Here is a 72,089-nt window from a genome sequence, read left to right as displayed (position 1 = left end):
AGACCAATCATCGAGTCAATGCCCCATTTGGTATGTATCTCACTAGACACCTGCAACAACTGGAGAGGCTGCAAAAGCACCTCACAAAGAGGATCCTACGCCTGAAACACTTGTCCTATATGGACAGACTCAAAACACTCCAACTATTCTCTGCCTCATATCCCCTACTTAAAGATGATCTCTGCTTGACTTACAAAGCCATGTCTGACCCAGCTCTGTTTGAAATGCTACATCTAATGAAATCCCAATCCCTTTGCACTACACACTCCAGAGACCTCAACCTCATTACTACAATCAACAAAACAAGCTGGTGGGACAGGTTCATAACCCAGGGACTGCCCATGCTATGGAATAGACTTGCCATAAATGTCAAACATAGTGCCTCACTGGCCCTCTTCAAGAGAAATCTTGCTGAGTGGATGGGAAATAGAAAATTCACCCCGGGAATCACTCCAGTTGCTCTGCTTGACAGAGGCACTGGGAGATAAGCTTGGGTGGCATGATGCCAGAGTAATTCTATGGACTAGGCTGGTAAAGGCTCCAGGGCCATTAGCCTAGTACACACCTATGAACCTATGAACAAAACTCTTATTTCACTTTCTCTGGCATTCATCCTGAAGCTTTCTCTCTATACAGGGCACCCCTACTAGAACGGAAAACTGATCTTATTATTGCTGTATTCAGACCTTTAACACAATCCACACAGAAATCAGCAATCTAATCACTACCATTTCTCATCTCACCAAATATCTTTATGAACTAACCTATACATATAGCATCCTTTATTCAGGTAGACTGCTATTTGTTTCTGTTAGCATTGTTTTAAGACTGGCTTCCATACCTTTATCATCATTTTTCAACCTAATGGTCATAGCATCTCAAGTTTTGGATAAAGTTCAGCTAATATCTTTCCTTTCTTGCTGTTTTTCTTTCTGCAGTCCCCCAAGGCTTTTTACTTGGACTGGCACTGTTATTATATCCCCACTAGCAGCATTTCTGCTGATCTTTCCCTATTTAACTAGATAATCTTATGCTGAGGGAATTCTTATTTTTACAGTCTCTATATACAAATCTACTTTTCCGGTTTCCATTCGATATGCTTTTCTCCAGATTGTAATTGGGTCTCCCTTCTGTAAAGCAAAGCCTGCAATCTTCAAAGGCATCAAACAAGCTATGCTGCTTTACCCCATCTCAACAACTACTAGTTAAAAATTCTAAGGTGATATCCATAATTACCATGCTTCCTCTTTTATTGATTCAAATTATTATCTCCTATACTGGGAGAACAGTTGTTAACCCCCTAATGAGTACTTTGGTTCATTTCCTTTACCCCTTCATCCATGGTTCCACCCAGTCTATGACCGGAATATACCCTAACTATAACTTAAACATGAATTTTGAATCAAAGCCCTTTCTTCAGATAAAGATGGTCAACTTATTCTCATTCAGCCACTGCACCACAGCTTACTAGTCCTTTTGTTGTAGGTCCCTAAATAATGGATCTTCTTTTACATCACATTTCCTTTTATTTATTTTTATTGACATGAGTTTAAATTTGACCTAATTGTATAAATATGTTTTTTCCTTTGTACCTCACTTTCACTCTATGTAGCTGTTTACCTCCAGAAAAAAAAATATATTTTTTATTATTTTGCCTATCCTTTATGATGTACAAAAGGCACAGCATGATAATTCCCAAGTAAGTATTTTACAAAACTCAGATGCAGATGCTTTACTTATGGATTTTAATACCAACAATTGATATTTTTTATTTTAATCATTACTCTGTGGTTCTTGAAATAAAGCTATGTAACTCCAAACAATTTAATAAATATTTGACAATATTGATTTAGTATATTTTAGTTAGATAAATGATTGAAAAATATTAAGTCTGGATAATTCTGTTTACCTAAACTTCTATGCTGCATTTTTGATGAAACTGTCTAAAACTCTGAATCAATACATATTCTTCATATGTATTTTAATTATTAATTACTTTACTTATTTATTTATTTCACATTTGTTGACCAGGGAAGTCTGGCAGGGTACAAAGGCTCTTTTTCAGGGGAGGCCTTCTAAGAAAAGCTCTAGTTCATGCAGTACAGTCAATTCCCCAGATTCAGCAAGCCCTTCGTGGTGTGCAGGACTAGTGCAGGAGCTCCAGCAGGCAATATGTCTGCCATGTGATCCAGGAATAAGCTGCAGGGATGCGCACGAGAGCTCCTGCACTAGTCTCGCACAGACTCAGCTCCTGTATGCAAATTCATGCAAAAGAGGTAAACTGGTGATCTAGAAAGCTGTCAGCCAGCTGTGCAGGACTAGTGTAATCTGCAGAAATGTACTAGGTTAGTAACCGAGTATATTTCTGCAAACTACAAAACGGAGCCATGACATTTCCAAATAAAGGGTGCATATTGTGTTGAAAGCATGCCAATAGCCAAATATATGGCCATTGCCATGGAAAACAGTTGCAAAAAAAAAATTACTTTTCATTTTTGTTTAGCCAACTTCGACCGTTTAAGCTTAGGGCAGCTGCACGCAAACGGGATGGGGCAAAAAAAAAAAAAAACTAAAATAAGCATTCTAACCAAAATCACTATTTTGCCATTATACTAAATGGTAGGCAAAAGACAACATGGCCAGTGAATAGTGGTTGCTAAGGGGGGAGGCTCAATGTGGGACCTGTAACTATGCATCAGCAGGCAATCCTATGCAAATGAGGGGAGTGATACTGAATCCCAGATTTCTCCTCAGTGCTAGTCAGCACCCAACAGTGTAAGAGCAGGAATAGCTTGGTGCAAGCCTAGAAGTTAGCTTACATCACAGGGGGTGTGTCAGGCATACTGTAAGCAGATTGGAGCCCTGTGGCTCGGGCTTGCCCTTAGCTTAGCAGAGCTAAGCAAGGGGGGGGGTGTCTGAGGCTACCTAGCACTCTTTACATTGCCTAAGTGGGTGTGCGCACCACGCACCAGGTTTTAAAGGGAAAAAAAGGAAACCAGGAAATAGCAGCTCTGTGCACATTTGAGCACTCTGTTTGCGCGGCATGCCCCCAGGCTTAAACAAGAAGGCAATGGGAAGGGAAAATAGAAGTATGAAGGTAATCAGGGAGAACTAGCATAGCTGGCAGGTGAAATGTATCAGAATCAGCCAATTGCACAGGTAGCAGACCAGCCCAGCACAGAACACTACTATAAACTATGCAAACACCTTTCCCTCTAGTTTCTTCCACATACTCTACACCACTGATGTATACAAACGGGGGAATTTTAACAAACAAAAACAACAAAATGATAGGGGCTGCAATAGCTATCATACATCAACATGTAGAAGAGGCTGATGGTGGATAGGATGAGAATGCTGTTGACCAACCCACAGTGAGGAGACAGAGAAGAGTGTACAGATGCAGGGTAATGTACCAGGGACTACATGAGCTGGAGATAGTGGACCGCTATAGGTTGGACAGGGACCTCTTACAGCAAATTGTTGAGCTGTGCCAGCCACACCTGACACACAAAACTAACAGAGAGGAACCCATCCCAGTGGATACCAAGGTATGTGTAGGCCTAAGAATACTAGCTACAGGTACCTTCCAAAGGCCAAATGGGGATATCTTGAGGATCTCACAGGCATCAACATCCAGGGTACTCCACCAGTTCCTGCATGCCATATCAGCACATGCCGGTGCCCACGTATATTTCCCCAACGCCCATGAGGCGTTGGCCAGCAATATGTGTCTTTTCTACCAAATAGCAGAATACCCTGAGGTAGTGGGTGCTATACACTGCAGGCACATATGCATCAAAGCACTGCCCAGTGAGCGGGGCATGGTCTACATCAACCACAAGGGTTTCCCCTCCATCAACTGTCAGGTCATGTGAGATGCCCAGGGTGTAATAATGAATGTGTGTGCTGACTGCCCTGGAAGCTATCATGATTCCCACATCTGGCATCTGATGCAGCTGTACCAGAAATTTGCCAATGGGGACATCCCTTACGGTCACCTAGTGGGGGGATGCTGGTTAGGCACTGGAGCCATGGCTGATGACACCAATCAGAAATGCATACACATCTGAACAAGAACTCCATAATGAGGCACACGCACAGACCAGAATTATAATAGAGTGTGTGTTTGGGATGCTCAAGTCATGGTTCCAGTGCCTGGACACATCTGGTGGAGTCTTGTAGTACTCCCCAGCTACATGTACTCAGATTGTCATCATATGTGCCGTGCTACACAATATGATCCTGCGGAAACAGCTGCAGCAGGAACAGCACGAGGCAGGGCCACACAGCCTCCCATCATTGCCAAGGCCTGCACAGGCACAGAGTGACTCAGAGGAGGAACAACCTGAGCCTGCTCCAGTAAGCAGAAGGAGGCATGCCCAGTATGCCCTGGCCTTGGCAAAGAGGCAATGCATAGCACATACACTGACACAGGAGGGACCCAGGGAATGACACCTCTCTCTGACTCACCCATACAGTAAAAGGGATGCCAAACATGACACTACCTGTGCTCAACCATGTATAGGGAGTGTACTATGTACATCCAACATAGGCAGCCCTCCAGCACCATCCCCAATACTGGCACACCCACAAGGTAAGTCACTCATTTTACCAATTGCTGAATGGAGTAGCATGTGTTGTTACTTGTATCTACTGTATGGATGTGAGCATACAAGGGAATCGGGTGGCTGAATGGGATGCCAGCAGGTAGTAAACACCTATAGTGGCAGCATGTAACAGATACTGGTGTCACCATAGTAGCCAGTACTACAAATGTTGACAAAACCCACTGCAGGAAATGTGCTGGGCCACATCTGTGTCTATATGACACACACATGCTGGTCAGGAAGGTTCACATACCCAACAACAGTTTCAGCCAGCAGGAAAGGTGTAGACAAACACAAACAAATGCCATGCTAAGGCCTCTGAATGATGACTATTGGTAACCTCCCCCCAGGCCTACACAGACAGACTACATTAGGTCAGGCAGTGGGATGTGAGTTTTGAAGGGTAAGAAGTCAGAAACTGATATGTAGGTCAATCAAACCTAAGACCTGTAGTACACTGATATGTCTCTAGTCAGCATGATAGGTTACAATACAGAATGAAATGGAGTACCTGACATAGCAGTACAGTCATAGCAAATATGTACAAGTTTCAGGTGTGGCCTCCCCAATCCTATGTAGAAATGTAGAAACCGTCAGGTGTGCCCCCTCAATTTTGTGTAGAAATGTAGAAACAGTCAGGTGTGCGCCCCCAATCCTATGTAAAAATATAGAAACAATCAGGTGTTCCCCACCCCCAATCCTAAGTAGAAATGTAGTAACAGTCAAGTGTGCCCCCCCAATCCTAAGTAGAAATGTAGAAACAGTCAGGTGTGCCCCCCACAATCCTATTTAGAAATGTAGTAACAGTCTGGTGTGCCCCCCAATCCAATGTAGATATATTGTAACAGTCAGGTGTGCCCCCCCAATTCTATGTAGAAATGTAGTAACAGTCAGGTGTGCCCCCCTCCAATCCGATGTAGACATGTAGTAACATGTATGTGTAGGTATAATACCAGTGGAGCACAGATGACCTGAGGTGGCCAAGGTAGCAGGATAGATTGTAGCATTTGTACAATATGCAGGTATGCGTGTGTTAGGTTGGTGTGTGTTTCATATTGTGTGAGAGTGGTCAGTATGTATGCATGTTGAGGTTTGACCTGGTGCCATTGCCCACTACTGCCGATGACAGGGCCAAGTCCTCACAACCGCAGTGCCAAAGACAATGCTCCCCAGTATAACACATGCTAGCAGTAAGCCATTGTAAATGTATGGTGGTAATATGTGTCACCATCTGAAAGATGGACATGGCATGACTGATGGGCTAGATATACAAGCAGCACATGGGGAAAAATACCCCAGACATACAGTATATAATGTGTAACCATGAAATGGACACACCCTTGGAATTATACATACAGGTATGCATCACATTATCTGGGCTTGTAGTAGGGAATTTCAAAACAACCAAGTCGATGAACAAAAGCAACAGCCAGACTGTAGTGAATAGATCCGTTTAATGAATTCTGGTACCTCGGCCTTCGCCTTCTCATGGAATAAATTTAATGCAAACTACAGTCACTTATAAATCATCAAAACATTTACATAATTAATTTACTTCAATAAATCAATTAAATAATTAATTTCTTAAAGCCACAAATGCTTCCTAACCCATAACATTTTTTCTTAAACCACATACATTATTAAACATATCTTAAATGAAATATTTCTTAAATGAAATATTTGTATTGCACATATTATGATTTTATGATTTTATATTTCTAAATTCATCCCATTTGGAAATAGAGTGTTGTAATTTATAATAAATCTAGATTCCATTTCCAACAACCTGTTTTGGAAACCTATATTATTACCACCCATGTCATTTGGTTTACCCAAAACACTGAAAGCTAACCCATCGGAAGATCCCCCATACTGTTCACAAAAATGACTGGCCACCGGACTTTCAAGCCTACTATTCCTGATATCACCCAAATGCTCGAGAATTCTAAGCTTAACTCTCCATTTAGTTTGTCCAATATACCATTTCTGGGGTGCACAATTGCACCCTATGATAGAAATCACCCCAGAAGAATTACAATTAAAGTAGGGAATACCGATGTAATCTGGCTGAACACTTGCAGATCACAAAGGTGATAGGACTGATGTATTGGAAAACAGTTGATGTCCCTGCACAAGCCAGCATAACTGGAATGCCCCATGCATATCTGTGAGTCAGATGCAAGTAGTATCCATAGCACACTTGCACCCAGCTCACCCAAACACCACCCACAGGTACCTCTCCTGTCTTATCCCTGCTGTTGGGAATGGGTACAATATGACCCCTACCTGTGTATGGCAATAGTGAAAGAATGCAGCATGCAGTGCAGGTGCCCCATGCAGGTGTGTCCCTAGCTGTAAGCAGCAACCTTCCAGCATCCATGCCACCTGATCAATACTGATAGAAAGTATTGGCATGAACACCTGGCACACCTACCCTGTTACCCCAGGGGAATATACTGTATGGCAGTCTGGAACAGAATGTAACGGCCTGCTACAGCTGGCCTGCATCACCACCAAATGGCCTACAGGCCTCTACCAAAGGCCTGCATCTCACCCATACTGCCAATATATGTTATGTCATGGACACCCAAATAACAACATAAAACACTCCACATAAGCCATATGCAAGGCCATGTGGACAAACCACAGTAACATGTCAACCATGTCCCCCTGCATGAACTGTGGACCAACACCAAAACACAGCTGTGATGAGGTGATAACTATAGGGAAAGTATCAGAGAATCTATGCATAATGTATGGAAAAGGATAGAATAATGGGGGGGTGGGAGCATGGGCAGCATGGAATGTGCAAAATCCGACACACAGGCATGTGCACATACTATCTCTGGCTGAAAACACAAAAATGGGTGGCTACAAACCTGCCCATACACCACAACAGGGGTAATGTCCTGACTTATGACCCCTGCCTCTGGGTAACCTGTGTGAATCTTTACAACTGTGAGGTATTGCCACAGTAAGATAAGGCCATACTGTCATGTTGATGGATGTACAAGTACGGGATTCTCTGCCTTTACTGTACCAAAGTGCTGAATTGAATACACAGACCCAGCAGCAAGTGTCTGCAGCTCCACCTCCAGAATGGCAGAAATTTCCATGAATATGTAGGCATTTGACCACAATACTGGACACAGTTGCATTCACCCTGTGTTCCCCAGGACATCACTGCAAGCAAAAATGTCCACCTGACAGTATTTGAGGACATAAAATATCACAGTGTATAACAGTACACGTCTGAATATCTCTGCTAACATCAGTACCATGTAGCAGAAGCAGCACAATCACCTACAGTACACACTATCCCTTGCACAGTTTGACCCCATATTGCCAATTGATCTACAGATATCCTGCAGAAACAGTTTGCTACCTGTAGGTGTAGAACACAAAGGTTTGCACTGGAGTACAAACTACCTGGAATGGATCAACACATTCAATACAGAAGGGCATACTGGGCATGCTCACACACTTAAACAAATGAAGCCCATGTCTGCCAACAACAGTGGACCATACATATCTGACAGTTGCAGATGTTAGTACATGCACTCCTCAGTATGCACCTATCATGCTTTGCACACACATTGGATAGGAATACAAATAGATATCCAAGGACAACACACTAAAATATGCCAAAAGTACACATACATAGATGCGTGGTAGAGAGTGACAGTGACAAAGAGCCTTCCATCATGAGGCCTGTCCCACCCAGCACACAGCCAAATGGCTACAACCACATGATGTGTAAATGCCACTCACTGTAGAAATTATCCACTGGTATCCCTCAGCATTAAAGACTCTGTGGTGCTAGTGCTAGCTGTGCAACATGACTGTACAAGACAGCAGTCATCTAGCAGTTGTATACACGTACCTGCGGAATATAAACCTGTGTGTGCCTAAATGCGGTGTGTCTACCTCTATATGAATGGGTTATCGCCCATGCACACACACTGCCCTCCCCATAGCCTTACTATGGCAAGCCTGCTGATGTCATTCACTTTGAAATACACCTTTGGGAAAGGAGTAGCCTAGTAATATCTGTGGCATGTCCTATAACTGCATAATGCTGTAGTGATAAACTAGTTAGGTAGGAGTTCTTATCCCAGACATGGCAAGTGTGTGTGTGTGTGTGTGTGTGTGTGTGTGTGTGTGTGTGTGTGTGTGTGTGTGTGTGTGCGTGTGTGTGTGTGCGTGTGTGCATGTGTGTGTGCCTCTGTCTATGTAGAGAGCAATGATTTTTAGGCTAGTCACACTTAGTATAAGTCAAATGCCCTACTTTGGCAAGCCTGCTGATGTAATTCACTTTGAAATAGACCTTTGGGAAAGGAGTAACCCAGTAATCTCCATGGTGTATCCTGTAACTGCATAATGCTGTAGTGTAATAAACTAGTTAAGTAGGAGTTCTAATCCCAGACATGGCAACTGTGTGTTTGTGTACATGTAGGGAGCAATGCTTTTTAAGCTAGTCACACTCGGTTACCTATTAGAAAATCGAAGTTACAGAACTTCAAATACCATATGGTCGACAGCATATGATCAAAGTTACCTAACTTTGAAATTCAAAAAGAAAAATAAAGACAACGTACCCTGATGGGTTAAAGCAGGGGGAAAGCCCCCTGCACCCCCATACCCCCGCTACTTAAATATAGCAACTCCAAGATCGCATTTTAATGCACTATGGTGTGGAAAGGGAAGATTTCCCTTTACTATACTGTAGCATGATCTCGGAGATGGTATATTTAAGTAGTGGGGGTGTGGGTAGCACAGCAACCCACTTGGGGGTGCAGGGGGGCTTGCCCCCTGCCTACACCCTTTACTTTTTCTTTTTTTTTATATTAATTTTAAAGAATTCAAATTTCCAATTGTTCGATCATTTAAAGTCTACCTTTAGTGATTCGAGCAAGTGGAAATTTGATGTTCCAATAGGAACCTGTCACACTCACTACAATTCAAATACCCTACTTTGGAAAGCCTGCTGATGTCATTCACTTTAAAATACACCTTTGGGAAAGGAGTGGGCCAATAATCTCCATGGCACATCCTATAACTACATAATGCTGTAGTGTGATAAACTAGTTAGGTAAGAGTTCTAATCCCAGACATGGTAACTGTGTGCATTTGTCTGTCTGTGTAGGGAGAAATGCTTTTTAGACTAGTCACACTCATTACATTTCAAATGCCCTTCTTTGGCAAGCCTGCTGATGTCATTCCCAGTGAAATACACCTTTGGGGAAGGAGTACTCCAGGAATCTCCATGGTGTGTCCTATAACAGTATAATGCTATAGTGTGATATAGTAGTTTGGTAGGGGTTCTATTCCCTGACATGACAAGTGTGTTTGTTTGTCTGTGTATGGTGCAATGCTTTTGAGGCCATTCACAGTCACTACAACCTCCATTGACCTTCTTTGACAAGCCTGCTGATGTCATTCTCAGTGAAATACACCTTTGGGGAATGTGTAGTCCAATAATCTCTGTGGTGCGTCCTATAACTGCATAATGCTGTAATGTGATAAACTAATTAGGTAGGAGTTCTAATCCCAAACATGACAAGTGTGTGCATGTGTTTGTTTGTCATTTGTATCCTGTGTTGTGGTAGCTGAGAGTGTGTAACAACTGGACTCACTGTGGAGCGGGTTTTGCAAATTTCTTATATGGTGGCCCTATTATATGTCACAATGTCCACCTTACAAGGATAACAGATGTCAAATAGCCAAGAGGCTGGGGTGCCAATCCACACCCCTTCATGTGACATCAAGGCCTGGTGAACAAAGTAAGCAACCCTTGTATTACCTAGAGAACACTCTCAACCCATGTCTCATACACAAACACACTTGCCTAGGCAACAACCGCTATGTTGATAGGACCCTGCATATTGCCCACAGATAATAACCATCATGTGATTACAGTGCATTACAGAGGCAAGTCACCCTGTCCATCAGTACAATAGGCACATACTTATAGACAGTGTGCCTTCACTATGTTCCCCACTGGACACCTCCAAAACCTGTGGTGCCATCAAATGTGAACCACAAAGGACATACCATGCCTTAAACACATGCCCTGTATGGACAGATGCCACTGACACCAGGGAATACCTGTATCATGCTATCAATGTAGGTGCAGGGTCAACCTGCTGTCCATTACCAGTTCCCGCCACATGAGGCCAGGACTGGCAAATCTGATGATAACAATCTATGTGCACACCATGGACCAGACACCCCAGGTACAGTTCCACATGTCACTGTACATGCATGTGGGATATGTGCACATCCCAGACACTGTCCATGTTATGGACTAAAGAACAGATACATGGCAAGCATTGCACAGCACTGTCCACACACAATAGTAACCCAGGTGACTGGATGGTGAATACAATACCCACCTGTGTGGGCCAATCCAGACACTACACCCCTGAGCCACACTGCAGACCATTGTCATGTGGCCTGAAGCCAAGTATACCCTTCACCTAGCCTTGCATAGCCTTCTGGCACAGTCAACCACTAAACACTCATGAAGCAATGCACCCATGCATGTCAGTACTGGCACCCTGTATCTGTGTGTGTGGTGTATGATGCTTTCGACCACATTCACATTCACTACAACTCCCATTGGGAAACTGAAGATTGCTGTGTGATGTCAGACACCTTCACATATCCTTTGCCCATATAACCTCCGGATAACCCCTGTGGTGCATATGATACCTGAGCATTACTGTACTGTGGCAAACTAACTAGTTAGGAAGTGTATTCCTGACCCTGCCAAGTGTGTCAATGTGTGTGACTCCCTGAGGGAGTGTGGCTGTGTTGATGCTGACACCTGTTCATGTGGACAGGCACGTGTACTACACCTACTGTATTGCTACTATATCACTGTTGCAGATGTCACTCACCATCACATATACGTTTGGACAACTCCTCAACATGTAAGCTATGTGGCGCATGCAATAACTGCATAGATATTGCATAGACATGTGATAGCAATACATAGTTAACCAGGGGTTTGAAACCCTGTACTGGTAGGTGTGTGACACAAATGTGCTTAGGTTTTACTTTCCTACCCCCTCCCTGACTTACATTGTCTCTGTCTGTCTCTCTCACTCCGTCTCTTGTAGACATGGAGAAGTACAGCTGCTTTGCTTAGGCAGCAGCTTGTGTTTTGTAAGTGATGCTCATGATCAGCTGATGGCCTCTGCACAAATTGAAGTCCTCTTCTATCTGATCACATGTGGAACAACTGTGGTTACATTCCCATAGCCAATTGCATGGGAACACACTCCAATATCTAGGAACATCATGTTGGTGTTGGGCCTTTTCATATACTGTGAGCAGGACCTAGATCTGGTGTTTGCAAACAACATCACAGATGTTTTTTGGATTTACCTCTAACAACATACACTGTGGAAATAGGCCAAAAGACAGGAGGGGGATGTGCCTGACATGACTACAGAATGTAAGTGTTGCTAGTCTGCATTTGAAGTAATGTCGGTTTAACAGGGTGTGTGTGGATATGGCTGGTCTACATGTTTTAATACTTGTCATGACAGTGCTATGTGTTTGAGGAAGATGCCATTTCTAGGGTCATCTGCAGACTGGGCAGTGTGTGAAGCCTTTTGTTTCTTGTGTTATTCACAGAACCCCTATCTGAGAACTGCAGAAGCATAGTGTGTGGATTGCAGTCAGTACATGGTGACAGCCATGAAAGTTACTGACTTCATATCCCTCATAGGACATATGTCACAACAAACCCTGGTATGACAGTAAATATATGAGGTTATCACAGCAACATACCAATATTGGGGCAGTGTTCATAGCTCCAGCCATAAGTCTGTCAACCTTTCCACATATGTCATGCAGTAAGAGGTGCATATGTTCTGTACACCATTATTTATTGACATCATACCTGATAACAAGCCAGTCAGGTATCAGACTGCTAGACATGTTATATATAGTAGGGGTTGCTTCTGAGGACATAACTTGGCCATTCTGCGGTTGTGTGTACAGCACTGGGGTCTGTGTACTTAGAGTGAATGTTGACAGTATGTGTATTGTGCATATGTACCTTGGGCTGTGCACAGACTGTGGTAGATGCTGTTGTTGTTGGTCCTGTTCTATCTGATGTTACATGCTGCTCCAGTGTATGGTACCCTATTGGCTCACATGTCTGCAGGGCCAGACACACACATTTCCCAAACAGCCATCGGACCACACACTGCCATGACCCAGTGTTTGTAGGGTTAGTGTGTGAGTGGCACATATGAGGATGGTGCTTATCAGACAGTCCATATAGTGTCATATTAAGCTTGTGTACCATATGTGGCTGTGGCTGTGTTTACATTGATTGTGGGTATGCACTTTCTCACAGGTGTCTGTTACTCTGTGCTGTGACACATGTGTAGAGCCCGCTATAATCACAGGTACATGTGTATTCCCCCATAGAAAATGTAGTCCAGTGTTGTGGCAGTCTGCCTGCAGTTTGCACAGTGCTTTGTGACATGCCTAGCAGCCTAGTGTAATTACCCAGTGTGCTGTTATGTCCAGCTATTTGCAAGACATACTGCTGCCAAGCCACCATAACTGTTGTGTAGTTCTGACAAAGCAGTGGGATTCTGCACAGATGTATATCACTAACTACTGGGTAGTATGTGGCCATGTGACCCCTGCACCACCAGGTATTATGTGTCGGGACAGACTGGCGTGCGTGCATGCATAAACTGTGTGGGCATATGTAGTCCAGTATTTACGTGATATACCCATGTACCTGGTTATTAACATCCACACTGGGAGGCGTGGTCCACATGTCACGCATGAAGAGGATATGTGCACACCTCTGGACTGACCACACAGTACCAGACTGTCCACATATATTGGTCATATCTCTGCTGTTGTGCACAGGATCATTACTGTGTTAGCAGTCGTACTGTACTATGATGTCCTTAGGATGTCTGTCAATAGCCAATGGCACACATATGACCTCCCACACACAACATGTCTGTTAAGACAATCCCTATTACAGTATCAACAGTCTACATATATAACTGCAATACATACATGACATCCCCTTGCATTAAGAGGTTGGGACTATTGGTGCTGAGGTAGGACTCCACTCCATGTTCTGGAAATATGGTAAACATATATGAATATATATTTATACATATATCTTTATAGATATATATATACACATATACATATCGACATACATATATGAATATATACATATATGTACATATATAGATACATATAAACACTCAAATATATACATATACACAGCAATATATGTCTACACATATACAGATATAGATACATATGCACATATACTTATTGATATCTACAGATATATCAACAGAAATAGGTATATCTGAATAGATATGTATGCATGTATATTTATAGATATCTACATATATATCAACATAAATAGGTATATCTGTACACAAAGGATGTGCATGCATACATATATATCTATATATATATATATATATATATATATATATATATAACACACACACACACACACACACACACACACACACACACACACACACACACACACACACACACACATATATATATATATATATATATATATATATATATATATATATATATATATATACAAAGAGATCAACACATGGCCATATATATGATGCACTATACAGATGTGTAGACAGACATATGTATGGCTATACATGTGTATGTACATGTAGACATATATCAACATATGTATATGTATATATCCATATTCCTGTCATGTGCAAACATCATGATTGTGTATATCTTCCCAGATGTATCTCACAGTATGTATCTGATATGTGTCCATTATGATATAACAACATATGTGATTCAACAGTAATATCAATAACAAGTACTACACAACTGTGGATGTAAAAGCAATTGTTCAAAACTAATCAATATATGCATTGACAGATATATTGGAAAAACAACAACTGTTTTCACAGTGGTCATGGTGTAGTGGTTAACTGTTGTGACTATAGAGTACAGGGTCCTGGGTTTAAGACCTGCAAGTGCTGTTTATTATGTTGCTGGGCAAAACAAGGGCTGTCAGATACAGAGTAGTTTAGGCAGTTTTTGAGCAGCTTTACATGGGTTTGCATGGGTTTGTGCAAAGCTAAGTGGTGCTAAGGTATGGTTAAATGTATGGGTGCTTAAACCATGTAAGCTTCACTTACGCAAATCTGATTAGCTGTTATATTGCAGCAATGCTGACATCTGCTAAGCATGGCTTAGCCCTGGTAACCAGTTCTCACCACCCAGTCTGATAACATAGCAGGTTAATGACATCTGTAATAAGTGTATGTAATGCAATGCACTATACATGCGCCTATGTGCTGTCATTATAGTAGCAAGGGGTGTGAATGTCATGTCTGGGACAGACAAGTATATGAGACCTGTACAGCACTTTTATCCATGTGAATGTGTTACATACAGGCATAGTAACCCATGGTACATGCTGTCACACTGGCATGTAGTGTATCATGACAGAACTACTGTTGACAATGCTTTCCCAGGCAAGAATAGAGTGCTAAATATAGTACTGATGATAAGCACACCTGCAAGCATAGCTGGACTCTGAGGCCTCCCTCTCGTGTTCCTGGTGTGTGCGCTGTGTCACAGTATATATCCCCTGCTGTATAATGATCCAACATGTTGAATGTAACTGTAGACTACCGTCTGTACAGCACGTTAGTGAGGACTTCCAACATGTAGTAATGGCATACATATTGTTGTCAAATGTCTGTCTGTCGACACATTCATCCTACTGCATAGCTACTTGCCAAGCTGATGACTGTCAGTCCCTGTATAGATGTGCAGATGGCAGGTATCCAGCTGGGATATGTACAGGCAACCTATGCTTGATTGACACTGACATGTCTGCCCAGCTGTGTAATAACTGGCACATATAGGAGGCAACACGCTGTACACACCACATGCCATGGGTACTTCCACTACACTACCACAGTTAACAGAACATGCTTGGGTACAGGTCTCCATCACAGACACTAACCATGTGTTGTAATACATGTTGCATACATTTCAACTGGATCACCTCAGTGGCCATGTGTAGGAGGCACCCACAGGATTGGCTGATGCATGTCACTCTCACCCTGATGGTCACCACAGTGGTGTCTGTCAACAGATTGCCTGCTGGCACATGGCAGGTGGCATGAAACCTCTGTACACATATCCCCTACACAACCCATCTCTCCATGGACAATAGCCAGGTATACAGCTATGACCACGTGCAGCGATGCACCCCAGTCCTGACACATGTGTACATGTGTATTACTGAGGATAGCAGTGTCTGTGTGCTAGTACACCTGTAGTTGGGAATTCCATGGGGCCTTCACAACCACCGCAACACCCATTGCAATGGTCAGTTGTGGCTGCTGCTGTATCGAATATTACATGTACCCTGTTATGCTCCTCTCTCTACTGGCTACATGAGCCTTGCAGTACTAGCACAACAGTGTTGTGCAAATGTGTCAATAGGCATGGGATACCCATTGAGTTCTGGCAAGTGTGTGTATGTGTGCATGTCTTTATATCTGTAGGGTACAGCATTCTGAGGCCACATACTCCTATTAAAATACGCATTGCCACACAGTAGTACAGATAGTGTTGTTGCTGCCCATAGGTGAGGCATGACAATGCAACACCGTACTATGCCTGTGGCATGTGCATTAGATGCATATCCCTGTAGCACCACTGTTGTGATATACAATGGGTTGTATCGTAGTTGTGGGCAATGTGTGATGGTGGGTATGTCAGAGTGTCATCATGTGTTCCAAGGATTACAATATCCACTGGGAGATGCAGTTGCTGTGTACACTGTTATTACACCATGGTACATCCATTATATGTCCCATGTACCACTTTACGGTGACCACTATCACCATCAACCATACAAGTAACTGATACCACAATCCAGCCCAGTTATGCATGTGCTGTGTGCAGCCTACCTGTAACACATTGAACACACACAGACAAGTTAGTTAGCACTGATAGGCCCAGGTCTCTCGGATGTGTGTCTGCCTATGTGTTTATTAATGTGTATATGATGGTATGTCACACTATGTATTATCCATATACAACCATTACATCCCCCATTACCATACTGTACATGCCTGGGGATGTTCTGCATGTAACGTGTAACCTGGAACACACTTCACCCTAAACTCTGTGTGGTGTGTGCAATAAAAGCCACACAGATCAGTCGCACTACATACCTAGATGGGGTCTAGTCCCAATGTTGCCAAGTAAGAGCGTGCATGTATTTGGATTGGTCTACATCAGGTTGTAGATTATACACATCCTAGCAGGTCACCTGTGTATGTGGCACAGGCAATAACTGTTATACAAACCTGTGAAACATGTGTTCAACTGTACGCCGGATATGTCACAGCCATGGTGCACCACAGTGCCATACCCCTTGTGGAATATGACTGCAGACCATCCTCCTGCTGACACATGTACACCTACAACACAATTGGATAACATTATGGAGACCACAATCACCCAGTGTTACTAACAGCTATAATGCATCATTGCTGGATGGCTACACTACCTGACATGTATGCGTTAAACATTACTCCTGACAACATGTTACTGCAGTACATTGGTACACTGTAGTACAGTCACCGTGTGCATCAGAACCATATTAGCCTGTCCCTGCATCGATGTTATGGAAGACAGGGATGTGGCATGGGTATCATCATATGCACAGGGTGTGTTGTTGGTTTGCCAGAGGCCGAGGGTAGGCCATACATTTGACACCATGTGTGTGGGTGAGGGGTGTAATGAGTTGAACTGGGCATGGTGATGTGGTGTGTGTAGGTATGGAGTTGCCTTAGGTGCGTTCATATAGTGTGTGGGTATGCATGCACACAGTTCTGTCATGCGGCTGCCCTATACAGGTGTTTATGGACAGCTGCACCCCATACCTGGCAGGGTGTTTAGTTCACCGCCTCCAGCCACGAACATACAGACTGTGCCTGCCAGGGGTTCCAAGGGCACATCTAGGTACAGGCCTCAATGTGCTATTCTCCCCTGATGATGACAGATGTCCACTGGAGCCAGGTCCCTCCTGGGACTTGCCAGGACCACGTGCTCATGGCCTGCTGTTGTGTGGTGTGGACCGCACCCCCTTTCCAGTACTGGGGCTGGTACTGCCACTACAGGAGTGCCTTTCTGTCCTAGCACATCCATGATGACCGCCAGCTGTTGGTGTTGCTGGTCTATGTCCATGCGGCCATCTCCACACTTCCACCACATGTTCAAGCACAGACAAACCACTGTCAATGAGGCCCATTATCTCAACAAACCATCTATTCATGACCTTGGTATGAGCACAGAGAGCACCAGACAGTTCATGGAAGTTGTCACTTGCAGATGTGAGAGCAGCCCACAGCCTCAGGCCCTGTCTAGTGTACAGTTCCAAATGGCCTGCAGCCCTATGACAACATGAAACATGTGCCTGGTGGTACCAGTTGAGTTGCTTCTTTCAGGGTCATGATGACCAGTGGCCCTACCATGAGCACCCTGGGACATCTGCTTATGTGGTGCCCTGCCAGACATCTGGCTATGCCTGCTGTGACCAGACACAGTAGGCATGGATACCACACTCTCCTGTGCACTGCCACCAAAAGCCAAATGTCCCTCTGCTATGGCCACTGGTGATGGGATATGTATAGGCACTGACACTGTGCATGGGTTTGGGGTGGCTAAGAACAGGATGTCAACTGATGCTGCTGCTTTGGCCCCTGACAACCCCACCTGTGCCTCAACAGTACTATCATCATCTTTGGTGTCTTTATGGACACCAACATCAGATTGCATGCAGAAGGGACCCTGACCCACCTTGCCACCTGTGGGGGAAAACAAGAAATGCATTTTAAGACCTGTACAACATTGCATAACAGTACACACACACACACACACACACACACACACACACACACACACACACACACACACACACACACACACACACACACACACACACACATTCCACCTCAATACCTACCTGTCCGTGATTTTACAGACAGACCCACATTTATTCCCATAAGTTGCCCATCCTGCATCACACTTGGTAACATACACTCATTAATACCACTCATTAACGTATCATTCCTCTAGATGCTTAGACAAGTGATCACAACACAAGAACTTTTACTCCATTACCTCCTTGACCTGAGTGGAGTGGTTTTACATGGCCTCACTGCTGTCATTCAGTGTTCACCCTGTGTATGTCCAGCCATCGTGAGCATGGCCCTTATATGTGAGGGGCTACTGCGCTCACTAACATCACACACTGGAGTGTCATGTGTAAGTATTGCTCAGTACATTCCAGATATGCTTCTCAATCAACCTATCATGTGACAACTGTAATATATGTATACACTCCCTGGTATTGTCTAGTAATTCCACAATGCATCTTTAATGCTTCATACGTGGGTTGTCGGTCACCTTTCTGCTGAATGCGATATTAAGGGTATACCTGGTGTCTACTTTCCCTCCCAGTGCATGTTCCATGCTACAGACCTTATTATACTATCAGCTGTCCTGTGATTACATATCAGACAAGTATTCTTGATGTGTCATGTGTCAGCCCATGTCCATGTACTGCACAATCCCAAAGGGAAGTACTGCCGTATGAACAACCCCACAATCACACATGTGTATACATGGACACCCACACAAACACACACACATATGCGCACACACATCCTGCATGCATCACCCTCCCTCCACTTCACCAGAGTGAACCTACAGACAAAATAACCACATACACACACACACACACACACACACACACACACACACACACACATGCACACACATTATGTTGCACAAAGATAGTACACACAGTCCTCCCATTACCCATCTGGCAACAAACATATGGTACACAACAGCATGCAGTGCAGCTATAGCCAATCCATGATAGCAACAGTATAAATGTGTGTGATGCATGGGCTGCATTAGTAGGTGATGCCCCTTCCCCTGGAAACCACTGCACCCATGTACACAGTATTGCTGTGCACTTGTTCTGCACCCTGCCATGTACTGTTCACCAAACCTCACAGATGTACAACCCATTGCTGAATGTGTAGTACTGTGTCAGTTATGTCAGCTCTAATGCTCACAGCCCCTATGTTTTTCAGCAACACATACCTGGGATGATATGTGGACAGATGTCATTTGTGAATGCCTGATGTCTGGTTTACAGATGTCAACATCAGCGGACCATGTTTGACCAATCCAATACTATTACACTGACAACCGTCAGACCATACAGTGGCTATGGGGTGTGTACACACCTTTATTGATATGATGCTCCCTTCCTTGATCTGCCATGGGACCACATTACCGCATATATTAACAGTACATGAGCCTGATATGTGACATATGTCCTGTTTCATTCACATGCAGTGTCTACAAAATGTGTTAGGTGTGAGGATGCTGACCTCAATGCATACATTCCATGTGTGCATATGTGTGCACACCCTTATCATGACGATTTGTTGCACCTATTGTTATGTGTAATACAGCAATCACTATTCCTGGCAGGGGTATACTAGCATGGGCCATCCACATTTGCCAGTGTATGGTCAGTCTGTCCTACAAATGTCCCCCAAATCTGCATGAATACAAGGTCTACTCATGTGAACATCACTTGGTGTTCACACACTGCCGTCACTATTGCTGTGGAGGTAGGGTTATATCTGCCACAGTTCCTGAACCTGACTGTGTGCAGTTACAGCCATTCTTAGCATCCTTAGGATCCCTGTTGCAGTGCACTGGTGTGTCATGCTGACACCCCCTCCCCACCTATGGCCTACACATGTGTGTCAATTTTCAGAGTCCTATACACTGAACACCACTTGTTACAGCCTAGTCCCAGCTAATAATGTGGACCACAGTAATATGTTATACCATAGTGTGCATCTGTAACAGTTGCCATTATAATACTGGTATATATACTGTTGTTGCACTGTATAAGGGTGATGTTTCATACATGTCCCTACTGTAGGCCATGTGTACCACCATTATGTTAATCCCTGTAGACACATTTGGCAATGACAGGATGTTAGTTATCTTGCAGGTGTATGACATACCCTTCCAATACCCCATCATGGTCATCACTGTGATGCAATGCATTTAACAGCAACAATACGTGAACATGTACAGCATGCATTATGGGTAGGTGTGTTAGATGTGTGCATGGAATATTCCACAGCCATTACATGCCCGGTGTATTGGCAAGCATCAACATAAACCATACTCACCAGCTACAGGCTGCTGCCTTGGTGGTATACCAGAGGAACCTACATAAGAGTGTGAGAGATGCAATGTCAGTGACCACAGCTGTGGCATTGCTACAGGGTGGGTTCAGCATTACAGTACATCAACAGTACAAGTGCATGGTACTACCACTTATACACATCTGTTTATTACTACTATGCAGCAACAAACTATATATATAACATGTCAGATATGCATGATCTACCTGTACAGATGTGGATGCATACACAACAATGGTCTACTGATGTCCCCTATGGCCTTACCTGCATGCTCCTCAGCCAGTGTGTGGGTAGCACTCACCTCCACAATGGTGTCTGGCAGTTGCTGGCTGTGCAGATGGGCAGGTGCCATGAGGCTGGTGAGGAGCTCCTCAACACGTGTCGGGGGAGATGAATGGCATGACCCCCCCTGTTGTGATGTGATCCCCCCGGACTGCAGCAGCACACCAACAGGTATTGTGAAGCAGGTCAGAACAATGATGCTGGACCTGCTCTTAGCTGCAGTTATGCAGTCTGACATCATCGACCCTGTGGATTAGTTCATTCCACAGGGAGGTCCGGTCCTGCTGCTCATTGGTGGCCTGGCCAAACAGGGCAGGGTAATGCTAGATGAGATAGTTCAGCACAATGTTGTCTTCAGCCACTGAATATGCAGGTAGGCGTCCATGTGACATCTTGCCTGAAAGACATAAAGATGGAAACAGGTCTGAGCAACTCATACAGCAAGGTTACCACAGTTCTTAATACACATCTCTGTCACCCCCCACCATATCAGTGACAACAAACTGTTCCCACAACTCACTAGGTATGGCTACAGCTTACTTACCAGTGGGACATATATTGCATTGTACCACACTTTTTGCTATGTGTTTGTAGCCATGTTCCCTGTGTGGACACTATAATTGCTGGCCTGTTACAGAATATTCACCTGCATGCCATTGTCAGGGCCACTATGGTTCCATATATGCATGTGGTATGCTTGCTATGTGATTGCTTCACATCTGACATTCTGTGTTACTGGGGATATCTATGTATGCTGCTGGACATGTTCCGGGATTGTGTAGAGTATTACTACCAACATATGTTCTATAACAGTGACACAATAGCATGTTTAGAGAATATCTGCCAGTGGAACCACCTCTCCAACCTCATCAGGCCATGTTACCAGGCCACATCACATGTGGGACCCACCCTGGGGCCTCCTCATGTACTGGTCCAGCACTATCTTCATGTAGAACCACCTCAGGGGATGTTGTCCCCCCAGGGGCACACACAGACAAGATCCTGTCACCCGAGGTCAGGTCCAGGATCTATTCTATAGCGGGCTCCACAGACACATGTGGGATGTGCTACATCACCTTGAGGCACCCAGTACACATTCACAGGGTCCACATGCTCCTCCTGCTCAGCCTCCAGGCCAGGCACCTTCAGGGCCATGTACTGCTGTTGTGAGTAGCAATGGGTGGGAGGCTTGTTCACATTGTTTCCATATGGGGGCCCATGGGTCTTCCACATCACAGACCACACACACCATCCAGGGTGTTTACCCACCACATGTGTCATATACAACCCCTGTAGGCTGTCCTCTATATCTACCAACCCAGATCACATCCACAAATATACCTGCCATACTTCTCCATATTCCCATTCCCTACTTCACAGACAAGGACAAAGTGGTCCCAACAAGGGGTTCACATGTGACATACCCGTCCATGTTGCACACACACAGTAGTATATATCTGCATGTATTGCTATGTGTGCTGTTCCCTCCCACATAGCATGCAGCACTCTGCTGGTAATATAGGGGACATGAATTTACATACATATATGTGTGTGCATGTCTGTATATATGTAGACATGTATATATATATATATATATATATATATATATATATATATATATAAATATATATATATATATATATATATATATATATATATATATATATATATATATATATAGACAGATAGATAGATATATATATATATATTTTTTTTTTTTTTTTTCATAACTGGGAAAGTCCAACTGGACACAAATCCATTTTCAGCGGCGACCGAGGGAGATAAGCTCCAAACAAACATACATAGAAAAAACGGCAATTACATGGAACATTTGTTTCATGTTATGAGAGCTTTCATTGCATACACACAAGGAGATGATACATACAGTATGGAATACATTAAATAAACAGTTCATACAAAAGTAAAACATTGATAGAGTATCAAAAGACATCTACTCAAAAGACCTAAAAAGAGGAAGAATTTTGTATTCATGAAACAGACTGTCAGAGTAGTTGGGGTAGAGAGGAGTTACCTTTTAAGGGTTATCCTGGTGAATGACATGAGCATAGCCAAATATTCTGAAAATGTTTTTTCAGGAGTTTTTTAAACTGAGTAGTGGAGGTGGTAGAGGTTGTACGGCTTGGTAGGGTGTTACATTTTTTGGCAATGGTGCTGGCAAAAAGGGATTTGCCAGCATAATTTCTGTACTTGACGACTTTTATGAGATTTTGGTTGCTGGGTCAAAGAGTTCTAGTGGGGATGTGTGGTTGTATGAGATGCTGTAGTGCAGGGGTTATTGTGGGAAAGTAATAGAGTTTGTGAGCAGTAGATAGTTGGTTAAGTAGTAGCATATGAGGTAGCTCCAACCAGTTGACTTGCTTAAGTGACAGACAGTGATGGGACCTATAAGGGGATTTGGTAGCAAATTTAGCGATTTTGTTGTAACAAGATTCCATTTTGTTTAGGTCGGTTTGCCGGAGATTAGTTAAGATGGGAGAGGCATATAAGAGGATGGATAGGAGATGGGTCCTTGCAATAGTTGCTTTGGTGTTATTAGTCATAAAGTGTTTATTCCTATAAAGGAGTCCAAATTTTTTGTTAATTTTCTTGATGGTTTGAGCAATGTGGATGTCGAATTTAAGATTGTTGTCGATTTCAACACCTAGCAGTTTTGTGTGTGTGTGGTAGGGCTGACCTGAGTGTTGTCTTTGGATTTGATGGAGAAGTTATCACTTAGGGGTGGTGATTTTCCTGGGCTAAATATAATAAGTTTGTTTTCTTGGGATTGAGAAGAAGTTTGATATTGGTGAAACATGTTTCTGTGAGGGTGAGGTAGTTCTGGGTTAAGATTGAAGTTCATGTAATGTGGAGGTGGCACAAATAAGGGTGGTGTCATCTGCATATTGTACTAATGACACAGAGGGTGAGGATAAAGTGAAGTGGTTAGTTTATAAGGACAGCAGTAAGGGACTGAGAATAGACCCTTGAGGGACTCCTATGGTAACTGGCAATAGGGGGGATATTGGTCCTTCCAGAGAACTGTTTGTTGACGGCCAGATAGGTAGCTGTTAAACCAAGCAATAGAGGAGGGGATTATGTTTATGCTAGATAGAGAATTGAGAAGAATGCTGTGGTTAACCATATCAAAGGCTTTTGATAAGTCAAGAACCGTTGTTTCTGTGGTAGTTAACTATATCCGTGAATGATAGGAGGGTTGTGGTAGTGCTGTGAGATGGTCTAAAGCCATATTGTGAAGCAGAGAGAAGGTTGTAATCTTTGAGGTGTTGCATTAGTTGAGTGTGAACCACTCTTTCTAATATTTTGGACAGAGGTGATAGGATTGCAATTGGACGATAATTGGTCAGCTCTAAGGAGTTTCCCCCTTTGTGTAGTGAAATGATGTGTGAGGTTTTATATATATATATATATATATATATATATATATATATATATATATATATATATATATATATATATATACACACACGCATATATATATATATATATATATATATATATATATATATATATATGTAGATATATATTATGTTATATATATATATATATACACCTATATATATGGGGTACATTCAGACATCAGGTCCACTATCTCAAAACTCCTTTCTGCATAGCTGAACTGTTTTGCCTTGTTACAACACAGACAGGTGCAACATATGGACACAGCCTAACATTGGGGGGGGGTATATATATGGCTAGATTGCAGGTAACCCTATTACACACCTATGGCATTTCAGCATGCTACAACACATGTTAACCTGAGTGTCCTGCAAGTGGTTGGCTCTGGAACCCACGTGTCCATCATTATAGCATTACTTCCACCACCGGCTATTGGCCACAGTATTATACATCCCTTCCATTACACACCACGCACTATATTGGCATACATCTTGTCAGTCAGTGCTGCTCTACACAGTTGACAGGTATGGCCCATTACCCACAGGGACAAACTCTAATGTCAATAGCAGTTGTTCAGCTGAAGTTCATTACAACAGCAACAGCTGATGGCACATGTATATTATTCCACATCATCCACCCCAGTATTATGGACCAAGTACTACAGTCAATTACATGCATATATACTTCACATACCTGTTGTGAGGATGAGGTCTGTTGTGGATAGTGTCCTTGTAAGAGGCAATTTTTTTCACTTTTCAGCCTTCTTCCTTTGTTTTCTCTTTTGTTGTTGTGGTTCTGGATCTGTTGTATGGCTTCTGTATTTTCTTTCTCTTTCTCTCTCTCCCTGTCTCTCTCTCTCTCCAGTAAATGGATTGAGCTGCTTAGAATAGATTACAGCATGGCTTTTGTGGGTGATGCACATGATCAGGTGATGACCTCTGCACCAATCAATGTCCTCCACTTGCTACCTGCATGCAGCATGCTGTGTAGTAATTCAAATTATCACTGTCATGGCACCCCACTACTATAAATCACTACATCATGTGGGCATGGTTCCTTTACTATTCCTGTATGATGAACATCCTTCCTGTGTGTGGGCAGCAGTGTTACAGACAGCAGGTATCAATGCCTCTTACAAGAGAACTTGCACACTCAGGCCAGCTGCATATTTGTATGAGGTTCCAGAATTACAAACAGAGTGTGAGTACTGTTGTTGTATGCATTGTATAGCACCAGTGCTACAGGGTTTGTGTGTACATACCAGATTAACACGGACTGCAGTCTGTCTGCATAGCTCTCAACTGTGTGCCTATCCACTTGATGGCCAGAGGTGTGTGTGTTATGTTTTGCCTGTCCACCACACAGGTCTTGTGTCAGATATATCACTGGTTGTGCGTGTGTTAAGTGCTATCAGTACATGGCTACATCCATTTGTGTTTCTGACTTCATATTCCTGACTAAGGGTATGTTGCAGACTATCCTGTAACACCAGTGACTTGCTTAGTGTATGACAACACTATTTCACATATGGGCCTGTGTTCCATCCTCTGTACTCCACCAACATACCAGGCTTTGTCCATATGACATGCTGTCAGGGGTGGTTATGTAGTAGCCTGTGAGTATGTCATGCTGCCATTCCTGCCATTATTCCACTGCTGTTGTGGCCCCCACATATATTGTGGGGTTGGGTCCATATCTATGTGGGCTTCATATGCACAATACATGTGTGCCCTTATGCAGTCCAGATGCCAGTGTATGTAACACTGGTATATGGCCCTGTATGTCAGTCTATGGGGGGGGGGATGCGCCATAACTAACCTAGGCTGTTACAACATGTGAGGGGTATCAGGGGTAAGCTGCCTTAAGGTATCTGGATGTACATTACCATACAATTCACCTTGGGTAAATGCAGGCCTACTGCTTCCTGCCATACAGACTGTTCTGTTTGTCAGTGTGATTGTGATGGTTTCAGTTATGCCTTGTTATGTAACAGATACATCCCATTCTGTCAGCTGAGGTCTTTACCCCCTAGGAAATGTGTACAAAGTGTCAATAGGGGCTGCTGGACTATACATCTGCATTACTTACTGTTGATTGATTGTTATCCTGAGGCCCAGTCTGCTTTACTGTTGTACTACTTGAAGGCCTTGGCCTGGACAACAACATATGTAAAGCTTTCCGGAATACTGTATTAATGTATCTGTTTGACAGTTGCATTAGTCTGTTTATATGTATTTCAGAGTCTAAACAGCTATATGACATGGCATATACAGCTGTAATAGCACACAAATAAAGCTTTCTCATGTATGCAAACCTGTGTGTGGTGTTATATCCTTTGACCCCTCTGTGGGTATATGTTACAGGCAACAATTGTCTTTTGTATGGGTGACTCATACAGTATCCATTTGGTAAGCTGGCAACTGTAGGCATACTGGCTGTTGCATATGCTGTGCACCCTCTAAATATGTATCTTCATATAAATATCTCTGTGTATGTGTAGTTACATATATATGTATATATATATATATATATATATATATATATATATATATATATATATATATATATATATAAATATAAGTGTCTGCATATAAGTATCTTAGGAACATTTATTGATTCCACATTGTAGACACCCTATGGTAGCCAGACTGTACTGTATGATATGTTATTGATACCAGCCTGATATCATATAGGTGGGATGGATTACTGTTAACATCTTGTGCCCATGTTGTGTCAGGTCCTGGTTATGGGACTTGCAACAGTTGGTATTGTATTGCAGGGTAGACCTGTTTGGCTGTGGGGGGGGGTAATCAAAACATACAAGACATATGTTGCTTGGGACCCTTCACCCCCATTAATGGTGCCTGTGGTCATATATATATTTGTTATGTTCTCCTTTATATCTATAGATATATATCTGTATACACACACACACACACACACACACACACACACACACACACACACACACACACACACACACACACACACACACACACACACACACACACACACACACACACACATATATATATATATATATATATATATATATATATATATATATATATTATATATATATATATTTATATACATATATATATATATATATATATTATGTATACATATGATATGCCATATTATATATATATATATATATACATATATATATATATATATATATATATATATATATATATATATATATATATATATATATATATATATATATATATATATATTATCTTCTTCTATCTTCTGCTTTCTGCTAGGGTCGCCACGCCAGATCAACTGTTTCCATTTCTTCCTGTCCTCTGCATCTTGCTCTGTCACACCAACCACCTGCATGTCCTCTCTCACCACATCCATAAACCTTATCTTAGACCTTCCTCTTTTCCTGTTACCTGGCAGCTTCATCCTTAGCATCTTTTTCCCAATATACTCTGCATCCTTCCTCAGCACATGTCCAAACCAACGTAATCTTGTCTCTCTGGCTTTGTCTCCAAACATTCCCACCTGGGCTGACCCTCTAATATGCTTATTCCTAATCCTGTCCATCCTCGTCACACCCAGTGCAAATCTTAACATCTTCAACTCTGCCACATCAAGCTCTGACTCCTGCCTTTTTGTCAATGCCACTGTCTCCAACCCATATACCATAGCTGGTCTCACTACCCTCTTGTAGACCTTCCCTTTCACTCTTACTGGTACTCATCTGTCACAAATCACTCCTGACACTCTTCTCTGCCCACTCCATCCTGCCTGTACTCTCTTCTTCACCTCTCTTCCACACTCACCATTACTCTGAACTGTTGATCCCAAGTATTTAAACTCATCCACCTTCACCACCTCTACTCTCTGCATCCTCACCATTCCTCTATCCTCCCTCTCATTCAAACACATATATTCTGTCTTAGTCCTGCTGACCTTCATTCCTCTTCTCACTAGAGCATATCTCCACCTCTCCAGGGTCTCCTCCACCTGTTCCCTACTCTCACTACAGATCACAATGTCATCTGCAAACATCATAGTCCACAGGGACTCCTGTCTGATCTCATCTGTCAACCTGTCAATCACCATTACAAATAAGAAAGGGCTCAGAGCTGAACCTTGATGTAATCCCACCTTCACCTTAAACGCATCCGTCACTACCACCGCAGACCTCACCGCTGTCACACTACCCTCGTACATATCCTGTACCACTCTTACATACTTCTTTGACACTCCCAACTTCCTCATACAATACCACAACTCCTCTCTAGGCACCCTGTCATATGCTTTCTGTAAATCCACAAAGACACAATGCAACTCCTTCTGACATTCTCTGTACTTCTTCATCAACACCCTCAAAGCAAACATCTCATCTGTAGTGCTCTTTCCTGGCATGAAACCATACTGCTGATCACAAATCATCACCTCCCTTCTTAACCTAGCTTCCACTACTCTTTCCCATAATTTCATGCTGTGACTGATCAATTTAATCCCTCACTAGTTACTACAGCTCTGCACATCACCCTTATTCTTAAAAATCGGTACCAAAACACTTTTTCTCCATTCCTCAGGCATCCTCTCACTTTCCAAGATTTCATTAAACAATCTAGTTAAAACTGCCATTTCACTTAAACACCTCCATGCTTCCATAGGTATGTCATCTGGACCAACAGCCTTTCCATTCTACATCCTCTTCATAGCTATCCTTACTTCCTCCTTGCTAATCCACTGCACTTCATGATTCACTATCCACATATCATCCAACCTTCTCTCCCTCTCATTCTCTTAGGTTCATAGGTTCATAGATTAGTACTAAGCTAACTGCCCATGAGAGCCATTTTAAGCCTAGCCAATTATCCCTTGTGAGACTTAAACCCTGCACCTTGTGCTTGTAAGGCAAACACCTTAACCATTAGGCCACTTTCATTCATCAGCCCCTCAAAGTACTCTTTCCATCTGCTCAACACACTGTCCTCACTGCACATCTTTACTAGCTCAGTCCATCTGTCTAGCCAATTGGTACAGGTCCTTTTCTCCCTCCTTAGTGTCCAACCTTTTATACAACTTGTCATATGCCTTATCCTTAGCCCTCACCACCTCTCTCGTTGCCATGCACCTCATCTCCTTATACTCTTGTCTGCTTTCTTTATCTCTCTGACAATCCTACCTCTTCTTCGACAACCTCTTTCTCTGTATACTCTCCTGTACTTCTTCATTCCACCACCAGGTCTCCTTGTCCTCCTTCCTCTTTCCAGATGTCACACCAAGCAGCTTTCTAGCCATCTCTCTTACTAGCTCTGCTGTACTTACCCAGCTATTCGGTAACTCTTCACTGCCACCCAGTGTCTGTCTTAACTCTTCCCTGAACATCACCTCACAATTACCATTTTTCAATTTCCACCATTTGATCCTTGGTGCTGCCCTCACACTCATCCTCCTCTTCTAAGTACACGCATATAAATATATATATATATATATATATATATATATATATATATATATATATATATACATATATATATATATATATATATATATATATATATATATATTTAGATATAAATAAACACACACACACACACACACACACACACATCTACATGTATAAATACAATGTTGAATGACTGTGCTGGATGATACGTTTGTGAAAACATCAGGGTTATATATGATTGACATGGCTTAGCGGTAAATCACTTTAGCTATGTTGTGCAGGGTCTTGGGGTCGAGCCTTGCAGAGGTGGTTTATTTTGTTGCTGGGCAGAACAAGGACATTGCATACAGAGTGATTAAGGCACTTTTAAGCAGTTGTATGTGGATTTGCGTGGGTTTGCGCAGAGGTAAGCACTAATAACTTTTGGTTACAGTTTCTTATATTCAGTTTCTAAATTGCTTAACCTGTGTAGGCATTGATTACCCCCATGCAAACAGGCTTAAACCCGCTTACTGCTGCTTAATAGTGCTTACTCCTGCTTACCCAGCTCTAATTTCTTTAAAAGAAATGAAAAAGGGTTGATAGGAAAGTTGTGAAAAAGGGGCAAAAAAAGAGGGAAAGACAGTAGGTAAAATAGCTAGGGATGTGCAGGAAGGGTGTAGGGAAGGTCCATAGTTGCCCATTTCTTCTACAGCAACAGCTGTGCATATACAATGAATTTGGAGATAGATTTGGACACTCATACCCCTGAGAGATAGGTGAGGACAACAATAATATGTTGTTAAGCCAATTAGAGAAGACGAAAATTGCCAGCACCAAGTTCAGTGTAAAGCATCAAAAAAAAAAAAAATACAAAGACTGATATGTAAAGTATATAAACTTTAATTAATAATAATAAACACCCAGACCGGTTTCAGCCAGCAGGCTTTCCTCAGTGGGATAAAAAAGCATTAGCTGTAAAGTGACACACACACACACACACACACACACACACATATATATATATATATATATATATATATATATATATATATATATATATATATATATATATATATATATATATATATATATATATATATATGTAGTATGAGTCATCCAATAGGATTCTTCCCAATGTGTTCTTCCCAGATTCAAATTGTTTCCTATGTGAGAGACAAAGAGAAAATAAAAAGTTATACAATAAAATGAAATAAAATAACACATGCTCATTAAAGTGAAATATCATTTTATAAATGATCATTCAAACCTGGTGAGAACAAAGCTCCCAGTTTAATGATCCAATACTTCTCTTTTTTAGTGAGAATAGACTGCCATCCATGTTTGCTGGATCTGTCCCCAAGGATTCTGTCAATGATGGTAAACTGGAACCTGGCTGAATTACGTTGTGTACTGTGTCAAAATAATGAATTGGTCTCTCTCCTAGTTCGTATGTCACTACGATGTTCAGCCATGCATAATTGAAGTGGTCGTGAAGTCTGTCCAACATAGAATGAACCACATGTGCATGTAGCAAGGTATACCACCCAATCACTCTTACAATTGCCAAATAATTTGAGATCAGAAATTCTGTCTGTGTTTTTACTGGTAAAATGTTTTGATCTGAAATTGAAAGGACATGATGAACAATGACCACAAAGGTATGTATCCCATAGTTTGTCACCTGTCATGGTTAGTTGGTGGTGTATGGCTCCGGCCGAACTGACCCTTTTGTAATGTGAAAAAAATGATCCCAATGTCCTATCCCTTCTATATCCATACCTGCATACATCACCAATTCATGGTATGATCTCCTCATTGGCAGTGAGAATATTCCAATGCTTGGATATAACATTCCTGAAAAGGTTAATGTTACGTCCAAATGTGGTGATGAACCAGATAGGTTCATCCTGTTCAGTGTGAATCTTATCAGAATATTGGAGAAGGGAGGTTCTGGTGGAATTAAGAGCAACTTGTTGAGCACCCCGGATGTCAAGCTCCTGGTAGCCCCTAGCTCTAAATCTGTTAGCTAAATCTTGTTGAGATACATCATAGTCATTATCTGAGGAATAGATTCTGCAAATCCTGAGAAACTGAGACTTGGGTATGTTTCGGATGATGTGGTCGGGATGCATACTAGTTGCATGTAATAGGCTGTTATACTGAGGGTATTTTCAAAATGTTTTACTACATAATGTATCATCAGCATTCCTGGTTATAGTTACATCCAGGAAATTGATCTCATTTTTATTCATAAGTGGATGAAAACTCAATACCCCATTTGTTCTGATTAAGATATAGGACACATTCCGTTAAATATTGTTCAACAGAACGCCAAACCAACCAACAATCATCCAAATATCGAAGGCATATGACCAGTTCATCCAGATACAAATTGTGTGAGGTGTCATAAATAAGTTGTTCCTCAACATATCCCATAAATAGGTCTGCATATATGGGGGCAAAAGATGCCCCCATTGCATTATCCTTGAGCTGCCAATAACATTTTCCCTGAAAATAGAAAACATTTTTGTTGAGAACAAGTTCAGCCATGCAGACCAAGAGTGTGTTGAAACCTACCAGATATAATTGTGATTTGTCTAACCAAAATTTAAGGGCTACCAATCCAGCCCAATGTGGAATGTTTGTATATAGAGCCTTGACATCCAGGGTACAAAGTAGCCAGTCGGGTTCCAGTTGGTTGTCAGCAATGATTTGCAAAAATTGTGTCCTTTCAATTCCACCAACTAACCATGACAGGTGACAAACTATGGGGTACATACCTTTGTGGTCATTGTTCATCATGTCCTTTCAATTTCAGATCAAAACATTTTACCAGTAAAAACACAGACAGAATTTCTGATATCAAATTATTTGGCAATTGTAAGAGTGATTGGGTGGTATACCTTGCTACATGCACATATGGTTCGTTCTATGTTGGACAGACTTCATGACCACTTAAATTATGTATTCTGGCATGAATCAAGCCCAATAATGGTTTGAGATATAAAGTAAGGAACTCTGATAATGGTTCTGTTAGGGATTCCATGCCAGATACAATGGGTCTTCCAGGAGGTTTATTGAGACATTTGTGTATCTTGGGTAACAGATACAATGTTTGTTTCTGTGGATCCTGCACTGTAAGATGTGCCTTCACTGTATCAGATATGATACCCTCAGAGACAGCTAAATCCAGAAAGTTGTCAATTTCTTGCTTGAAATTAGGGGTGGTGTCAATGGGCATCTTCATGTAATGGGAAGGGTTGGAAAGTTGCCCATTTCCCTCCCCCAGATAATAATCCCTATCCATGATGACTACCGCTCCACCCTTGTCGGCCTGTGTAATGACAATATTTGTGTTATCCCTAAGTTGCTGCAATGCTTGTTGTTCAGTATTGGTTAAATTGTGTTTCAAGGGTGAGAACTGATCCATCTTGAAATGTATGTCTCTAAGTACTGCTTGTTGGAAGACTGCTGCATTTCGATTCATAGGTGGTACAAAATTAGATTTGTGAAATTTAAATCCATTGGATCTTTGAGAGTCAGTTCTAGACCCAAAAAATAACTTGAGGTTAATCCTGCGACAAAAATCATTAATGTCATTCACTAAGTCAGACTCATCAACAAAAATCCTTGGGACAAAATTCAAACCTTTATTTAAAAGTTTCTTTTGATCTTCAGTTAAAACAGTTTGAGAGATATTCAATATATTGCCATCTATTGTCTCATAAGTGTTTGAACAAGGCCCTCGATTGTGTCTATTTTTGTATTTCCTATGTTTTCCCCCACCCCTCCTCCTGGTATGTTTAAAGGGTGGACCTGGCTCTTAGCTTTTTTTGGGGACCAGGGATTCTCCAGTGTTAATCCCTTCAGTGTCTGTAGGGGAGGAATCATCAGCTGATGTACTGCTGTATGTATGAGACCCTTTCAATATAGATCTTGGTCTTTTTTTGAAATTCCTACCAGGATTCTGTCTGGTATCTATGAATCTAACATTTTTGGTGGTATCAAAGGGTCATCCCCTCCGATAATCAGTTAAATCCCTATTAAATTTCTTTATTTTTTTATCCTTTGTCTGCTTTTCAAAAACTAGCAATTCTTTTGACAGCTTGTTAAGACATATAGAAAATTGCGAATGTCCCTCATAGATTTTGACTTCACTACACAGGTCACCAACCTCTTTAATATTTGTTTCAATGGTTCGTTCATAATACGAACTCAATATCCGGACAAAGTTCATGGATGCCTGTTGTTGGGCTAGATACCATTCATTGGACAGAGTTTCATCAATTTTGCTTACAAGTGGTTGGGTTTTGATTCTCAAACCCCTAGGGGTTATTTCCTTGTTCAAATAAGCTTAAAAAATCCTCAAATGCCAAATATTGGTTCTCAAACTTTTCATGCTTTTGCCAAGTTTCTGAAAAGCACTGTTGCAGCTGTCAACTGGATCTGTAAGTTGTGGAGTACCATTCTCATTTGGTATACCAAAGACACCAATATTATTTTTATCGGCACAAAGCCCTTGAAATATTTTTTCAAGATCCATGACAATAAGCTGCAAGTTGGTGGGTCTGAACAGACCAATCAAAAATAGTATTATAAGTTGTCAGAAGAACTGGTCAACAATTTCTGTGTATTCAATCTGGGAAAACAACCTGCTTATCAGAGGGGTGATCCCTATGTCCACCAAAAAGAAGAGACAATATCCAATTCTCAATGTTCATAAGAAATGAACTATATTGGAGAACTTAATTACAGTTAAAATCCTGATAGGAAACAAAATCAATGTAGTTGTATATTATGCTGTAAATTACTGATATAGTAACCCATAAGGGTACAAAATAGGGCCTTGTATGTATTGGAGCACTCTGAAAATGTGGTAGTCAATAATGTATTTAAAACAGTATAATCCAGTTATAGTAACGTGGGCCTGTAAACATGAATCAAACTAGTTGAATGTTACAGTATAACAATAACCATATCACCATTGTATGTTCAACCTATAAAAGTTGTATGCAGAACAAATAAAAGTTGAAATGAGTAGATCTCAGAACAACCATCAAGATTCAATATAGGTTCAAAACCTGTTTGGCTAGTCCACCAATTGGTTGGTCCCAGCTTAACAAAAAGGTATATTCTAATGATGGGCACATACAACTTAGAACTATACAACATTAAAGTTTGTATATGTTAAATTCCTTTAAGTTATATAAATGCATTTGTATCATTCCACATTAATATAAAGTATATTATTAACGAGATCATTTATAAGTGTGATGATTGTAACATTCCAAATTAGTCCGATAACTGACAGTCATCCTATGAAAAAAACAAATATGAAAAAAACAAAGAAAAAGATATCTATGCTTTCTTTTAAGACAATTCTGTGATGATATTGAACCCAGTTCCATACAACAGTATCCCTGAATTCCAACATAAATCACACTTCTTATAGTAGGCACATACAATTTAGAAAGAAACAATATAGTGATATGTTAAGTCCATGTAAAATATGTAGATGCATTTATATCATTCCACAATAATTAATGAAAAAAATTGTGACAATGAGCATTATAGTATGCCACAAGAAAAAACAAAAAAAAAAAGGGTTATAAATGCTTCTTTAGATAAATTCTTTGATGTTGTAACACCCAGTTCCATGCAACAATGTCCCTGGTGTCTAACATAAACAGCAACTGTAATACAATTTGTGCAAATAGTAGATCAGCAACAAAAATGTCCAAATTTAGTAATGAACCAGTGAAAAATATCAAAAATAAATTCAGGTCCAGATATATGCATCCAGACCAACTAGCTCGAATGCTGGTATAAGAAAGTTTGTAGTTCCTTAATTGGGTAGTAGAGAAATGGATTCCGTTGTTAGTTTGGCCAACCAAGCTGTATATCTGGTCAATATAATCACATAGATGTATAAAAAGCTGGCATGAAAACTTCAGGATAAGGTTATTATGATCCCAAATGCTGTGAAAACTAAGTTCTATGTCAGCATATCAACATGATGTCCCATTCCATTCCTGAAATGTTATGGATGTTATCGAAGCATACAAGTACGGTTACACCATATAAAAAGAGTTTCCAACAGTCCGTTCTCACAAAAAAACAGTTCCATTTTGATTTTTACTCAGACCACACTGAATATTGTTTAGAAACCAAACATATATCCAAATCGACTAACCATCGTTTGCATATAGATGTAAACATCATGCGGTTGTTATTACAAATGAACCAACAAGAAACGGCCCATAATAAATAAAAAAACAAAGCGGCCCATAAAAAATAATGCTGTTACACTCATGCATAAGGAGACCTGAATAAGGAGATCCAGTATGCAAAAAACACCCCAAAATAGTTCAGTAAACCAAAAAATAAATGGAACAGTACCTTGTGTTAGAAAATCAACATGGCATCCATTTTAAACACAGCATAAGCAATTCTGTTGTAATAATTTCCCAGCCAAATACTGTTCAGCTTGATTCATACAAGGTTGTAGTAAATGGATCCAGAAACTGTAGGGAACTCACTAAAACTACTAAAAAAACAATCCATGTGAAACCTGGGATAATCCTGAGTAGCAGAGAGTACTTCCACTACAGGCAACGATGTGCTAACACTGAAAAAGTCCACAGCAGAGAAATTGAAATCAAGGCCAAGATGAGATACTCTGCAAGTAAGACCCAAATGCAAGGCAGAATACAATCAAAGTAGATGGAAATTGCCAGCACCAAGTTCAGTGTAAAGCATCAAAAAAAACATCCAAAGGCTGATATGTAAAGTATATAAACTTTAATTAATAATAATAAACACCCAGACCGGCTACAGCCAGCAGGCTTTCCTCAATGGGATAAAAAAGCATTAGCTGTAAAGTGACACACACATATATACATAGTATGAGTCATCCAATAGGATTCTTCCCAGTGTGTTCTTCCCACATTCAAATTGTTTCCTATGTGAGAGACAAAGAGAAAATAAAAAGTTATACAATAAAATAAAATAAAATAACACATGCTCATTAAAATGAAGCACATAATTTTATAAATGATGATTCAAACCTGGTGAGAACAAAGCTCCCAGTTTAATGATCCAATACTTCTCTTTTTTAGTGAGAATAGAATGCCATCCCTGTTTGTTGGATCTGTCCCCAAGGATTCTGTCAATTATGGTAAACTGGAACCTGGCTGCATTATGTTGTGTACTGTGTCGAAATAAGGCATTGGTCTCCCTCCTAGTTAGTATGTCACTACGATGTTCAGACATACGTAATCGAAGTGGTTGTGAAGTCTGTCCAACATAGAACGAACCACATGTGCATGTAGCAAGGTATACCACCCAATCACTGTTATAATTGCCAAAGAATTTGATATCAAAAATTCTGTCGGTGTTTTTACTGGTAAAATGTTTTGATCTGAAAATTAAAGGACATGATGAACAATGACCACAATGGTATGTACCCCATAGTTTGTCACCTGTCATGGTTAGTTGGTGGTGTATGGCTCTGGCTGAACGGACACTTCTGTAATGTGAAAAAAATGATCCCAATGTCTTACCCCTTCTATATCCATACCTGCATACATCACCAATCCATGGTATGATCTCCTCATTGGCAGTGAGAATATTCCAATGCTTGGATATAACATTCCTGATAAGGTTAATGTTACATCCAAATGTGGTGATGAACCAGATAGGTTCATCCTGTTCAGTGTGAATCTTATCAGAATATTGGAGAAGGGAGGTTCTGGTGGAATTAAGAGCAACTTGTTGAGCACCCCGGATATCAAGCTCTTGGTAGCCCCTAGCTCTAAATCTGTTAGCTAAATCTTGTTGAGATACATCATAGTCATTATCTGAGGAATAGATTCTGCGAATCCTGAGAAACTGAGACTTGGGTATGTTTCGGATGATGTGGTCAGGATGCATATTAGTTGCATGTAATAGACTGTTATACTGAGGGTATTTTTAAAATGTTTTACTATGTAATGTATCATCAGAATTCCTGGTTATAGTTACATCCAGGAAATTGATCTCATTTTTATTCATAAGTGGATGAAAACTCAATACCCCATTTGTTCTGATTAAGATATAGGACAAATTCCGCTAAATATTGTTCATCAGAATGCCAAACCAACCAACAATCATCCAAATATCGACGCCATATGTCCAGTTCATCCAGATACAAATTGTGTGAGGTGTCATAAATAAGTTGTTCCTCAACATATCCCATAAATAGGTCTGCATATATGGGGGCAAAAGATGCCCCCATTGCGGTACCCTTGAGCTGCCAATAACATTCTCCCTGAAAATAGAAAACATTTTTGTAGAGAACATGTTCAGTCATGCAGACCAAGAGTGTGTTTAAACCTACCAGATATAATTGTGATTTGTCTAACCAAATTTAAGGGCTTCCAATCCAGCCCAATGTGGAATGTTTGTATGTAGAGCCTTGACATCCAGGGTACAAAGTAGTCAGTCAGGTTCCAGTTGGTTGTCAGCAATGATTTGCAAAAATTGTGTGATATCCTGTATTCTGGCATGAATCAAGCCCAATAATGGTTTGAGATATAAAGTAAGGAACTCTGATAATGGTTCTGTTAGGGGATCCCATGCCAGATACAATGGGTCTTGCACAAGGTTTATTGAGACATTTGTATATCTTGGGTAACAGATATAATGTTTGTTTCTGTGGATCCTGTACCATAAGATGTGTCTTCACTGTATCAGATATGATACCCTCAGAGACAGCTAAATCCAGAAAGTTGCCAATTTCTTGCTTGAAATTAGGGGTGGGATCAATGCGCATCTTCATGTAATGGGAAGGGTTGGAAAGTTGTCCATTTCCCTCCCCCAGATAATAATCCCTATCCATGATGACTACCGCTCCACCCTTGTCGGCCTGTGTAATGACAATATTTGTGTTATCCCTAAGTTGCTGCAATGCTTGTTGTTCAGTATTTTTTAAATTGTGTTTCAGGGGTGAGAATTGATCCAACTTGAAATGTATGTCTCTAAGTACTGCTTGTTGGAAGACTGCTACATTTCGATTCATAGGTGGTACAAAATTAGATTGGTGAAATTAAATCCGTTGGATCTTTGAGAGTCAGTTCCCCTGAGAGATAGGTGAGGACAACAATAATATGTTGTTAAGCCAATTAGACCAGATTACATTTGTCCAGTGGACATGAGTGCAAAATGGACAGCTATGCATGGGGCGAGATTTTTTTGGGGGAAGAGATTGTCCTTTTTTTTCAGGTGAGAGTGGGATGTTGGGGAGGGATAGCAGGTATATTTGGGGAGGTAGGTTAGGTAGGGTAACAGTCAAGACAAACAAGATGCATACAAAAGCAGTATATGACACATGTGGGGGTAAACACCTTGATGGGGAGGGGTGTTGGGAAATCGGAAATCCATGATCTCCCAAGTGGAAACAGTAGAACTGAGGTCCCGACCCATGGGCAGTTACCACTGCACCTTCATAGCCCCGAAGGTGGCTGTGGTGAGGGTTGAGTCGGAGAGCCAAGCCAACCCTCTAGTCATGACACATGGCCATCAAGTTGGTGTAGCAGATCTCCAAACTCCCTGTGGAGCTCGCTACTCACCACGCCCCGAACTTGGCGACAGGTGACAGTTTCCTGTCTGCGCCCACTCCTGTGGGGGTGAGCCCCAAACCCTCAGGCAGTTCCACCCGAAGGTGGTGTAGAACCAGCAAATGAGGAGGTCTCGGGGTGGGCACCAGATGTGCTGGTGCCCGGTGCCATGGCCAGATGAGGTGGGACAGGTGGGTCCATTGGGACTCGCATTCCCATACGTGCTTTGGTGTTTATGTTTTCTCAGCATATGTGGGTTAGTAATAGTCAACACATTCCAGGATTTGGTATAACAGCATGCATAGATATTCCCATTGACCCAAACACCAGATATGGAACAGTTGCATATATGGGACCACAGGGGTAATTAAAACAGCATGCAGCTACATTGATGGCACCATGTCACCAATGTGGGAGTATTTCAACATAGCATATGCATAGAAACAAATTTAAATAATTATTGAACAATAGGACATATGTCCCAACATTAGAGTTAAGTCAGTACATACCAATTGAGTTGGGTATTTAGTTTATTGTTGCAGATATGGTGGGGGGGAGATGTCAATTAACAACTAGTATATTTCTGTAGTTTACATTACTTTCCTAGTCAGTGCTATTATCTGTACCTTACAAGTATTAGTACACTACCCTATTGCCTTAGTTTGGACAGTGATATGGTTGCTGACAACTATATACATGAACTGGTTTTACCTGCAGTATACACCTCTTACCTGGTATACCTGTGGAGGAATTGTTTGTTAACACTAACTAACTGTTTCTACGCATACTCCCAGATTCCTGGTTGATGTTATGCACATACCTGTCCATCTCTTTTTGCACAGACTCTGGGCATGTCTTGACCACATGCAGGTGAACCGGGACATATTTAGACTCTTGCCCTCTTAAACCTTTAGTGAATTACAACACTCTTATACAAGATTTCCTAGACAGTTATATTATGTAGATAGTGTGGGTGACAGTGATGAGTGATACCTTATTATTCAGAGTAACTGCAACGCTAACAATTTCATACAATAACAGAGTACACAGTACCAGTACAGGATATCAATCTTTTATTTCTAGACACAGTGTTCATATCTGACAGACCTGTGGGAGCAATGTTTGTTAGCACTACCTGAATGTTGCCACACAAATTACCAGATTCCACATTAGTATTATACACATACATCTCACTCTGTTACTGTACACACTCTGGTCACGGCTTGACAAGATGGGGGCATAGATGGGACATACTTGTACTTGGCTTATTACTCTCATAACATTTTGGGGAGTTGCTAGAGTTACAGGTTTCTTCTCATAGATGTCTGACAATCAGTTGTATTTCTTGTTTGCTGCGTAAACATCTGGGATCATCCCACTGATTTCCCAGGGGGACAGGGTGACAGGCAGCAGATATGGGCCAATTTACTGGGCATTCTGGACATATCTGTACAATTGTGGGGTATGATTCTGTATGCAGCCTACTACCACTCCCAGGATTCGAACCATGGCTGTATGTTCTAAAAATACAACAGTTCACATCTCAGTTGAGTGTGTTATTTGGATTTTGTTGTTTGTCTTTTCACTTTTTTCTGCCTATGTCTTTTTCAGTTGTACTATATGCCCTCTTGGGATTACACCACTCATATACAGACATTCCTACACATTTTATTTATGTAGCACAGTGTGGGTAAGAGTGCTTAATACAACAGTACTATTAAGTGATTGCAAATCTACATTACCATATGATACCGGAGTAAACACATGCAGTCCAGCAGTGAGTCCTTTATTGTCAGGCTATTATGCTTTTATTTACATACAACCTACATGAGACTCTTCTTGCCATATTCTCTGGTGTATGCAGTACATGCCTTAAACAATACAGGTTCTATAAAGGCAATTACCTTACTACTATTTTTAGATTTATTTCCTATGACAGTACATGCAAGAGTATTACTTACCTGCCTTGCTTTGCAACTACTCCAAGCAACATCCATGGGCTTCCTGGTTCATAACCCACTCACTTGCCACTGTGAAGGACATAAAAGGAATATTTAGCCATACCTATCCATAATATACATGAGCTGCCAATTATTAAACAGGTGGTGGACTGATACTTACACATGGCTGGGACCTCCCTTGTCCTCCTAGTCTCTTGGATCCACTGATACAAGAGATCCCCCTTTCACCGCTTCAGGTCGGCATAGTGATGCCTGACCTGCTCACCAGTTTGGGGTATGCCAGTGGCACTGGTGAGGTCACAGGTGAGATGGTCCCAGGCTTCTGCTTTATATTGGGAACCCTGGTACTGGCCCTGCAGCAGTCTCTGGTCATGGTCTTTCACAAGGAGTCCTGCCATGACTCTGGACTCCTGGATGCCCCAGTGCTGCACCTGAAAGTGCACACCGACTCCCATTTCAGACACATTGCCTACAAGGGGAAGCTACAACCAGTTATGAGATGTATTCCAGCCTGTTGGGTTTAAATAGGGCCAATTTCCCGCATGATTGGATGATTTTGAAAATGTTACACTATGGGCTAACCTGCTTACCTAAGGTTGGCATTGTTTAAAGGGGTGTACCAATGGGCAGACTGAGTTAGCTGGCTTACACCTACTAAGCTAGGCTGTGCAATGCTTAGCATTGCTTAATATTTAATTTTCATTATATTTGCTTTTTGGCATTGATTTATTATTCATTACATGTTATATATGTGTTTGGTATCCATGATTCATGTGTACGTAAACTGCATGGGGTTCTTGTGTTTATTAGGGGATTTCAACACTTTATTACAATGACACCTCACATCTGGGCTTACTGCAGTATTCCAGTTCACATATTTATGTTATGTAGTAGGTTATACAACATAAAACTGTATATAGATTCCTTTCACATGTTCAGTTTGATTTTCCTATAGTGAGGATCTGTTTGGTGATACCTCAGGTGTACCCACTGCTGTGATGGCTTAGTGGTAAACTACTGTGACTATAGTGTACAAAGTCCTGGGTTCAAGTCCTGCCAAGGCTGTTTATTTTGTTTCTGGCCAGAACAGTGGTGCTGCATACAGAGTGATTAAAGTACTTTTAAGCAATTGTAAGCGGGTTTGCCTGGGTTTGCACAAGGGTAAGCTATGCTAACCTTTGGCGAAATATGCTTACGGAGAGTTAGCTTCAATATTGCTTAACCTGTGTGCACATTGCTTGCTCCCATGCAAATGGGCTTAAACTCACTTGCTACTGCTTAAATATGCTTATTCCCACTTACTACTGCTTAATAGTGCTTACACTTCCTTACTAGTACTTACTTCTACTTACCACCACACTAATTTAGACAGTAATGTCTAATGGTGTTTGGGAAGGTGGTGGATTTGGAAACTCTATGGAAGTATCATTCATTACACATTTTACCTTCCATTTGTATCCCTGATTCCTGTGTACATATACTGTATGGGGCACTTGTGATTATCTGTGGACTTTGCAACATTATGACACTGACACCTCACATCTGTATTTAATGCAGTACTCCACTTCACAAATATATGTTATTTAGGAGGTTATGCAACTAAACATATTGGTCATAAAGTGATTTACATGGAAAATGAAATAGACTGGAGTGGGACTCGAACTAGGAATGACTGTTCATAAGGTAAATGCCCTGCCCATTACACTATTGCTGTACTGTTTCATTTGCATATATCTTGCTTTTTATCCTCTTGTGCCATTTAAGCTGCATTAACCGTAGCTAAGCGATGGGCAAACCCATGCACCCACGGTTAAATTTAATCTGTTTCATAAAAAAAAAAAACATCTTTATATCTGATGTTTTAACTATTGCTCTTGTAAATGTGGGGGGATGTTGCTGTCGGTATGTGAACACCTATGAGTGCTCTTGCTCATTCTTTTATTAATACTCTGCTGTTCTTCATTGCAGGGGCATGTATATTCTGAGAGCTCTGCTCTCAGACATGCCCCTGCACTTGTACATGCTCTGTGTAAGTTTAGGAGCTCAGGCAGCATGCCTTCATTAATATGCATGGTGCGCTGCCGTCCTGCTCCTAAATGGCTGCTTCCGTGCAGGAATAAGCTAGTTCTGCATGGAAGGATAGTAAATCCGGGGGCATATCTTTTAAGTTATATAATATCAACAATGTTGGACACAATACAATTAAACCAAATTTTACAATGGCAAAATAGATAAGATGATAACTATACACACAGTAACAAGGCCTTTATATTAATTATATTCTATGCAGGTGTCACAAAAGGAGATGCTGCCAACACAGCAACTAGAATTTTGTAAATAATTACGTCATTTATGAATATTGTAATGATTTATATAAGATGCTTGTGTTACAACTGTATTAGAACTGTATGTCATGTGTATATCAAGCCAGTTGGTACAGATATATATGTCAAAAAGATATTTTGTAAATTGCTTGAGCTTAAAAATGTATCCATAATGTGCCGTACTGTAATAGAACAGAAATATACGTGCACTATTGTAGCAATTTAAATGTATATATTTTAATAGTGGAAATGGGAATACAGGAGGTTAACTTCAGAAAAATAACTGAAGTAAAATGACTTTATAGCTGCACAGTAAAAGATGGTATAGTTCAGTTTTCAATGTAGCTAGAGACCCAGAGTCTATGCTGAGAAGCTTTCTGTGTTGTCTTCAGAGTGAACTAATTACTACCTCTAAAAGTATGAAGGAATGCAATTGTTTTATGACTTCCAGCATCTGCCAAAGATCTGAAGTCATTGTATTTTCACAGGTAAATTCTAAATACTGCCAAGCTTCCAGCAGTGGGGGGTTCACCTGGGATAGAGTCAGATGACAAGAATGATGTCATTCTGTGAGCTATCCAAGCAGTAATATCTGAGATATTAATTTGACAAGTCTATTAAAGAGATAGGGCATTCTGCATTCTGTCTTGGACCTGAAGACAACTAGAAGATCCATTCACCACAGCATCTACCTTGCTCTATAAGTAAGTTTCTAGGGTATAGTAATTCTCTTTGGTTCAGTCAGGAATACAGTGAAGTATAGCTTAGATGTTTTTCTTTATTTATTTGAGACCATCCTGCAATATTATTTTAAATATTTCCTGTGGTTTTGAATTCTGATGTCACTGTGAAGATATATATATATATATATATATATATATATATATATATATATATATATATATATATATATATATATGTACTGAGTATTTTCTTGTTCTTTTATTTATTACTAAATATATTTAAACCTTTCACTGTGGCTGATCTGAGTAGAGATATATACGTTTTGAGAGTACTTGCATATTTATTTGGTGACACTGTGTGGGCCACTTTTAATAGCCTTGGTCTTGGTCAAACTACCATTGGTGTTAATATTAATATTAATATTAATATTAATATTAATATTACACAGTAAGATTGGACACCCTTTGTTAAGGGCCTTAAAGTAGCTGATAAGGAATTGGCTGCTGGCAGTGGTAACTACCTTATAGTCTGGGCAGAAAGTGGCATAGCTAGTAAACCTGTGCCAGCCTTTCTCAGGTGTGTGTGTGTGTGTGTGTGTGTGTGTGTGTGTGTGTGTGTGTGTGTGTGTGTGTGTGTGTAAAACAAATCTCCAAGAGTATGTGTCAGCTACTTGGACAGGTACACAAAGCACTGGTTGGACAGTGAAGGTGCAGGAGGTCTTGGTTTGGTCACTCAGCTGAGATCTCAATTCTATAGTTGTGCCAGTGGGGAGCCTTATTGGGGATCTGAAGAAAGAGGAAGAAAACCAGCCCTGGACTGACTGTGGCCCATGTGCTCTTAAGGGAAATTGCACTTGCTGCAGAGAGTTAGATCTGGAAATCCTGTGTATATACTTGTTATCCTCCTAGTGTACTTCTCCCACTCTTGCCAGTGGTGAGTATTGAGGCTCCTTGATTCCTGGTCCAGTGGTGAGTCATCACAACAGGTATAGTTAGATAAATAATTAGGCAGTATATATGTCACAACACAGACTACTGACTCATTTAGAAAGAATAGATAGCAAAAGGTTGATTTAATTTTGAAATATAGTTGAACTGAGTTGTAAAAAAGAATTAAGAGAAGCATAGATAGAAGATGGGTTGGGTGAAGACAGAGTTATAGTTCATAACAGAGTAGAGGAAAGGAGAGCTGGAGTATAGTAGAAGAGTAGAACCAAAGCAAGGATGTTATACTTATCCTGGAGATCTACAAATCCAGGATGCTTAGATGTGTTCTCTTAGATGTGGTTTGAAAGCCTGCTGGTTTTCAAGAAGTCTGACATCATGTGAGAGGGTAATCCAGTGGGTAGCTATAGAGTTTGAGTAAAAGAAGTATTCTGATGCATTTTGGACATTAGTGACAGAGATGAGGAATTTGTCTTTAGAGTGAAGAGCTTTTGTTAGGTGGTAGTACGGAACATTGTTTTTCAGTACTGGATAATTGTCAGGGCGGTATATTAGAGTATGAACTTGTAGTAGCTGACCATAGTGGAGGTGAAATGAGAGTCAGCCCAAATTAGTAGTTTAAGGGTGGAACAATGATGAATTCTAAAGAGTCAATTACCACCAATGTGAGCTATTTTGTTATAGCATTGTTCCAGCTTTTATTGTGTGGTTAGTAAAGATTGGGAAGACATATAGCAGGTAGGAGGCATGCTTTAGCTATAGTTTCTCTACTTCTGTCTGTTAGGTAAGGTATTGTTCTATATAAAAGGCTAAGATTTTGGTGTTTATTTTAAATAACAGTTTGGAAATGTAGGTCAAATTTCATGTTGACTTCAGTGGTAATTCCTAAGAGTTTGATGTTAAGGACCTGTTCAGCCAGGGTTTTAATTGCTGAAGTGATTTTGACATGAGTTATGCTTTGGGAGAATGATTTAAGATTGAGGAGTAGTAGTTTGTTTCTTTTCTTGGGGGGGGGGGGTTAAGTAGGAATTGTGAGTTGTCCAACCAGGATTCTGTGGACATAAAAGATTCCTGAGTAATTTCTTGAAGATTTTGTAGGTTGGAGAATGTGCATATTAGAGTAGAGCCATCTGCATTTTGTATAAAAGTGGTATGCTTGGAAGCAGTGCACAGACCATTTATAAATATGCTGATCAGAAGGGATCCAAGCATGGAACCTTGTGGCACCCCAACAGTTATGGGTAGAAGTGAAAGTATTCCCGCTGACATTTGACTGCCTAGAATCTATTTGTTGGGTAGCTGTTAAACCAGGAGAGGAGGGAGGAGGACAGACCCAAGGAGAAGAGTTTTAGTAATAGTTTATGATAGAAGATGAAGTTGAATGTTTTGGACATGTTAAGAAATAAAGGAAGATGAAAGGCTTCTGGTATTTCTATTTTTTTAATGGTATAAGCAAAGTGAATTAGGGTAGAAGTGGTGCTATGGCTGAGAAGAAAACCATGTTGTGTGTGGTACAGAAGATTGTATGTGGATATGTAGTGCAGTAATTGGGAATGGATACATTTTTTCTAATATTAATGACTATGGCAACAGAAGGACAGTCGGCCTGAAGCTGGATTAGTGAGCAGAATGTCCTCCTTTATGAAGAGGAAATATATATGACTTCTTCCAAATGGCTTGGCCATGCAATTCTGTAATGGATCTGTTTATTAGCATAGGTACTGAATATGACAGAGCTTAAGTTGAACTTTTTAGAAATTCAGGAAGAAAGCTGTCTACAGCAGAGCTAGTAGTTTTTAGTTTTAGGAGATATTTTCTAATGGTAGAGGTAATGACAGGTTTGAGTGAAAAATGGGCTGACGTTGAGTTTTGAGGATAGAGGAGGATTGGCTTGATGGTGAGATTTTCTTAGGTAAGTGAAGCTGCAGCTTGAAGGAAGAATTTGTTAAAGTTATTTGCAAATGTTGATGAAGTGTCTTTTGGGGAAGGAGTTGATTGTTGACCTGGGTTCAGTAGCTTTTGGTCCGATGACCAGCATTTTTTTAGACTGATTTTGGCATGCCTACTGTAAGTTAAAGTGGTGAAGAATTTGCCATTCCTCATACTGTATTTGGCTTTCTCTCTTATCTGTCTGTAGTGTAGAAGTTTTTCTTGAGATATCTTGATGTGCTATGTGTTCCATGCTTTCTTTCTAAGCACCATTAGTTGCCTCCTCTTTTCAGATAGTTGTGTTGCTGGATTAAGTTTTCTTCTGATGGGAGCATGTTCATTCAGTATATTGGTAAAAGTTTTGTTAAATTTGAGGGTGGCTTCATCTAGAGGAAGATTTCTTAACATATTCCAGTTGTATTTCTTAGGTGTGGAGATGAAATTGTCTACATGATATTTGGATTGGTTACAAACATTCTTGTATATGCAATGTTTTACTCGGTTACATAGAGTACTGTTAGCAGAAAACTGATCATATGGTAATTTAGGTCATCAGAGAGTTTGCCATAGTTATAGGTATTAATAGGTTTAGTTGAGAGAATCTAATCCAGAGTAAAGACCTTAAAAGTGGGTTTGCTATATCTTGCTGGTATATTTATGAGCTTAGAGAAACCATATACGTTAATACTTTTACTGGGGGTGCCAGATGCAGTTTGGGCCCAGTCTATGATAAGAATGTTTTTTTGGAATACTGGTAGATGCCGAGGATAGTATATCATCTACTGTGCTGATACTATTGCCAGAGAAAATATATAAGGATATAATACATATGTTTTTATAAGAGTTTAGCTTGAGCAAGGCAATGTAAATCTTACATTACTGAATGAAGGAAGTTTTTTTGATGAAGGTATATGTTCATGTGTTTTGGTGATATGATACACATTGCCTACAAGGGGAAGCTACAACCAGTTATGAGATGTATTCCCACCTGTTGGGTTTAAATAGGGCCAATTTCCCACACTTTCCCATGATTGGATGGTTTTGAAAATGCTAAGCTATGGGCTAACCTGCTTACCTAAGGTTGCCATTGTTTAAAGGGGTATACCAATGAGCAAACTGAGTTAGCTGGCTTACACCTACTAAGCCATGCTGTGCTTACACCACCTGTTTTTTTTTTTATTTATGGTCTGTTTGAAGGATACTATATTCTGGTGGGAGAATTTCTATGTTTTTTTTGATTTAAGATTTTAGCCACATTTCTGTGAAATAGAGGATGTCAGGGTTGTAATGTGATATGAAAGTATGCAGTTCACATAGATGTTTGCAGGGTTAATGTTTATAAATTTTAGATTTGTTTTACCCAAGTTGCAGGAGTGAGGTGTTAAGCTATTAATGGTTGTTTAGGCCATTATGAGGGAGGCTGTAGTGGTTGGACCTGGTTTTATATTTACTCATACTACTGTAACCTGTTATAATATACAGTGTTATCAATGCAGTGAAATCAAAATAAAAGGTTTTCCATTTTCTACTCAAACATTATATGGTTATTACAGCCTTCTATAAAATCTGTTGTGATATGATAAGGAAATATAGCAAATAACTATTTTTTGTAATTTTGGATATTTTCAAATAAAGTGTTAATACCTTTTGGTTCTACAGTTCTATAACTAGAAACTATATACTTTGAAAAAAGAAAATTGGGAAATAGTTAATTACAATGAATCAGTCTTTTCCAAATAACTGTGTCTCATTTAATCAAAAACTATTTAATGCCAAAAACATCTAAAACCTTGAAGGATTGAAATAAAAGCTGTAACATGCCAAAGACTGAAAAAAAATCCTTTGCAGCCTTCGTCATAGAAGTAAAACTGACTCCACAAGAATGACAATGCTCAGAGAAAAGGAAGAAACTAGATAAATGCAATATCCACCCTTTTCTTCTCCTCCAATTCAAGCCACAGTGAGAGGGCACAAGCAATCTGTTAGGATCAACATTCTGAGTGTCAGTCACTTTTCCAGTGATAAATAGTAAGGATCACAAACTGAACCGGATAAAAAAAAAACTTCTAAAATCTTGTTTTTTTCTGCATGCAAGGAATACACATTTAACCAGTGATTCCAGTGGACAATAAAGAATATTTTTCACAGAAAAGCTGGATATGAGCTCAAAAAACATGCACAAGCAAATACATATAACGTTTACATATTCAGACGCTATGATTTTCCCTACCCAAAAACTTAGGAAGGCTGTGTTCAGATAATTGACATTTTGGATAATCGACGTTTAGCTAATTGACTCTCTACTGTATAACAGAAACATAATTTGAGATTTATATCATGTGATTCATTTTAATGTGTTAGGTATATTTCCAATATATCAGATTATACCTTAATTCTCAATATTTTTAACATTATATATATATATATATATATATATATATATATATATATATATATAAATCTCTGGAGTTATGCTAGCATGATCATTACTTTTTGTTAATATTTTCATCTGGCTTGCTACTACTATAACTGATAAATGTTTCAACAGTGATTCAATATTGTTATCAGTCAGCTTATACTTTATTTTATCTTTAAAGGCTTCCATTTTCTAGCATGTTATTTCTATTAGGTATTTCACAGTACTGTAAGAAAGCTAGTAGCCTTTATAATGTCTGTTGTTAGTTTACGATTTTCTGGATGCTCTATGGACTTTATCCATTTGCCCTAGTTATCAGGTTTCATCTTGTAAAACAAAAAATAGCTGTTGAAGGCACAAACCCCAAATGATGCTCTGTTGTTTAAGAACATCTTTATTAAGTGTTTTTCATCCAGATAATGCATGAACATCATTAGATACATTCTAACTCAAAATCTACTTTTTAAAATAGTTAATGGCTGTGTCATGTGATCCTATTGTGCAAATTTGCTTCCCCTTAAGTTAAAGTGATACACATAATAAAAATGCATTCAGGTACTAAATTTCTTCTAAAAAGATTGACATTATCTACTAGCACATCTCTAAATACAGATTTCTCTTTTGGGACTTTCACTTAAATAACATTCAAGACTACATCTTTTATAGTCAAATCTCAATGCTATTACATTAACTTATACCTAAGCCAGGGTAATGTTCCATCAAATAATTATGATTTTAATGAGTACCAATTTATACTATCATCAATACTATCATTACAAATTGTCTAGAATAGTAAGGCCTTACTGAGTCTAATTATGGTGGCTGCCAATAAAGTAATTGCTAGAAAATGAAAATGAAAGTCTAAACCAACTGTACTGTAGAGAATATACCAAGAGAGATAAATCAACTAGAAATGGGATCTTTAGAAAAGGTAGGAGCAAATTAAATAGAAAAAAATGGGAATTTTACTATTTTCAGGATGCTCTATGGACATTATCCATTTGCCCTAGTTATCAGGTTTGATCTTGCTGCTAACCCTTTAAGTACAAAGTAATATGAGTATAATTTTACTTTATTTAAACCCACTGACTCTTTGTAGTTGAAAATATGTTGATTTCTTTAGCTAAAACATTTAGCACATCTCTAAATACAGATTTCTCTTTTGGGACTTTCACTTAAGTAACGTTCAAGACTACTTGTTTTACAGTCAAATCTCAATGCTATTACATTAACTTATACCTAAACCAAAGTAATGTTCCATCAAATAGTTATGATTTTAATGAGTACCAATTTATACTATTATCAATACTATCATTACAAATTGTCTAGAATAGTAATAGCTTAGTGAGTCTAATTATGGTGGCTGCCAATAAAGCAATTGCTAGAAAACGCAAATGAAAGTCTAAACCAACTGTACTGTAGAGAATATACTAAGAGAGATAAATCAACTAGAAATGGGATCTTTAGAAAAGGTAGGAGCAAATTAAATAGAAAAAAATGGGGATTGTGGGCACAGTACATGCAAAATAATATCATGGAGGAGGAACAATCTTTAAAAGAAGGCAGGATTTGAATGAGCTACGTAATGTTTGATTGACAATGACTGGATAGAATGTAAGTAATGTATAATGTTTGCAACTGAAAATATGTCAACATGGTTTGTTTTCATTTATATAAATGTATGATTGCCTATGTCATAAGTGATAATTTAATAAATATGTTTGTTGGTTAAATAAATACTATCATTATAACCTAACATAGCTATGTTTTTATTTAAACAATCTCTGAATAGTTAAAATATGTGGATTCTTTTTGTTACAATTGTTTTTTTATTTAATAGAGTCAAAGTAATAAAAGTATACTCTAATAATAGGCTTGACATGATTTTAAAGAAATCAGCTTTTGAACTTATCACTTGTTATAGGTTCATAGGTTCATACGTTCATAGGTTGATACTAGGCTATCTGCCCTAGGGCATTTATAAGCCTAGCCAGAGTGTGTTCGGCTTTCACCACCCTTTTAGATTAGTTGACTGTGCCTCTGTATAGTAGGTCACAGAAGAGATCCCAGGGGTAAACTTACGATCTCCCATCCACTCATCAATTCAGACCATTAAAGCCAAATTCCTCTAGCTGTGGACATGCATATTTCTGCCTTCTTATAACATCATCAGCACAGCATAAGAAGAAATGGTACTGATAGTCTGGTAATTCACAGATGTGCAAGGGTAATTGACAAATGACAGTGCAACAGTATATGCAAATCAACTAAACTTGAATGATTAGTGTTGATTTTGGCAAAATGCAGCTCTGTGTAGAAATGATCACAGCAAATCCTCTTATTCAAATTGACTTAAGTTGGATCCTGTTAAGTCATATGCAAAGGAAGCTGCATGTGCATTGAGATCATTACATTTGCACCTATAAGGCAGATGCACACTTGCACCATGGTATGATTCATAAAGCACAGTATTGCTGAGCCTGATGTGTATAATAACTTTGTAAATCACCCCAACCTACACTGCTTTTCCTCAACCCTCCATACTGGATTGTGCTTACCTGTGTTCTGCACTGATGAGTGATGTAAATCATGACCGAATTAAAATAATTTTTGAGTAACAGGGACAAGCCAGAAGTAATTAGAAAAGGCAAGAATCACTGTAACTCAATGCTAACTGTTGACCAGTATCCAGTTTAATGCTTTTTCACTGCATATGAATGACATGACTAGGAAATATGTAAAGTGTCATTTCTACTGTTGTCTATATGTATCAGAGTGCTTAATGCTTACAGGTGAATAGGTAATGGACAGGTGGGTTTAAAAAATGAAATGTATTACTGTACCTACCAGCACACATGACAAACACATACATGCATATTTACTACTATTGCAGCAGAGGCCAGCCTAGTGACTGTCACAAAAAACACATTATTTAAAACCCACCCAGGTGGGAGGCTGCACCCACCATATCCTTCCCTAACTAAATATACAGAGATGGCATTATAGTGGGGAAAAGGGCAAATTCCCAATGATAGCCAACTAATTTTTTCCCTGGGAAAAATTTGCATAAATGAACATTCGATTGATTTATCTCTTGATGGATTAAGTTAAGTGAATAGGGATTCAACAGTTAGTTGCTTCGACAAAGTGATATAGCCCCAATGAAAAATGATCCTCATTATATAACTGCATTTTTTAATTATGACATATTTCACTATTGTCATTAATCATATTCATCTGTCAGTATTAATTATTGTTGCCAGTAAACTTTATTTTAGCCATGTATTAAGATACAGTAGATTGTGCTCCTTTTGTGTTTTATTTATTCTTTTAGTAATTCTTTTAATATCATTTCCCATTTATCTTTGCTTTTACAATGCATGATCCGTTAATAAAAATGTCACACTTCTTTTATGGTATAGCAGAATAAAGCCCTGTCTACAGTTCAGAAGAACTGAACTTGATAAGCAGTTCATGTACTTGACAGAGCAAGCAGAAGATGACAGGCATGTTCCTACTGGTGACCTTTGGATTGGAATAAGATGAATTGCCACAGTCTCTTGGTGATGGGACTGCATTTCATAGGCATCCTGGACAAGGGGACGTAGCCCTCATTAGCAAGTGTGCAAGAATGTACTCACAGAGGGAGGAACATTGCAGGTCTATGCAGTGATGCAGATATCTCTTCCCCATCTGGTGGCATTTATCCTCATGGGTGGGATACAGGTGAGAATGCAAGAGTCTTTTGTGGCTGCCTGAATGACATCTCATTTGGATAGCCCTCTTCTCAATGGTTCTATGGGCTCCACATCACAGATGAAAGTACAGTAGTGTAAGTTGAACTGACCAGTAACAGTAGTTGTTTGAATTCCTAACTGCTACAGCAGCCCTATGCTGTACAGGTTGTTTCCTGCCCAGGAACTAATGACCAGCAAGCTTCAAAAAGCACCCCCTTCTCTTTTACTACCAATTGGTTAAACCCATAGAAGGAAATCAGTACTCAGAGTGAAGTTTTCTTCAGGACTTTTTTGCCTTCCCAGAAAGAGGCATCTCTCAGAAACAGCTAAGAGATTCATTCCTGGCAGAAAAGTTCCCATTGGAGAAATCCTGTACTCAGACGTTATTGCCCTTTTATAAAAATAGTATTTTATTTAAGTATTTATTGCTAAAAGCAGTATTACCTCTTTAAGAAAGCTGTTATTTTCCTGTATATCAGATGTTTTATGTCAAGGACTGCTATTTTTAGCTTAGAGTTTTTATAAAGGTGCTAATTTTGTAAAAACAAATTGTGTACTTTTTGTGCAAACCTTGAATTTTGTGAACAGGAAGGTTTATGGAGAAATGGTCAGGAAACTGGGTGTCAGTGTAATGCTTAAGCTCACTTTATGATAACCTACTTGCCATTTTGATTATGCCAGTGAGTGTACTGGTGTCCAAATGTTACTGACAGAGGAGTTTTGTGAAGTATTGTATACTGGTTGTCTAATCTTTAAAACCTGTGGAGCAGGAAAAGTTTACAGAGAAAAGGGAAGGGGGATTATATGACAGTGTAATGCTATTGCACACTTTATGAAAACCTACCTGCAATTTTAATGTTGCCAGTGTTTGTGTGAGTATTTGAACAGTACTGACAGGGGAGTTTTGTTCTACATTTACATTTTATAATCTAAGGGACTGAGCCAGGGTTATGAGTGTAATTGAGCTGCTTGTGAACATTCAGTGATGACTTAACTACTGATTGACTCACTCCAGCTATGCTATTTTCTTCCATGGTTGCTGCATGGATAATTACTGCAGCCCAGCTGGTTCTTTTCCCAAAATACCTAAAGAGAAAAAAATATATATATTTTTTTTTTTTTGCAATTGGACAAGCCATCTTGCACCATCCACACTCTGCTACTTATGTATATACTAACTAAAAGATTGCTGTCCCTCAGAAAAGAGGGGATATTCTGAGATACAGCACTTTTAGAGTTCATTTATATTTCCTTATGATCACACTTAAATCCTCACTTTTCTAATGGATGCTCTTATAGTCCTCAAACAAAGAAAGTGCACCTAAGGAGAGGATACTCAAAATGGTAAAACAGTCACTGGCAGAAATGTTTACAAGAGCTACATTAATATCATGATTATAATGGAGTATGTGCTTTTCTTGTTGGTAGTTACTGTGGCATTTGTGATGTCATTTCAAAAGCTGCTTTTTTCTACTAATAATTAACTAATGGAAGCATATATATATATATATATATATATATATATATATATATATATATATATATATATATATATATATATATATATATATATATATGGGTGTATAGGAGCTGCAGTGGTGGTGCTGCGGTAGCGTTGTCGCCTCACAGTTAGACGTTGCCCGCTCGATTCTCAGTTAGAGCGTCTTCTGTGTGTCAACATGCATGAATGGGTGTTCCTTCATTGAAGGTTGTGCATTAGGCCCGGCAAGCCAGCACGTAAAAATCTACTGCCAATCATTAACGGACTGGAGTTCCACTGTGGCGACCCCTAACCAGGAAAAGCCAAAAGACACAAACAAATATATGGGTCTATTGCTCTACATCGAAAGAACACTTCTTCCAAATAGAGCAGGAGACCCACACTTCAGTGAAAGTTCACTTCAACGAAAGTGTACTTTCGCTGAAGTCTAGTTCCCCGGGTGACCGTCCCACCCCAAAAAACACTAAAATATGTTATTGCAGGGGGGGCAAGCCCCCCTGCACTCCCCATGTGGGGGGGTTGTGTCTCTCACACCCCCCTACTTAAATATGCCAACTCCGAGATCGCACTACAGCAGGGAAAAGGGAATATTCCTATTCCGCGCTGTAGTGTGACTGCAGAAGTCAATGTTTGAAGTTTCACTACTTCAAACAAGTGGAGTTGGTGAAGTGGGTTCGAAGAAGTGAAACTTCGAACATCTGCACGGATCCCATATATATATATATATATATATATATATATATATATATATATATATATATATATATATGTTTTATATATATATATATATATATATATATATAGTATCTTACTTTATGTACATTGATACATCTTGCATGGATGCTACAAGTGGTTTGCAGTATGTCAAGCCTCTCACTGAAAAGCAAATGTCCTATATGATAAGAAATTGCATATTTCAACATCATTTTAGTTTGTAGACAAGGCAGAGTACCTAATGTCATATTTGGACAAACCAGCCAAGCATCCATCACTAAACATGACACGTTACAAACCTTACAAGAAATAAACAATGTAATTTAAAAAAATGAAATCTTTAAATGTGACACTGCACTTTCCACACTTGTGAAATCACAATTATATGAATTTAATCATCTCTAGTGATGCATTGTTAAGGAATCTACCAAATACAGGTACTCTAGATGAAATCTAAAATGTGTTAACAGTGACACTAGACTGTTATAGCAAGATACTGATCTCACATAGTCCTGAATATAGTGCATTCTCTGGTTTAACTAGTAGTCCTGAGTATAGTGTATTTCGCTAGTTTAACTAATAGTCCTGAGTATAGTGTATTTCTCTGGTTTAACTAGTAGCCCTGAGTATAGTGTATTTCTCTGGTTTAACTAGTAGTCCCGAGTATAGTGTATTACTCTGGTTTAACTAGTAGTCCTGAGTATAGTGTATTTCTCTGTTTTAACTAGTAGTCTTGAATATAGTGTATTTCTCTGGTTTAACTAGTAGTCATGAGTACAGTGTATTTCTCTGCTTTAACTATAAATGCTTCATGGCTACTTTTCACTATACTTTTGTTTTGGTGATATTATATTCACTGAAGCTTCATTTGGACAAGGCAATATAACTGAAGCTTAAGCTCCATGAAAATTCTAAAATGTGCACCTTCCATGGGAGGATTTACACTCAACTTATATCTATCTACCCATATGTATATCTCTATAGGCCAGATTTATAAGGGTCACCACAAATTGTACACTATGTGTACACTTAGTGCAACCTTTCTGAGTGAATAGACAGCACAAGCATTGTGGTAGGGCTGTTTTGAATTCAGAAACCATATACAAAGTGTACACTTTGTGGTAATTCTAATGAACCCAGCCTTATATCTATCTATCTATATCTATCTCACTCTATACATATATCTATGTAAAGACAGACAGAGCGAGTGAGAGAGATACTAATATATTAATCCCAAGTTAGCCCATTCATGCATTAAAGAACAAAACCCATTCACAGTGAATCACTGCCACTCTGCAAACAGAAAACACAGCAGCAGTGATTTCTAATAAAAAAAGTTCAGAGTTCAGCACTGTGTAATACACATCATTGAGTTTAAATCTCATCCAACTTTCACTAGATGCAGTATGGATTAATGCTTGCCTTTATAATTATAGAAGACAGGAAACACCCCATTTTTGACTGGGCTCAAAATGTTCCAAGCGTATCATGTGGAATACAATGCCATCTGTTGTCTTGCCCATCACATTACAGCTATGAAGTCTGTTAGTGAGAAAGAAAATGTGCCATCATGAGATGAGTAGTTAAATTACAATACAGACCAGAGTGGTTTAGTACACAATGGACTGTTGAATAACAAATCAGCTAAAAGATTGTTTCTCTTAAGAAGGCAGGGATTGTCCCTTGGGCTTTTGAAGCCCACTAGTGATGAAATGTGACAGAAAAATGTTACAGCTAAAAGGGTTTATCTACTATATACATGAACAAAGTTTATAATAAATTGCTTATTAAAAAAGGATCAATTTTTAAGTTGAATTTGGTAGCTCATGTAATATTTGTAATTATGATCCTGTTCCCTTATGGGTATAATCCCTTTAATATTTTTTTCCTGTTGTGGATATGTCTCCTAGAATTAGTGTGGTATAGTCTAACACATAGTGCTGTGCTAGAAAGTGATGACGCTTATAATATCTTTAATTTATCTCTGCCTATATAATTCAGAGCTAACTGGTCAAATAGTTGTTACTAACAAGGTGTGTACTAAATTAGAGTCATGTTAAGTAAGCCATAGCATGTTACTGCATTTTTCATGATTTTATATCTCAGATAGTATGAATAATGAAGATATTTTTAGTTTTGATAATAAGTGCGCTCATTAATGCTTAGTTTTGCAATAGTCACTACACTAAGCATACTTTGGTTTGCTGCATTGTATTTCCAGAAATAGCACACTTTTTGCTTTTTTGTTTGATTATAATGGTTATTGCTAGGTGGGGAGTAAAGCAAAGCAATATATTACAGAATGGCTGGTGCACTGCAAGTGTTCACTTGCCTGAAATGTTACTGTAAAATATGTACTTTCCTTCCTTTTTGGTAGTCATTTGTCAAGGTTTTGCTCCTAACTACTAAGCCAATGTGTTGCTCCATAATACAATTTATCTACACAAATTACTTGAGTTGCTGCAGTTCTGTGAACTGTAGGAGGTGTTGACAGCCAATTATGTAATGGAGTATTATAGTGAGACTAGCTGATCGTACTTTATGCAGGTACAAGAGTACAATTCATCATAGTAATTTGCACATTCAGAGATGCTTTATTTGGAGGAAGTTCATTAAACATGTGCTACAGCATAGCTGAAATGATGTGTTTCTGAGTGCATTTGAGAATATTTATTATGGTTATTCGCAATCAGTTACAGCTACTTCATTGACAAGTTTCAGCAGACTGAAGTGTGGGCAAATTATTTAGTTTCATGCCATTTTCCCTGCCTGCAAGTATTGTGTAGCATAATTTGTTTAGGATTCAAATTTAAAATTAATGTTTTTACAATATAAGCAGTTTTATTGATTTGAATTGAGCTACCTGCCATACTTTTTAACTTTATATAACATTGTACTGTATTGCATTACATTACATATACTTGGTAACATTATGTCTGTCTAGCTTGAATTTTAAATGTATTAACCAGTCTGCCTTTCCTCCTTTCCTTTAGCTGATGTCCTCATGAATGCCTCCATGGATTCCCTGTCTACTATCCATTCTGGCATTCCAATCAAAGAGTTCATAACTCTCTCTATGAAGAACAGATTTTCACAGATCCAAACAATATTTGATCTCTACAATTGACTGTATGAGGCCCAGACTTTCTCTTCTGTCCTATCAACTCTGGACAACCCCTTCACATTTCTATGACCTGATCTTGGATGTTAGTGTCATGTCCTGCCCATCTCTTCTGGTTTATGAGCTTCAGCTTCTTTAATTTCTGCTTCTAATCTTTATCCTCTGTCTTATGAGCCAGGGGGGCTTTTGTTTTTGAAATCTAAGCATTCCTGGGCATATCATACACGAATTATATGTGCTCCAGCTTATTGATGCATAGTTAAAGTCTCACAAAATAATGAAGTTTTTGTTTATAGGGATTTCATCAATTAAATGTATGAATCTTACATTTCTAGTAAACCTTCTCCTTGTATGGCCCTCAGAAATGCACATTTACTTAAAATGTGGCCAGATCAGGGCTCACTATAGTAGAAGCATTAGCCCCCTAAGGATACATCCAAGAAAGTGCTGTCTACTGTCACAGCATCAAAATCTGTCCTGGGTGTGATCAGCTCCCCCAGATCCCTTACCGACTCTGCTGCCATCGGTTTCCCAATATCCCAGCTGTGGACAGAGTGAAGAACATTTAATTTGCCTACAGTTATTATTAGCTGAAACCTTTCAATGCATTTGAACAGTCTTTCCAAATCCTTCTTTAGAGTTTCCTACCCCAGTTTTTCACTGTTGTGCATAATTTTGTGTTATCAGTGAACATGCTGGTCCTATTCTCTATTACTTCATATATCTGGTGTTAATATCCTGAAAAGTAAAGGAAAGGCATCCATAGTCCTCAGCTAGACACACTCTTTATTCAACAGCTTTGATTAATGGAAGCTTTAATTCTATAGAACTGTAACTATTGCAATCTATAGGTGTTGAGTAGTTTATTGTTATGTATAGTGTATGTTAGATATCTGTCTGACTCTCTGTTAGAAATGTTCTGTGTTTGTGTACACAGTTAAATGTATTGTAAAAGACCAATAAGGAGATTAAGTAAAAAAAAAAAAAAAAAAAAAAACTTTAATTATTCTTAGCAATGTACGTCCTACCCACACCCCAGTGTCCTATTTCCTAACCTTGCAACAATCCAGCTCTTTTGCCTTAAATCTACCACCACCAAGTTCATATGAGGGATCACATAAACAGGCTTTGCTGAAATCTGGGTAGATCACATACTCTGGCACTCATTTATCAGGTTATTTTATATTCCTGTCATAATGATGAATAAGTCTTGTTTGACTGCATTTTATCACCATGAACCCTGTCATCCACATAGTAGTATCTAACAACCCACTATTGCTGATTTTTAGCAAAATTATCTTGTAGTTGTTTCATATCACCTTGCAGCTGTTCTATGTAATGCATATTCAAGAATTACTTAGCACAACTAGTTGTTTCTCGCACAGTAAAGTCTAATAAATATCTCATTTAACTGACTATAGTACTCTGTGTATTTCAAACAAATCTTTCAAATCTCTGGACTAATACGAAAGGTCAGCCTTATTTTCCTTCTTCTGTTGCCAGTCTCATAGCACTTAATATCCTTAGGCAGTGGAGTAACTGCATGATGCTCAAAGATAACGAACCTCTACTTAGTCCAAAATATTCTGTTTTTGAAGGATGCAAGTATTAAGCCAACATAAGAGTCCACACTTCACAAAAAGACACATATTTCATAACACTATACTCCAACCCACACCAAAATTCCTTACTTTGAAGCTGTAAAAGGGACCTTGAAAAAGCCTTCTAGATTAACAAAGACTAGCCCCTGATTTACTAATCTTTCGTGCAAGACTAGCTTAGTCCTGCATGGAAGCGGACGTTTAAGAGCAGGATGGCAGCGTGCCATGCATATTAATGAAGGCGCACTGCCTGAGCTCCTAATCTTACACGGAGTGTGTAAGGGTGCAGAGGGTGTGTCTGAGAGCAGATTTCTCAGAATATACATGCCCCCGCAATGAAGAACAGCAGAAAGGCCAAAGGAATGAGCGAGACTGCTCATAGGTGTCCGCATATTCCCAGCAACATTCCCCCATGTGTACAACAGCAGTAGTAAATACATATAAAATAAACAACCCCCCTTTTTTTTTTTTAGGAATCCAATTAAAGCTAACCTTAGGTGCATGGGTGTGCCCATCGCTTAGCTATAGTTAATGCAGCTTAAATGGCTGAAGAGGATAACAAGGAAGATATATGCAAATGCTGCAGTATAGCAATAGTGTAGTGGGCAGAGAATTCATCTTATGAGCAGCATTTGCAGTCCAAGTCCCACTGCAGCACATTCCATTTTCCATGGCAAATCCTGTTATGACCAATATTTTAGTCGCATAACCCACTAAATAACATATATTTGCGAACTGGAGTACTGTATTAAATGCACATGTGAGGTGTTAGTTTCATAATATTGCAAGATCCCCAGATAAGCACGTGCCTCATACAACTTAAAACTCTAAACTTCAAACTAAGAAAATAACAAAAAGGCAAACTGGTTGTTAGTACTCCACACCATTTTATTGTAAGCGCTTTCGTCGAAGCAAGTGCTCCAACTTCTTCAGACAGCTCAACTCAAAATCAATTCTCTTAATATAGTACACATCCAGTTAGCAATTAAAACCAAGTAAGGCAATTTGTACATTATTTAGGTATAAATATATACTTCTACTAAAATATAAACCTCTTTCTTAATTTCTCATTGTTTATTATTTTCTTACTCTAGTATCTTATGTTAACACACCTCTTTCTAGAGTGTTCCTGTACTGTACATTTTTACTTATTTTTTACCCAACTACTTATTTCAATATGTTCTTTTTTGCATAAAATAGCTAAATTGTATATAGTACTTCTATTTCTTAAACTGTGAATTTATTTACTGTTTTTATTTGATTAACGTCATACATTGTTTTGTACTCTCGAGGAGCTTTTCTCCCCGGGCCTCTGCTGAAAATGGATATGTATCCAGCTGGACTAGCCCGGTCAACAAATGTAAAATAAATGTAAAATAAATAAATAAATAAATAGTTTGACTTTTAAATTATGATTTTAATTTAAGAATTATCCACAGTATATATGTTTTTTTTTTCATATATACAGTTGAGAAGTTATAAAATAATGACTACATGAAGAATTAGGATCTATAAATTTTTGTATAATAGGATTGTTAGTTAAGAAAGAGGTTTATATTTTAGTAGAAGTTATTTTCTTACATGTGCCCTATACAGTATATGTACACAGGAATCATGGATACAAATGGAAGGTAAAATGTGTAATGAATGACAACTCCATACAGCTTCCAAATCTCCCACCTTCCTAAGGACAATTAGATATTACTGTCTAAATCAGTGCAATTGTAAGCAGAAGTAGGCACTAGTAAGCAAGTGTAAGCACCAATAAGCAGTAGTAAGCATATTTAAGCACTAGTAAGTGATTTTAAGCCCATTTGCAATGCGCACACAGGTTAAGCAATTTTGAAGCTAATGCTCTGTAAGCATATTTAACTGGAGGTTACCATTGCTTACCCTCGTCCAAACCCACGCAATTGTAATGGAGTGTTGAAGTCCCCAATAAAACTCAAGCACCCCATAAAGTGTATGTACACATGAATCATGGATACCATGCATATATATAAGATGTAATGAATAATAAACCAATGCCAAAAAGAAAATATAATGCAAAGTCTAATGTAAGCAACACTAAGCTTTGCACAGGCCTGATTAGGAGGTACAAGCAATGTGTAGGCCAGCTAAGTCAATGTGCCTAGTGGTATACCCCTTTAAACAATGCCAACCTTAGGTAAGCAGGTTTGCCCATAGCCTAGCCTTTTCAAAACCAGCCAATCACACAAAAGTGAGGGAAATTGGCCCTACTTAAACCCAACAGGTTGGAATACATCTCATAACTGGTTGGTAGCTTCCCCTTGCAGGCACAATGGCCCTTGCAGGCACATGGCAGGACTCCTTATCAAAGACCATGAGCAGAAACTGCTGCAGGGCCAGTACCAGGGTTTCCAATATAAGGCGGAAGCCTGAGACCATCTCAACCTTGACCTCACCAGTGCCACTGGCATACCCCAAACTGGTGAGCAGGTCAGGCATCACTATGCCGACCTGAAGTGGCGTAAGGGGGACCTCTTGGAGCAGTGGATCCAAGAGGCTAGAACAGCAGGGGTTGTCCCAGCTGTGTGTAAGTATCACTCCACTATGTGTGTAATATTTGCCAGCTCATGTATATCATGGATAGGTATCGCTAAATATTCCTCTCATACCTCTCAACTGTCCCGAATTCCTCGGTTTTTACTGAGTTTTGGGGTCCAAATAATGGGGTACCACGATTCCTGAGTGGCACCCCTTCATTTCCGATTTATTCACAATTTTATATTCATGTTTTTAACTTTCCCGCTTCATGTGCTGACGTCATCACGTGCGCGATGATTTCAGCACCACCAGCCTGTCGGAATGCTCCATGCACGTACATAGCACATATTTCCGGATCTGGTTCAAATGCTTTTGCGAGTGGGAGTTACCAGACCCAGAAAGGTGTTATGTGACTCAAGGAGTGTGGGGATTTTATTTCCAAGAAGTTTGCTGTGAACGGATGTAATGAAGAAGGGGGATTTTATTTACAAGATGCTCGCTTTGTACCTGTGTTCGGTTTAAAGAAGAAGCTCGGAGATTTGAGTTACGAGGAATGTGGGGAGTTTATTAATGAACAAGCTCGCTTGCCTTTTATTTAGAGGTAAGTGGTGTGTGTGTGTGTGTGTGTGTGTGTGTGTGTGTGTGTGTGTGTGTGTGTGTGTGTGTGTGTGTGTGGGTCAGCTGTGCTGCTTGCTAGTCCAAGAATAGTTTTGTTATGAATTTAAGTCCGAGGCCAAAATAACTGTTGTTTGCAATTTAATTAAGCTGCTGGGGCTGGGCCAATGTGTGTATTTTTTATCTGCTAGCCTGTGCTGCAAGTCTGAGAACCAGCACAGCAGATAAAATAAAATCGGACTTTCATGCATACAGTTTTGGGTGGGAAGTGGGAACTGTGTGTATGTAAGCCCAATTTTATTTTATCTGCTGTGCCAGTGTATCTTATCTGCTGTTGCTGTCTGAGCAAACTTATTTTTGCTGAGAAAGTAAGTCCGGGGACCGGGGCTGAAAGAATTGCGTGCATTTTATTTTACAAATTAGTAACTCATTTTTGGGAATTGGAGTTATGAACAAATAAATGGTGAAGAGTATAGTTCATGTAGGATGCAGGCATAACTCACCTTGTGTGGAAAGGAGATTTTGTTTGCTGGCTATAGAGCCAGGCCAGGGAGAGTAAAAAATCTGAATAGATTCAGCTCAGGAAGAGGAGATGAGAGGCAAGTCTGTAGAAGGAGTATTTTCTGGGGGAGGGCAAGGGTGGTATACAGGAGAGACTTCTGAAAGTACTTGCATAGAATGCAGGATGAATGGGATATCCAATGAAAAGGGAAAATGTTAGACTGAATAGAAAAAGTAGAGATGTGATTTTATTTCAATAAACAAAGGTGAAACAAAAGAAAGCATGGAAGCTAGGGAAACAATGGTTTATTTATGGATATAGTACCATGACAGGTAAAAGGACATGGAATGCAATGATTCTGGTTAGGAAAAGTTTATGAGCAAAAGTTTGTAATGTTCCAAAAAATTCCACTGGGAGATGGGTAATAGTGTGAATAGAGAATGTTGGGAAGAAATGAAAGATTTGTTACAGTTGCAGTCCTAGTAATGACTGTCCCAGTTCTTCTGGGAATTTCATGAGGTAAGATTTAGAACTGCTAGGAGAGATGAGTTTGAAATCATTGGAGGGGATTTCAATCTGACTGTAGATTCCCTGTGGGATAAAAAAATAAGAAAGTACAGAGAAGACCAGGAAAGCACAGAAAGTGGTGACAGGATGGGAGAATGATGAGGGATGGGGGGATATATGTAGGAGGATGGAGAAATTAAAGAGAAATATTCTCTGTTTTTCTCTCTCTCTCTGTCTGTCTAGATGGGAAGAAAAACAGGGAGGAAGATTAGATAGGTAAATTCTTACAGGGGAAATAACATGTATGGTTAAGAAAGTGGAAATAGGAGATAAGAATCTGCTGAATCATGCTTTAGTGAGGCTGTAGGTTAAAAAAACGAAGATGGAGGAGATGAAAAATGGTGGAAGTTGAAACTCGGTTTTGGAATGGTGGAGAAAGAAGAATAAAGGGTGAAAGTATGTTGCAGGAGGGAGGTGCTGGGGCTGAATTCAATAAAGGAAATAGGAAAGGCAGGCACGTGATGGGCTGCTGTTAAATGTGCCTGGAAAGGGCAGATTTCATTTGATGTATTTTAGAGAAGGCAGGAGATGGAATAATTGGAAGTACTTATGAGGGAACAAAATATAAAGACAAACAATGGAGATAGAAACTAAAGTAGCAGAGATAGGACTGGTATTATAGTGATGGGTACATGGGGGAAAATTGGGAAGGCTTTTGGTATGGAAGCTGCACAAGAGAAAGCAGAGCTAGAGTACAGAAGGGCTGAGAGGGAATGCCATTGCAGAGAGATATGACAAAAAAGGCATCAAAGAGACAATATGGAGCTTCTATAATAAGATATATCGGGCTAGGGACCCATGGAAATACAAGGAAGACTGAATGAGAGGAAGAAAAACACTAGGGGAAGCCTTCACAAGTACTGTTGCTTATTGAAAGAAACAGGTTGCATAGTGAATGCTCAGCATGCTGCCATGGATACTCACACCAATAATCTGATTCTCCGGTATAGGTATAGATATGTAACTGCAAATGGCATCAGAATTTTTAAATACAAACCAGACATGCTAAAGGTATACTTAAAATGCATACTGGCTGCATGAATAAGGAAATGAGTTGGCAGTAAGTGGGCAGAAGTTGTGCATAAATAGACTGACTCACAACCTGGGTTGGGAGGGCATTATTGTAATATGTGCTCCACTATAAAAACAAATGACAACCAGCAAAGTTTTTCACAAAATAAGCAACTGAGGTGCAGTTTCAGATGAGCTGGTAAGTAGGGAAGAATACTAAATGGCTATGGATTGGAGAATTGTTTTTTTACAATGGGGAATATATACACACTCATACTCACCACACATCTGGTGTTAGTTGTTTGTATAAATGTACTTTAGTTGCTGCTTAGTAATAAGCTTTTACCTTGTTTTTGGTAAAACACTGAACATTTATTATACATCTACACACTGCCATTCTCGTTGTACCATTCCTTTCATACTTTGGTTTTCTGCAGTTATTTTTTTATTCTGCTGTCTTTTCTTGCTGCTTCTTTCTATTAATGCAGTCACCCATTTTCATTGTTGCATTTGCCCATATTCTCTTTCCTTTGCTTTCCATTCTTTTAGTTTATCCATTCATTCGCTTGGCTCCTTTCTCCTCAGAAATATCCTTTTCCAGTTCCCACTCTGTTTTTGTATGCATGCAATCCTTTTATTCTGGTGATTAGTCCCTTCTACAATATATAAAATGTAAAAATAAAATCCACATAATCATTGTATTAGTAAAGCAGTATGCACACATTAGTGTTTATGGTATATGGGGCGAAATAGCCAGGCAATGGGACATTGGAATGGCTGCAGGGGTGCCATATTTTTGGTTGTCTGTTCTTCAGTTTGCATTTGAACGTTGGTATCCCAGAATTCCACAGGAGTGGGTGGGGTTACATAATTATATATGCAAATTAGGTGTTAATCAGCATACAGATTTGTACCTATTTTTCATGGACCTTGTCCAGATTTTTGATGTTTCCAGGTTGAGAGGTATGATTCCTGTTATGTCCTCCACGGCTGCAATTGAGTGGGCCGTGAACCAGGAGGCCCACGGATGTCGTCTGAAGAGGTTGAGATGCGAGGCAGGTCAGTAATACTCTTGCATGTACTGTCATAGGAAATAAATCTAAAAGTATTAGTAAATTAATTGCCTGTATAAAACTTGTATTGTTTAAGTCAAGTACTGCATACACTGGTGAATATGGCAGGAAGAGTCTCATATAGGTTGTATGTAAATAAAAGCGTAATAGCCTGACAATAAAGATCTAACTGCTGTTGTATTAAGCACAGTTATCCACACTGTGCACCATAATTAGAATGTGTAGGAATGCCTGCATATGACTGGTGTAAACCCCAGAGGCCATTTAGTACAACTAAGAGACAGATAGACAGAAAACAGGGAAAAGGCAGACAATGAAACCTGAATAGCACATGCAACTGAGATGTGAACTGTTGTATTTTTATCACACACAACCATGGTTCGAATCCTGGCAGTGGTAGTAGTCTGCATACAGAATCATACCCTATAACTGTACAGATACATCCAGAATGTCCATTAAAGTGGCTCATATCTGTTGGCTGTCAACCTGTCCCCCTGGGAAATAAGTGGGATGATCCCAGACATATATGCAGCAAACAGGAAATACAACTGATTGACACACATCTATGAGAACAAAGCTGGCACACTAGCAACTCCCCAAAACCTTATGAGAGTAAAAAGCCACGTATGTCCCATTTACACCCCTATGTTGTCAAGCTGTGGCCAGAGTATGTACAGTAACAGAGTGAGATGTATGTGCATAATAGTAATATGGAATCTGGTACTGTGTGTGGCAACATTCAGGTAGTGCTAACAAACATTTCTCCCACAGGTCTGTCAGATACCAACACTGTGCTCAGAAATACAAGAATGATACCCTCTACTGGTACTGTTTACTGTGATATTGTATGGCATTGTGACAGATCCAGGTTGAGAGGTATGATTCCTGTTATGTCCTCCACAGCTGCAATTGAGTGGGCCGTGAACCAGGAGGCCCACGGATGTCGTCTGAAGAGGTTGAGATGCGAGGCAGGTCAGTAATACTCTTGCATGTACTGTCATAGGAAATAAATCTAAAAGTATTAGTAAATTAATTGCCTGTATAAAACTTGTATTGTTTAAGTCAAGTACTGCATACACTGGTGAATATGGCAGGAAGAGTCTCATATAGGTTGTATGTAAATAAAAGCGTAATAGCCTGACAATAAAGATCTAACTGCTGTTGTATTAAGCACAGTTACCCACACTGTGCACCATAATTAGAATGTGTAGGAATGCCTGCATATGACTGGTGTAAACCCCAGAGGCCATTTAGTACAACTAAGAGACAGATAGACAGAAAACAGGGAAAAGGCAGACAATGAAACCTGAATAGCACATGCAACTGAGATGTGAACTGTTGTATTTTTAGCACACACAGCCATGGTTCGAATCCTGGCAGTGGTAGTAGTCTGCATACAGAATCATACCCTATAACTGTACAGATACATCCAGAATGTCCATTAAAGTGGCTCATATCTGTTGGCTGTCAACCTGTCCCCCTGGGAAATAAGTGGGATGATCCCAGACGTATATGCAGCAAACAGGAAATACAACTGATTGACACACATCTATGAGAACAAAGCTGGCACACTAGCAACTCCCCAAAACCTTATGAGAGTAAAAAGCCATGTATGTCCCATTTACACCCCTATGTTGTCAAGCTGTGGCCAGAGTATGTATAGTAACAGAGTGAGATGTATGTGCATAATAGTAATATGGAATCTGGTACTGTGTGTGGCAACATTCAGGTAGTGCTAACAAACATTTCTCCCACAGGTCTATCAGATACCAACACTGTGCTCAGAAATACAAGAATGATACCCTCTACTGGTACTGTTTACTGTGATATTGTATGGCATTGTGACAGATGCAGTTGGTCTGAATAATGAAGTATTACTCAAAACTGTCGCCCACACTGTCCTACAAAATATAACTGTCTAGGAAATCTGTATAAGAGTGTTGTAATACAAGGTCAGAATGCAAAACCACATTAGAATTATAAGACAGAAAGCAGATAGGAGATATACAGCAATATCTATATAGCACACGCAACTCTAATGGACAGTGTTTAAGTTGTAGCAGACACAACCATGGTCTGAATCCTGGGAGTGGAAGTAGGCTGCATACAGAATTATACCCCACAACTGTAGAGATAAGACCAGAATGTCCAGTATATGGGCCCATATCTGCTGTCTATCACCCTGTCCCCCTGGGAAGTCTACGGGATGATCCCAGATGTTTAGCCAGCAAACAGGGAATACAAGTGATTGTCAAACATCTATGAGAATAAACCTGTCACTGTAGCAACTCCTGAAACTGTTAGGGATTAATAAGCCAAATATGTCCAATCTACACCCTCATGTTGTCAAGCTGTGACCAGAGTGTGTACAGTAACAGAGTGAGATGTATGTGCATAATACTAATGTGTAATCTGGAACTTTGTGTGGCAACATTCAGGTAGTGCTAACAGACATTGCTCCCACCAGTACGTCAGATACGAACACTGTGCTGAGAAATAAAAACCTTGATACCCTGTACTGGTACTGTTTACTCTGGTATTGTAGGGAATTGTGAGTGTTGCAGTTTCTCTGAATAACAAAGTATCACTGTCACCCACACTATGTTACATAATATAACTGTGTAGGAAAGCATGTATATCTGTGTGTCAAGTCACTAAAGGTTGAAGAGGCCAATAGGCTAGATATGTCTCGGTACACCTGCATGTGGTCAAGACATGGCCAGTGTCTGTGCAGAAAGAGTTGGATAGCTATGTGCACGACATCAACCTTGAATCTGGGAATATGTGTAGAAAAAGTTAGTTAGTGTTAACAAACATTCCCTCCACAGGTATACCAGGTAAGAGGTGTATACTGCAGGTAAAACCAGTTCATGCATAATGATGACGACAGCCATAACACTGTCCAAACGAAGGCTATAGGGTAGTGTAGTAATACTTGTAAGGTACAGATAACAGCACTGAATAGGAAATGTGGACTACAGGAATATACTAGTTGTTAACTGACATCTTTCTCCCCCCACCATATCTCCAGCAATAAACTACATACCCACCTCAACCGGTATGTAGTGACTCCACTGTTCTGATAATGTCTTATTGGTTGATAAATATTTACATTTGTTCCCATGCATGTGCTATACTGAATTATTCCAACATTGGTGGCATGGTGCCATCAATGTACCTGCATGCTATTGTTATTACCACTGTGGTCCCATACATGCATGTGTTCTGTTTGCTATGCAACTGTTCTGCATCTGGTTTTAGTTTTAATGGGAATATCTATACATGCTGTTATACCTAACCCTGGAATGTGTTGACTATTACTAACCCACACATGATGATACAATCTAAACACTATAGCACATTTGGGAAGGCCAGTCCTAGTGGACCCACCTGTCCCACCTCAGCTGGCCATGGCACAGAGCACCAGCATGTCTAGGGCCCAAACCGGGACCTCCTTGTCTGTTTGTCCTGCACCACCTTCGGGTGGAACTGCCTCACGTTATGGGGTGCGGTGCCCCCCTCTGGGAGTATGCACAGACAGGAACCTGTCAACCATCGCTAGGTCAAGGTTGTGGTGCGTAGTGAGCTCAACCAGCAGTTTGGTGATCTGCTAAACCAGCTCGAGGGCTGCATGTCATGACTAGAGGGTCGGCCTGGCTCTTTGACTCAGCCCCCCAGCACAGCCACCTTCGGGGCTGTGAAGGTGCAGTGGTGACTGCCCATGGGTGGGGACCTCAGTCCCACAGTTTCCACAAGGGAGCTCATGGGCTTCCGATTTCCCAACACCCCTCCACATCAAAGTGTTTACCCCCCACATGTGTCATATACCACCTCTGTATGCATCTTGTTTGTCTTGTGTGTTAACCTACCCAACCTTCCTCCCCAAATATACCTACTATCACTCCCCAACACCCCACTCTCACCTGAAAAAAAAAATAAAAAAAGGGCAATCTGTCCGCCCCCCCAAAAAAATCTCTCCCCATATGTAGCTGTCCATTTTGCACACGTGTCCAATGGACACGTAATCTGGTGTAATTGGCATCACAATTTATTATTGTTGTCCTCACCCCTCTCCCAGGGGTTTGAGTGTCTAAATCTAACTCCAAATTCAGTGTATATGCACAGCTGTTGCTGTAGAAGAAATGGGCAGCTATGGACCTGCCCTACACCCTTCCTGCACATCCGTAGCTATTTTCCCTACTGTCTTTCCCTCTTTGTGCTCCTTTTTCATCACTTTCCTATCAACCCTTTTTTCTTTTCTTTTAAAGAAATCAGTGTGAGGATAAGCAGGACTAAGCAGTTTTAAGCAGCAGTAAGAGGGTTTAAGCTTGCTTGCACGGGGGTAAGCAATACCTACACAGGTTAAGCAATTTAGAAGCAAGCTGATTAAAAGAAACTGTAACTGGAAGTTAACAGCGCTTACCTCTATGCAAACCCACTTACAACTGCTTAAAAGTGCCTTAATCACTCTGTTGGATTATGTTGGAGTGAATGACTTGAGACGTACCTCCCTGGACTACATGAAAAGTGACAAGGAAGAGCTCTCAGATCATGTGGCCCAGGCAGGTATGACCCTAGCCCTGAGTAGCATCCTGCCTTTGCCCAGAATGATACCACAGTATAAGGACAAAACGTTTAACTTCAACAATTAGCTAAGCATCTGGTGTCTTTCAAAGGGGATCCAGTATCTGTCTGCATGGGATGACATGATCGTCAGACCATGACGCTTTGCCAGAGATGGTCTGCACATGTCGACCCTGAGATTTAGGTTACTGGCTAAGGCTCTTGCCACAGCTATAGTGCCTTTTTAGGAAAAGTTCAAAGGACAAAACCACCATCGTAAAAGGTACAAGCATGCATAATCTGAAGGTAATGCTACTCAATGCTAGAAGTCTAAATCTCAAAATGCACTCTCTTGAGGCACTCCTAAAAATGGAGAATATTGATATCTGTGCAGTAACTGAGACCTGGTCCAAGGCTCCAGAGAGCACCCCTGCAATACTAGGCTACAACTCTTACCACACTTTTCAGCCACCAAACCAGGACGGAAACACTAAAGGTGGAGGAGTGTCTATATTCAGAAAGGATATTCACAACACCAGGCTAGTTGCCCAACACAATGCATCTGAAATTCTCTAGGTGCAACTAACACTAGGTAAGACTGCAATCCAAATTGTAGCTTGCTACAGATCCCACACCATGCCCCAAGATTGTCACTACACCTTTCTAAACATACTGGAAACT

This window comes from Protopterus annectens, chromosome 5.part0, assembly GCF_019279795.1.
Source record: "Protopterus annectens isolate FY-2018-M chromosome 5.part0, PAN1.0, whole genome shotgun sequence".
Taxonomy (NCBI): domain Eukaryota; kingdom Metazoa; phylum Chordata; order Ceratodontiformes; family Protopteridae; genus Protopterus; species Protopterus annectens.
This window is presented reverse-complemented; position numbering follows the sequence as displayed.